General features: G+C 43.1%; 2 protein-coding genes across 4 annotated transcripts in view; one reads left to right on the top strand and one right to left on the bottom strand.

Annotated features, from left to right (window-relative positions):
- Nucleotides 1-39,142: 39,142 nt before the first annotated feature.
- Nucleotides 39,143-67,546, top strand: cracr2aa (calcium release activated channel regulator 2Aa). 2 transcript variants are annotated; one of them, XM_012833083.3, is made up of 19 exons: nucleotides 39,143-39,406; nucleotides 43,575-43,854; nucleotides 45,966-46,077; nucleotides 46,482-46,677; nucleotides 48,256-48,402; nucleotides 50,957-51,047; nucleotides 51,699-51,794; nucleotides 53,401-53,588; nucleotides 54,179-54,250; nucleotides 54,820-54,865; nucleotides 55,580-55,671; nucleotides 56,912-57,140; nucleotides 57,466-57,603; nucleotides 60,039-60,171; nucleotides 63,546-63,627; nucleotides 64,325-64,439; nucleotides 64,848-64,949; nucleotides 65,384-65,460; nucleotides 65,644-67,546. In XM_012833083.3, the coding sequence occupies exons 2-19, from the start codon at nucleotides 43,639-43,641 to the stop codon at nucleotides 65,726-65,728; spliced, it is 2,217 nt and encodes a 738-aa protein (XP_012688537.2). In that variant the 5' UTR covers nucleotides 39,143-39,406; nucleotides 43,575-43,638; the 3' UTR covers nucleotides 65,729-67,546. The 2 variants fall into 2 exon arrangements, with proteins under 2 accessions (XP_012688537.2, XP_031420397.1); XM_031564537.2 differs by lacking the exon at nucleotides 39,143-39,406 and adding an exon at nucleotides 39,538-39,763.
- Nucleotides 67,547-68,614: 1,068 nt separating this feature from the next.
- The window catches only part of LOC105905137 (protein arginine N-methyltransferase 8-B), a 30,099-nt gene continuing 26,624 nt past the window's right edge, over nucleotides 68,615-72,089 (bottom strand). For both annotated transcript variants that reach the window (XM_031564536.2, XM_031564535.2), the window contains exon 10: nucleotides 68,615-71,631. In XM_031564536.2, coding sequence (XP_031420396.1) covers nucleotides 71,548-71,631 — 84 coding nt within the window. In that variant the 3' untranslated portion in view covers nucleotides 68,615-71,547. The remainder of the gene's footprint in view (nucleotides 71,632-72,089) is intronic.

Raw genomic sequence — 72,089 nt, 5'->3', positions numbered from 1 at the left:
AAACCTGAGGAACATTATTTGTTAAATCATATTTATTCAGCTGCTTATTTTTTAACAGAGCCTTTAGAAGTGCAATGACACAATGGCTGACAGAGTTAATGTTCTGAACTTGAGTTTTGATTGATTTTCTCTTTAAAGGTATTTTTCACCTGCAGATGAAAAGTTCTCACGGGTTCTTTTTCTGTCCAGTACCAGCCAACATCCCCAACACCATCTCTACTCCAAAATGTGACTCTTTCATGGATACTTTGACACGAATACGCTAAAAGTAGGCCATGATATTTCTATCATGGCCAACAGTGAATCACTCTGAAAGTCACCACACAGTCATCCAACTGTATATTAAAAGATTTGAGCAATAGTTACAAATTAAGTTGATGAAAATAAACTTTAAGTACAATTACTGAACAACTGAAGAAAAATGGTTAGGGCAAGTTGTAGTTAACTTTTTAGTGCTGCATAAAGAATAATTTTACTGTTGGAAAGTAAACTTAAAGAGGGCATCCATGATTCTGCTGAGAGGTTGTTGATATTTGAGTTAAACAGCAAATCAAATTACACCCCTTCACTCAGTGCTCCTTAATCAACATGGCTGGAATAGTTTGTGCTTCAGTCGCTATGTTTGTTTCCCATCTCCCCAGCCTCGACTCTGCATGAACACCAGGGTTTTTGAGCGCACACACTGAACGGAGAGCTAGAGGACCATGAGGAGCAATTTGCTGAATTTGACAAAAAAGTGCATTGCATCAGAATCGAGGACTGAGCTGCACTAGGCACAGTGCATTGGTACCTAACTCATTTGTCTGAAGTAACACAAATGCTCACTCTTAGGGATTTGAACTGGAGGTGCACATAACAACCGGTGCCTCGGGTGAACTATTAAACCCACAAGGGAGCCTTGCAGTTTGCTGCTGCTGCATATCCAGTCACACATGAACTGGCCTGCCAGGTGGCAGCTGAGCTGACTAGAATGAGTCTGGTCCTGGGCCAAAACCGGCACAGGTCTGGGCCTCCGCCGGCTGCTATGGACTTCAGCGAGTTACACAGCAAATCTGTGTGTGTTTTTCCCCAGTCATTTAATAGGTCTGAAAGAATGAGATGGCTTGCAAAATAGCGTGTAAGAACGTTGTGGAAAAACACCCAGATACGTTTTACTGGTTACATTTATAAGGTTGGGTGTAGATGGTTATGAAGTAAGCTATTAAGAATAACGAAAACCTTCATTTCAACTGAAGTGTTGTTGTGTGTATTTAAATGATTAATGTAACACTTACATAGACTAAATGTCCTCATCCAAAGTGCATTTGCATCAACAAAAGCATGCAAATAATCACATTAAAAATATCCACGCTCTCGATCACACACACACACCACACACCACTGCCACCTATGATGCAGTCATCGTCTAAATACGGGGACTTTGGTGTCATTCGTGACAGTGGTCACTTGGACTGTTGTTGGCAATGCTAAATCAGTCAAGCTGCGCAGGCTTAACGACTAAAGCAGAAGGATCCAGATGGATGTGTGGAAAATGATCTAAACATCTCTTGATCTGCCCCCGATGATTATCCAGACCAAACAAAACCCACACGGATACACAAGGAGTCACGGAAATCCTTCGATGGGAAAAGGATTGCAACACTGGAGATGAGGAGGGTAGTGGTATGAGTTATTTGCCATAAAGTAGAGCGGCATATGCAGCTTTATTTAAATCTCTCTTTCTCCTCCTCCTCCTCCTCCGAGTTCTTTCTACATTACCCTTTTAATCAGCACTTCGTAACTCACAATGTTGTCTCCTCACTTTTTTCTCCTCTTCTTTTTCTCTTCTCCTTTCTTCTCTCTTTTTCTGTTGCATTGCTCTCCTCTCCTCTTGCCAACCAACCCTTTCTCTGATCTTCTCTTCTCATCTCCACTCCACCTTTATTCTCTACCTCCCTTCCCGCTCCCCTTATCTATTCTCCTCTCTCGACCTCCTCTACTCTCGCCTCCTCTCATCTCTTCTGTGCTCCTGTTCTCTCTTCTAGTCTGGTCTCATCTCCTCTGACCACCCCTGTCCCAAACTCCCATCTCCTCCTCTTCTCCTTTGCTCCTCTTTTCTTCTATTATCTCGTCTCCTCCTCATGATTCTCCTCTGGTCCCATCTCTCTCTCTCTCTGTCTCATGGTCATGCTCATCCCATTACTCCACTCTTTAGCTACCCAGTGCAAAGAGACTCTTTTTGTCCCTCCAGCATTTGTCATTCTGGTGGATGCTTACCGAATCCAAAACTGGACCTGTGTTAGTTCCTCTACAAAGTATCTTGTTGAAATATGCCCTCAGCTCCAGCTGACGTGAACATTTTTGGCACGTTTTCTTTGGAAAAAGCACAGTGAGATCCCACACATTCATTATTGATGATAAATTGCTCACCAAATACCAAGGAAACATTTTAACGCACTCTTGCTTACATGGCTCATTAGTAATGCTCTTGTGTGAGCACAAGTGTGTGTGTGTGTGTGTGTGTGTGTGTGTGTGTTTTGGGCACAGTGCATTCAACAGAAGTAAGACAATATCCCTCATAATATTTGGAGTGTGTTGAGTTTCCTTGCGTTTGAGCTCCTCGGGCAGGCCGGTAATGACCTAAATGAAAACTGGACCCTCCAGCACGAGAGATAAATCAGCTGTGTCAGGATATTTACAGTGGACCTGCACAACCAGCAATGACATAGGAGGTGACGGAGCCAGAGCAATTCAATGTTTAGTCATGTGTGTGTGTGTGTGTGTGTGTGTGTGTGTGTGTGTGTGTGTTTGTGTCCATTTTTATAGCTTCATCTATATCTTGTTGCATTTCGCATTTGTGTCCTTACAATCGTTTACGATCGTTTACAATCTGCATTTATGTTACTGTACATGTGTGTGCGTGTGTGTGTGTGTGTGTGTGTGTGTGTGTGTGTGTGTGTGACATGGACACAGACAGACAGGGCGTGGGGGGAGTGTGTGTGTTTGTGTGTCTGTGTGCGCATGTGTGGAGTGTGTGTGTGTGTAAGTGTGTGTAAACTGTGTCATACATACCCTCCACCCGGCTCCTTCGGCCTTGCTGGCCTGAGCTGGAGCTGGAGCTGGGCGGATCTCTCTTCAGTCCTAATCTCAGTGTTTAGACGACACGGCCATAACCACAAACACAGGCCAGGGCTCTCAGAGGCTGGACCACGGGTGATCGATCAGCTCCAACAGCTCTGGCTCCAACACTGCTGTGGTGGTGAGAGACGCAAAGCCAGGACCAGTGTTCATAGTTCCGTCTGTGTGTGTGTGTGTGTGTGTGTGCCTGTGTGTGTATGAGAGCACGGGTGGGTGCATGTGTATGTTCTGAAACAGTTCTCTCTGTGAACAGTGTGTTGGTGATATACAAAGTTCATATATACGTGCATTTAAAGTTGTGTGTGTGTGTGTATGTGTGTGTTTGTGTGTGTGTTTGTGTGTGTATGTTTGTTTGTGTGTGTGTGTGTGTGTGTGTGTGTGTGTGTGTGTGTGTGTGTGTGTGTGTGTGTGTGTGTGTGTGTGTGTGTGTGTGTGTGTGTGTGTGTTTACATTGTGTGTGTCTAGCTCTAAGACTGGTGACCTGGTGAAAGACACAAAGTCTCCTTTGGTTTCATTTGTGTGTGAGAGGACATGAGGACATCATGTACAATGATAACAGTCTCTTTCCAGAATGATTAGTATCCCCATAGAACAATCTGTCTGGCAGAGGCCCGTGGATCATGGCAGTAACTTGTGTGTTTTGACTGTTCAAATGGTGCTGTCTCTACTGTGCACTCTAATCCTTGCAGGTTACTGCTGAGAAATGGTTGCTCCTTTAGTTTCCCAGCATGTGGGAGATGGAAGTTCTCCCTGACTGCATGTAAAGGTATAGCTATTTCCTCTTCATCTTTGGCTCAAAGTGATAATAAACTTCAGAGTAATATTGATTTACATTGTTCTCCTACTATATCTACTTTCCATAGAATATTCTAGTTTTTTTCCCCCTTCAATTCATTCTGGGGGGAAAGGCCATGTTTTGCCGTGCCTACACACAAAATCGCAGTTTTGTTACAGAAATGAGAAGAAATACCATAAGAGTTTGATTAATAGCCTGGATATAAATTTGCTCCTTTTGTCTTTTTTTTCCACAGTTTTACCTGTCAGACGGTAAAATATTAGTTAAAATAAACTACCATACCTGCACTGGGGGCAAAACCTTGACACAAATAGTGGTGATGGATAATGGACCAAAATCACCTTACAGATACCTCCATATGGGACCAATCACAGTGGGTAGAAACAAACCGATTCCTCTCCAGTCGCTCACGGCCGTTTCGCACTGGGCAGGTCCCAGGACTCCTTGTGTGGAGCTGTCAGAGATTTGGTGGGGAGATGTAACACTCTCACCCTCCGGTCATCCTCGGCTGAAGCGAGAGAATAAATATATGTACATAGCGCCAGACAAGGATGGTTATCCATCACACCAGCGTGAGCGCAGGTAAGGAGAAGATCCTTGAGGCGACAAGCAGAGAAATTCAGAGGTACAGCTCTCTCTCTCTCTCTCTTTCTGCAGTGGAAAAAACACACTCTCCAGCAAGCGATCAATCGTTCCATACCGCTCTCTCCCAGACTCTCAACAGAGGAGATAATGGGGGAATTTAAACACTCTCAGAGGTTTGCAGCACATGCCTGTACTGTATGTTGAGTCAAAAAGCTTTATTTGATCATTAACTTAGCTGTGAAATCAAAAGGCAGATATAATGAGAGTCAACAATCACATAATTGGTGGGGCCAGTGGCAGCTTGTTGTATGTCTGCTGTTGGCCGAACGTGATTCCTCTTTAGATATTCAGATTCCCACTGAGACTATGCCCAAAAATATTTGCCTTGGACACCAGGTAAGCAGGGACTTCTACTGGGTAAATACATACATGGTGGAGGATATGTTGTGAATTTCAGGTGAAGATGTCTGCACTCCTCATTGACTTTTGCACATCAAGTATTTGAGACATCCTATGTCCATGAACATTTATTTTCTTGCTTTTCCAGCAATAGAACAGACATGGTGCTTACTGGTAATGGTGTTCAGTGACCAGTGGAGCTCCTGTTTCGATAAGATAGTTCAAGCAACTAATATTTCAGGCAAAATAATTCCACCTTTGTCATGACACTGTGAACATACAGCAATATATCCAATACAGCTAGAGCTTCTTCATCCAAACTTCCTGGGTAAACAATACGAAACCCTTTTTTTACAGAATCAGTTTGAATTGAAAATGTTCTAGGCATGGGGTGAGTGAGTTCAGTAGGGATCAATTAGGTGATTCATTTGGCCACATCAGTACCCATCCCACCAATCCAATCTGGTGGAAATTCCAGACATCAAAGGAACGGGGCTGGGTGCATTGATTTTGTCTGGGTGATGGTTGTTGCCTATCCCTCTAGTCATAAAACCTTTCAGACTTTAGCATCAAATAGCACCAGGAATGGATCTGGTGTCAGTCTGCCACCTTCATGCCAGATCAACACCAGATCATGTCCAGACTGGTTAAGTGTGGGTGTGAATCCATGTGAGGTCAGGTGCCTGTCCACACTATACCTCCCAGGAGAGGCAGGCCAGACCTTCGGATTTTCACCACTTAAACTAATGTCAACCACAGCTGAGCAGGTCGCAATACCTTCTGTTGCTATGCTGTTGCTATGCACAAGGCTTGTTTTCCGAGTATTCTGGAAATGCAAGGCCAAAGTATTCAGACACATTTCCTTTTTATGTTTCTCATTACACTTTACACAATATTACTATTATGACAAAACAGTACATTTTCCCCTATCATATTTGTAATGTGGTGAATAAACAAGTAAAATAGACTGTTCCATAGAAAAAAAAGATAATCTTGCATGTGCAGTCCATTGGATGCAGACAACCATGATATTTTCAAAGGGCAAGAGAACATGGTGGCTCGAATATTTTCAGACGATAATGACAGACCCAAGATGGTCGTCAACAACAACTGGTTACCATTGACATGAAATCCTTCATGCGCATCAACCTCAGGCTAAACACGCCTAAGCGCTGGAGACGACATGGATGGCCACGAGATTCACCACTTACTTCTCCACTTCACTTTTTTCTTCTCCTCTCTCATCCCCTCTTTTCCACATACCCCAACATACAACTTTCCATTCCTCTTCTGTTCTTTCCACTCCACTCTGCTTTTCTCCTCCCATCCTGCTCCTCGCCTCTCAGCCTCTCAGCATCTTTCCACTTCTCCTGTCTAGAAGGAATGTACCTGAATCCAAATATGTTATTCATATATGGTTATATATGTTTTATAAAGCGATGGAAACAGACATTCATTCTAGTTTAAAAAACAAAATCAGCTCCATGACTGACATCAGCCATTGTGTTTTGTCAAATTAATTCATATCTTCGTGGATGGCCAAAGCCAAAAAATGGTCATTCTGTTTGCAACATAGGGCTTTGATTTCACTTACTATTTCATTTCCTTATCATTTTATTTTCAACACATTACTTAAAAGTGTCAGCTGTATTCTACCCTCCCCCGAGTCAGTGCACAGAGGGCTGAGAGCTCAGGGAAAGCTAGCGAAACAAAATCCTGGGGAAGCAGCTGGATTTCTATAAATTCTACACACCTATACACCTATACATCATTTGTCATTTTTAGCTGCTCCATGTGCCTGCCCAGATTTTTCCAGGCCGACCAATCAGCCACTTTATGTATCCTCCACTGAGGCAATGACGAAATAATTAGACTTTTCAATGCCAAGCTTTGTCATCTCTGACTCTTCATGTAGCCTAGGCATATGCAGGTGATATTGCACTGCAGGTAGGTTAAAGTGTTTTTTCTCCCTGCCCGCCGTGGCAAATATGATATCGTTTCTGTTGTATGGGGAGTTTGGACACAGCAAATACATTATTACTGACTAGTCCAACAGAAAGATAACCAGCTTCTGACTCTTTTGGCTCTCACCCAGAGTAAAAGCCAGTTCGACACTGACTCTTTTTCAGTCTCTGTCTTGGTTACTCTCTTTTTCTCTTCCTCGCTTCCTCCGACAACGTCTTCCTTGGTGTCTTCGTCGCCTGCGCCATGATGTCCATACAGAGAGAGTCTGGATGGGTCTAGTTGTTGTTGAGTGAGATGGTGCCATAAAGCATTATGTAGTTCTTGCGATAGGTGTCGCACCCTGTCCACCAAAGTTAGATAGCAAGTCAGTGTACCGCCAAAATAATTTTGAAGCTGTTTTTTTTATGGTAAAATTGTTACATAATGTTGCTTTAAAACAAAAAATCCTTGTTGATGCGGCTAACCCTGTTTCCATCAGCCAGTATCATTTTACCCTAAATGGTATGTGATTCCACCGTTTGATTCTACCAAACTCATTTCACTGCTCGTCAAGGTACATGATGCTTATAAACTTTTTATAAACGTTAATCACCTCTTTTCAGAGGATAACCTTTGCATCCTAAATGATTTGATAGGAAGTTTAAGCGTTAATTTGCACAAGTTAAAGGCTTGGCCCGCTGGTGGGCCAAACAGGACCAAACAGACATCTACATCTATATCTGACACAGTAGCCAATTTAAGGTTATTGAATTCATATTCCAACTTAAATTAAACATGTGAAAGAAAATATTGCTCCAAAAATGTATTATGATTATGGGCCTTTCCAGTATATTTTTCATGTCTTTCAAAGTTCGATGATATAGACGAACTGTGCGACAAATGAATGGCAAGACCACTTGGTCTACAATCGTGCATGTCAAAACGCTATGAAACTAACTCAAAAGAACAGCCTAAGAAGTTGCAAACGTTTATAAAAAGTTTATAAGCATCATGTACCTTGACGAGCAGTGAAATGAGTTTGGTAGAATCAAACGGTGGAATCACATACCCTTAAGAGTCCACTGTAAAATAAGACCATAATCACCTTTTTATGATATTCCTCCGTCAAGTAATCCATGGGACGAAATTAAACGTAAATTACTTCTGACTCACTGGGACTCTTGCGACCCACATGGATCAGTATGTCATCATCTCTTTTTTGGAGCGATACCACAGTCATCACGATAAACCAATCAGACAGCAAGATATATCCCTGCGGAACTAAAGACTCCAATTGGATTGGAAAACTAGCCTGGCACAAAACGAATGCATGCACCCAGTTCTGTTGAGCAGTTGCCATGGCAGCTACACTTATTCCTCACATGGAAAACTTATACTACTTGTGTGGCCCCCTTCAAAATGACATCAGAATACAAGTCTGTGTCCCACTCCATTTATCAGCAATCCTCAATTTTGCACAATATGCACATGGAAAATAATAAAATAAATACAATCATAAATATAATAAAATAAATATAATACAAAATAATACAAACAATTACTCTATTCCTACTTGAATAACTTTGATTGGGATGAGATTTGAGTTCCAATTTTGTTGTTCTCTTGACGATAGCTAATCTTTGTCTTTTTAGCAAGATAACCATACATAGGGTACGCGCAGCTGACAACATGCTTCCTGACACAAGCGTTTTCTTAGCCACAATTTAGTAGACTACTTCAATAGAAAAAAGTCTGAATATCACTCAATACCCGACCATCAGGTGCAGTAAAGCTTCGATTTGCACTTCGACAATCAGCCAAACACAAGTAGCGCTTTCTACGTTACTCTGAAAAATGTGCTCTTCTTTTCGGTGGTCTACAGTCAAAGAGAACGTTCATACCCCATACCCAGCATCTTCCTCTTTTCATGACCCCTCACCCTGCTCAATGATTGGTCAATATTTTAACATATAAAAGAAATGTCACAGACCTTTGACATTTTTCCCACATTAAAACAGAACAGAATTAGTTTCTTCTTGTATATTAAAATGAACATAGAATTAATTCACAGAAAATGAACAATTCTAAAAATATGAGATGTATACAGATGTATACATACAAACACAAAAGGCAACCTAACCATTATATTTACTGGGCTATATACAGGGCTTCACAAAGTTCTATTTCGTTGCTAAATATACCAATTTCTGTACAAGGCACAGAAATATCCCTCCCGTCCCTTATAATAAATCTTACTGCTTTGATTGGTCAGAACACCTGAAATGTTCTTAGGATATATTAAACTGATATTGTTGAGCATCGTATTACACTCTGAAACACCACTGCTACCGGACCCTCTGAAACTTTTGCCACTGTTACCGCTGGTCAGTGTGACCCCCACATTAAGCCAAAAGCTTTAGCTTTAGCATTAAGCCAAATTTTTAGCTCCGAGTGTTAACAGTTTCAACATGCACTGGCGGCTACAGTCCCTCTAATGATAGGAGCAATAACAGTGCTGAAGCATATTGAACAACACACAGCAGGTTGTACTGGTGAGTAAGTGTTTTGAGAGTCTCCGCTCTCCCACGTAAGCATTCCTCATATCCAGCAGGACACTTGGCCTGTCGGCCGGGACAGAGCAAACACTCAGCCCGGCCCCCGCAATCTGGGCTCGTGGAGCGGCAAGCGTTTCTGCTGCAGGAGGCGAGCAGTGCATGTTGATTTACAGTTTCAGTGGTCATTCATCACACACACACACTCACACACACACACACACACACACACACACACACACACACACACACACACACACACTCATACACACACACACACCCAGCTGGAGCTGATTCAAAACCCGCTGTGGAATGAATGGGGTGGTGGTGCATGGAGTGAGGAGAGCGCGAGAGAGTGAAAGAGAGAGAGAGAGAGAGAGAGAGAGATATGGTCAAACAGATGGAGAGGGGGGGGGGCGGCATATATGAGTGCGAGGGAGAGACAAACAGAGAAAGAGACAGAATATATGGAGTGTGACAGAAAGAGAGAGAGAGACCCAGCATGCAAAAGTTCTTCCATGAGAAGTGTAAACGTAGACGTGAACACTTGTCCTCTGGCTCATGCCCTGCTCTCCTGTCCTGGCTGTAATATCAGTGCTGATGGACATCTCTAGCCTGGTCTGGTGTTACACTATGTATCTTCTTCACTCAAGTCAAATGATAGGAAACAGTCTGATCTCATAGGACACGAATGAATGAACAGTGATCCAGACTTCAAAGGCTCAAGAAACTTCGATACTATGAACGGAACTATAATTGAAGGGTTATTATTGAAGGCCACACTGTGGACAGCCTAAAAAAATCAAACCTGAAAGCCATTTGAGGGCATATTTAACTGTACCTCTTAACATTGCCTTTCACCCCCTACATCACCCATAGCCACTCAAGCTCATAAAGTAATTTACAATTATGTTATGCTTGTCTTTTTGAATGGCCACATCTCACTTACCGCTGTGTTGAAGGCCTACTTCCCAAAACTTTTTCAGCAGATCTCTGAACCAAAGGGTGAACAGTTCAAGCAGACTGCCAACACCCTGCCAGCACACTGAACAATCACAGGGCAGAAATACCACAGAAGCAAAAATGTACAGTGTCATTGAAGTCCTATTAACTTAACGTTATATGAAACGAGAGCAGAGAATGGATGCAATGGTGAACTCAAAGAGTGATTGGAAGTGGAGAAGAACATGGAGCAAACTGGTGTTTACGCTCCAGTACTTTATCCTCGGGTGTTTTTTAAAGATCCTGGCAATGTGCTACTGAAGGCTTAATAAGAGGCTTTAAGCCACATTTAAACATATTCCAAGAGTTCAGAGCCCAGTTTCCTGGTGTGCTTTACGCCTTTATGAGTTGCTGGAGACGGTTGTCATCACTCATCATGGATTATCTGCCAGACAAAAAAATGCTCTCATGATTTTGTAAAACAATAACCACAAAATGTACTGTAGTCTAATCCAACATTGAAACACATGTGATACGTGAGATTGTGTGTGACAGTGCTTCTCTGTGATGGCCTTTTCTCTCCTGACCTTCTATAGTGTGTTGCATGTATTACCCTGCGGTTTATCCTCATCCACAACATGGTCATGCTTCTTTTTTTTTTTTTTACACATACACAGTATGTAAAGTATAAAAACACATGTTTACAATGGGAGTCAAATTTGCATTTTTGCTTATTGGCGGTTCTTTGGAAATCTTGGATAGGACGTGATATGCATAATATCTATAGCCTGTTCCTTCACTCCAAAACCCATTCATGATTAATTGTGCACCAAGTTGGAACGCATGATGAATTATTCAAAACCACAGGGACTTTGGCCATAATGTTGTCACCACCAGGAACAAATCCAGACTTAAGTCTCTAATTATCCCATCCAAGTGGGATCCATGGAGAAAATGGGGAAAGCTGTGCACTTTTCTTTTTATGTGAAAGTCCCAAGAACACAGTTGAATTCTCTCTATGTACATACATACGTGTGTACGTATATATGTATGCAGGGGCGTAACTATGCGGCAGCACCTGGGCCCGTGGGGTTTCAGGGCCCGTCGCCGGGCCCAAAGAAATGCACAAGTCGCTCGACGGGCCCCCACTTCAAGTACGTCGAGCGACGGGCCCACCGTCAGTACAACGCCAATTTTACCAGATATGCTTCTGTTCAAATACACACTACTAATACATAAATAGTAGTGTCAACTGCTATATATACATTTGAAAAGACAAACTTATCTCAGTCATGGTTGTTATAATTTTTTGGGGAAAAGTAGCAATTTATAACAAAATCATATGCTTATCCTACATACACTATAGAAACTATCAAAAAACTATTCAATGAAATTAATACGTTCCTAATTTCTTTGGTATTTTTGTGATTAGCAATGATGATTGCTGGGTAATATGTATGTTGTTGTCCAATGTCAAGTCTCTATTTGATCATGTGACAATACAATACGCTATAGTTAAACCAATTCGAAGGTCTGATAACCTACTTCATTGAGCACAGCACAACTTTACTCGTAACAATGCCTTTTAAGCACAAGAGTGGAAGTAGAAAAGGGCCAGAGAAAAAAGAACAGGAGGAGAAGGCGGCAAAGCTAGTCAACTAGTCGCCAGCCCACGGAGTCAGCAGTGCAGCAGTTACTAGGCTACAAGTTGGGTAAATAGTGGTCGCTATTATTATTACTTTTTCTAACAATTTTTACGGTAAGAAATGTTCCTGCTGAGAGTCAAACAAGACTTAGTTCATTGTGTACACAGTAGCTTACACACCCATCGCTTCTGAAATATGTAAGGTTGATTAATTAAACACTATTTATATCGATAACAAACACCTTTGATTAGCGGGTTTTTTAGACGCGGTTGTGGAAGTAGGAAACGCGTTCACTAGCGTTCACTAGGGGGGCCCATAATAAAATCTTGCACCTGGGCCCGTCATTACTACGTTACGCCACTGTATGTATGTATGTATGTATGTATGTATGTATGTATCTATGTGTGTATGTATTTATTTATTTATTTATGCATATCATATGTATTGACTCATTTTAACTTGACTTCTCTGAGGGCAACAGAGACACAAACAGATAGAAAGGGGTTTATGAGGATAGAGAGGTCAAGTCAGTCCTCCAGCTCTCACTCTCTCTCGCTCCCTAACACACACACGCATGCATGCACACACACACACACACACAAACCCGCATGCACAGACACGCACGCACACACACACACACACACACACACACACACACACACACACACTCCCAGGTAGAGCTGAATTTATGGCCCATATGGTGTGCAGATTGTTTCCTTGAAGAGGAGGACACCTGACTCTCCATTGCTCAGTTTGATGGGCCCTGTCATCTTGGGCAGCAGTCCTCACTGAATTTAACACAGCGAAGAATGAGAGAATAAGTGAGTGGAAAGAATGAAGGAGAAGAGAATGACCATGATGCAATGAATGAGTGAATATGTCTGTATGAGACAGAAAGATGAATAGGAGGATGAGTGAGTGAGTAAGTGTGCGTGTGTGTGTGTGTGTGTGTGTGTGTGCGTGTGCGGGAGAGAGAAGGAAAAAAATGTGAACAATTGGAATATGCCCAAAATATCCTCTTTGCTCCAAGAACTTACATTTCTTTATGTGGCATAACAAAATGGAGTGGAGCAAGGACTAACAGAGCACGACTACGCCACCCTGGGAGTTGCGCCCAGGGAAATAGTTGAGTGGATGAAACTAGCCCACTAGGGGCACACAGGTTCGTGAAACTGAGGAAGCGTGAGACGTGTGTCCATAAATAATAAATATGTTTTATTTAATTGCAACCAGGTAAAATACAAAAACACACGAACAGGGAACAGTAGGACAGACAAGGGACAACACAACAACCAAATGAACAGAACACAAACAGGACTAAGGCTTACCAAGTCAGGCAGGTGTATTACGAGGGTAATGGGGTATTATCTCCAGGACACAGCAACCGTGCACTGCTCACACCAAATGCACACAAAAAGGTGAATCCACACACACACACACACACACACACCAAAAATGAGTTTGAAATCACACACGGGAGATGTTACCACCACTACGGTGGGGAATGATGGACTACCTAGCCCTGCGGCACCCAGTACAGACAACAACACATTGAATACAAAACAAACAGAACCAAACCAAAAGTAGCCACCTAAAGATGGCTACAAATAAACAGAAAAGAAATACGAAACAACCATTAACACACACACGCAAACACACACACGCAGGAGTGTCAGCCGTATGGCTGCCTCCTTAAATTTACGAATGCCCAGGACACAGAAGTACCAACAGTATTTAATTATAAAAATAGTTTTATTTGAATAAAAGTTTGAAGACAATTTATATCTTTAAAAGCAGTCTTCCAATAGTTTAAATGTCCACAAGGAAAATCCACTAGTGAGCTGACAGACAGCTGGGGTCCAATTGTAGTCAAATACAGGCTGGGATCTGTCCAGTGTGGATGGCTTGGTGTGTCGTCATGGGCGACGCCCCCCTCAAGACGATGGGCTTCTCCGGGGATTCCCAATGACGTCAGTCACGGCCTCTCGACGCAAGCAGTCCATGCACCACAGTAAAATAAATAGTTAAAACTCAGCCAATGCAATAAACAGCGAAATGGGGTTTAGATGGAACAAATACTTCCCTTCACGCTGGGTATCGTGAGCGTTGGAATATTCGCCACGTTGGCTCCTCTTGGTTCCGACTTCTGTTGTTGGAATCCTTTCGTCCCAACCCGGAAATGGCCACCAGCAGACCTCGGATAGTCAGGCAAAGGATCAACGTACCGCAGGCCACGTACACAGTAATAATGACATATAAAAGTAGGAGGCAAAGCTTACGTTCCTTTGCTCAGGAATTGTGAGCATTGATTATTCCAATACAGCTCTCCGTGATGATAGCGTGTTTTGGGCTGCTTCCATCCGTTGCTGCCCAATGCCTTCCTTCCGTCCGTCCGTCCGTTCGTTCGTTTGTTCGTTCGTCTCCGTGTCGCTGTCCCCGCCGGGTCTCCAGTAATCCAGCAGCTCCCTGTTTATATACCCCACCTCCTTGCCCTCGCTCCCGTCGATAGGTAGGTTACTAATGGTCCAGGTATGTGTCCAGGTTCAAGCAATGAAGCAATCAGTGAGCCCCAAGGGGAAGTCTGTGTGGTGAACAGTGTTCTATGCAATTTCACACGGTGCACATTAATGGAGGATCACAATACACACAGTGAATACAAAAAGGGTGATACATTTCATAAGCACTCAAAAAGGCACAGCACACAATAATCACAGCAAGCTAGATACACACTAAACCATTCACCTAGTCCCAATAGGCTGACAGGAGCAGCTCTTTCAGACAGCAGCTGCCTGGAAGGGGGTGAGATGTGAAGGAAGACGAACATCAAACGATACAATCACTAAAAGCAAAACAGCAGCGGCGTCAACCCACCCAGGCCAATTGCTACGGGAGAGATTGGAGAATGTTACCGGCACACAACGCTAGTATTACATTTAAAAACAGAGGCAGCAAGATAGCCTACCAGGCATCCAAGGGCATGAGACGCAGGATGAAACAGGCAGCAGCTACTCTGTGTCCGCTAGCTACATACAAAGTATAAAACGTATGGGTGAGTAGCTAGCTAAAACACAGCAACCATTCACGCAGAGCAAGGACCCAAACATACCTGTTGGTGGCACGCAACGAACGTATAATCCGTTTGAGTGAACAGGAGACGGAGTAATAGGTCCAAATGACAAACCAAACAGGCTTAAACACACGACGAACAGGTGGACTTGAGCTTAACGCACAGGTACCATGAATGACGCATGCCCAGATGGCATCTCGTGGTTCATTTATACGGGCTGGGCAGACTCGCAAAGTGTCACTTAATTACAGGTAGATTGAGAGGGACGGGGAGAAGTAAACAGATGGTAAAGTGACGTCAGATTTAACCCGTCATGCTACATTTAGTACAATCCACGGGCCCTTTGCTATGCAAAATATCATCAAGCCGAAATGAAAGAAAAAGAAAGACCTTTAATACAGTAATTATTATATCTTACTGTGGATCCATTGGGAATTTGAACAGTCAGTTGGATTTTCATTCGGTCAGAAAACTGGCCAAGGGACTTCCTGTGTCTTCACAGACTTACTGATGGTGAAACAACAGCTCAAACACTAAGGGACTTGGGGGATGTTGTCTGATGTGGGGACATTCTCCTGGGACCTCTTACAGTAATATGCTTGTGACTTGTGACACAAAGGACAAGAGGACACGTGTCTGAAGGATCACAGCTCTTTAATTTCCTTCCCTTTCCTGTTTTCTTTCTTTCTTTCTTCCTCTATTCCGACATGAAGAATCTGTCAGACAAAAGAAGAAGTCTCTTAGTGCTCTTGCAAGGACCAGGAAGAATGGCATTACAAAACCTACCAAGCAATAACAAAAAGACAAGCTGAGCCACATAGCAACCAATAAGTGGCTGGAGGAGCATTTGGCAGTAGCTAATCAGATAAATCACAAATTGTTTAGCCAGAAATGCTTACACTGATAAAGACAAGTTAGAGCAGTAAGACTCTGACTCATCACTGTTATGCTCTTGACAGTAAAGATAAGTGTGTACAGTGAGACTGCAGGTGTCTCTAAACAACAAGAGTGATCGGGGTTCCTTAAAATGATAGGCACTACAACAACACTTATCATATCAAGTATCTGCCCCACTCATGATGCAGTTGGAGACTTTTCAACTAATATTTGGCATCATAAACTAGCGACAATAAACACCCTATTTAAGCAGCAGGAGGCTAAGACAAGTATTTCGTTCTTGCCATTGACTACAACAAATTATCCTAACATGAAATGCAAGTTAAAAAAAAACATACACGTGTAAGGCCAAAGCAACTGTTATAGGGGAGAGGGAGGGTTATGTGCGCTATTGGAGCCAGGCTGCGTTGTCTTGGGGATTTTCATATTTTTAAGCAGAGAACCCTCCTGGTCCGCAGTTTAAACAACATAAACAGAACAGAAATAAACCTGGCAGCTATCGAACACACTGGCCCTACATGATGAAAGTCCTTGGAAGTGGGACCCACAGTGTGCGGATGAGTGTGTGTGTGTGTGCGTGTGTGTGTGCGTGTGTGCGTGTGTGTGTGTGTGTGTGTGTGTGTGTGTGTGTGTGTGTGTGTGCTTGGTGGGAGTGTCAGAGAGGGATCACTCACTTGGAGGCCTGGTCGTACACCTTGCCCGATGGCTCTGTACAACTGGTGCTCAGTTTTAGTTTAAGTTTTACTGTATTTGGCGGTGTAAAGCCAAAAGCAATGCAAATAGGGGTCCAAGTACCACTGGACACAGGCCACACATTTCCCCCAGGACACACATGTGGCCCCAATCCCAAAGGAGACAATAGGCCTCTGTTCTCACATAGGGCCTAAACTACATTGTGCACTGAAGGGACCGGCATAGGTCATAAGAATATGCCATAGTCAATAAGTCAATGATATTATACCTAGTTATAATTGTTACTTTTATTTGGATTTAACTAGCCATGAGTGGACTTTCCTTGGTGAATATACTTTGGGCTGACCTGGGTAGTGAGGTGTAATACTAGACTCTCACCTTCCCCCCCCAGGTCGAGACAAAGAACCCTGCATGCATGGCCCATTTGAATAGACGGTAACACCCCTTAGATATCAGTGTATTTAACAGACTGTTCCTCAAGGAACAAGTCAGATATACTGAGGTGAAGTTCTGTGAGGGAGGATGGATCCTCAGTCTCTGTCTCATAGTGGTCGGCCGCCATTCTTCAAGAATAAACCTGAATCCTGACTGATCAAACCTAAGACTGAATCTTCAATTATAGTATAAAACGAATTACCATCAGCACCATTATGCCAGGGCAGGTGTGCTTTTACCAATTAGCCACCAATTAGAAGTGACATTGCTGAAGCCCTGCCTATAAGTCAGTGCTTTCCCTTCCATGTGACCTAACCTCCTAAACCAGCTATGGCTAAAAACCATCTGAAGCATATCTTTAGCAGAGGAGTACACCAGATCCTCGCCGGTTTCAGTCTCATTTGCTACCTTCATGTTTGACCTGGGCATAACCACCGATAGCAAGATGAGTGTCACTCTCATGACTGCTGACCCCTGACCTTACAGGAAGAGGAAGTGTGGGCCAGCATGAGTCATTCATCACTGATTCAACTCCGCCCGCCCCCCCCCCACCCCCCCTCCCCCATGCAGAGAGAAACTCTTGGGTTGAGCGGTGTTGTGCATTGGTTCCTGGATGTGTTGTCATCAGCTATTCAAACAAACATCATCAGATGAGCCATTCACACAAAATCAAGAAACTGGAGAGTATTATATGCCTCACTGCACCCTGAATCGTTTCCATAAATTGCAAAAATGCCCTGCCAAATTTAAGGCCAAACACTCCAGATATAAGTATGGGCCAAACACTCCAGATATAAGTATGCTCAAGATTTAAACAAGCACATTTGGCTGCCAGTGCAGGAAGTGAATTTTACTTATAAACAAGATGTCTTCAAATAAGACAAGCTGCCCGACTGTCAAATTACTTAAAATAAGATTTATGAAATACAATTCTCTTAACAAGGAGCGAGGAAAGATACAGCAATTCGCATGGCCATGTCTTGATAACTAGCTTTTAACTGGTTTTTAACATGGACCTTAAAATGCTTCTGTGGTTAACAAAGTCGTCAACATTAATATACCAAAGAACTGAGAATTTGCTGTGTATGGTTGGAAAAAAGGACGCAAAAACAACATAAAAGCCAGTGGTAGTCAAGGTAAAAAATGAAAATGTAAGACCTATGGCAACATATCTTACCGATCAAACAAACCTAACAGTGCTTTAAACCTTAAAATAAATAACAAACGCCTTGCCTACATTCGGTTCTCAGATGGGCTGATAAACACAGTTATTTTATCAGGACCAGAAATGAAAAGAATTATATAGTGCAACCCTAGTCAGTTATGACCTTTTCCCACTTGACCGTGGCTTTTTATATGAAGAAATCATGTCCCAGTTATGGATGGCGTCCGAGAGGGCTCCTGTCTGCAGCACAGAGGGGAGTGTCGTAATGCGACAGATATTAAGATATGTGAGGTGAGAGGTGAAATACCACGCCATGAGATACATCACGCTTTCATAGATATCCTCTTTTGGTAAGATCACCACAGCTATGGTTAAAATGGCCAATATGCAGTTGGTTTCACAGACAATCACGACAGGGCTGAAGAGTTGTCTCTCGCCTGAATCACGACAGGACTGAAAAGTTGTCTCTCGCCTGAAGAAAGGTGTTGGGGTCTTCTGCAGACCAACAACCTAAAAAAGAAAAACATATAATGAAAAAAAAATTCACACCCTTTGTGTCTTATGGTCAAGTAATGAAAGGGAGATGGGACCATGGCATATTAGGCAAATGGCTTGTGATAAATGGTCTACATCTAAATATAAGATTATTACTTGGTACTTGGTTACATCTGCAGTTTTTGCAGTGTAGTTCCTCTTACACGTGCCAATCATGAGGGGAGCATAGAGGGAAATACATGTTTGTGTTTGAAAGTGGAAACATTATGGGGTCTTACAAAAGAATGACAAAGGCAGTAGGACAGCAATGCCTGAGCATTTGGATGCACAGCATGGGAGTCCAATATGAACAATCGATATGGAAGTACCACGTTGAAGTTTTTTCTGAACCTGGAGTCTGGACCTCTGATTAAACACTACATTTTTGGTTTACTGAAGACTCAGATTCTAATAATTTTAGCAGAGAGTTTGGGTAACTGAACAAACAGCACTTGTGGACTGCAAACAGCAGTGTGCAGAATCAGTAGCGACATATTTGTGTTGACCCCTTGCTTTTCAAAAACGACACACATAGTAGGCTTGTTTGGGTGTTTTTCTGAGGTATAGGTTTGTATTTCACCTCTTGTGCACCCAAACACTTGAGAGCAGACAGCTGAACGCGGGGAGGAGAGTCCAGTGGAGCATGAAGGCACTGGCCTCTGTTGCCAAGCACCACAGTGTTCTTTTTTTTTACTCTCTTGGCTGGGTGGCTTCCACGCATATGTTCCCTGAAAAAGCCCCTAGGCCACAGGGCGGGGTGGGGAGGGAACAAGCAGATGTGCTCGGGCAAGACCGAGCCAATCGTTGTGGTTCTATTAATTAGTGAGAAATATGTTCTAGGGCTGTTCTGAAACATCTCAGAATACTAAGATTCAGGATTAGATTTTTTTGTTTTAAAGTTAACTGTTGGAGTATGCAAGGAGTATGCATTTGCTTTGCTGTTACGGTTGTTTAACCCTCTCTGTGTTTGTATCTTTCAATATTATCTGATCAAATAGAAAAGCCCTGTGAAACCCTTGGCATGGCATGCTGATAAAATGCACTATTTATAAAGAATATGCAATGTACAAATATAATCAACTGTTTACTGGCAAGAAAAATATAACTACCAGTGTATTAAATGGTGCTGTCAAGTCAGCCAGACATGTTGGATTGATTTGGGTTCTGAAAAATCAGTTAACTGTAAAGCTACATATATGGTTGTGGTACCTATTTCACAGCTCTTCATGGGAACTACCACGGTTTCTAATATTACACTGATCCCGGGAACATTCACAGCAGTTCCAGAATTACACCAGAAAAGCGCTTTGGTGATCATAAGCTTAACAGAGGCATGCAACTATTACAGAAGTGGTTTGGTTCCGAAATTATAGATGTAGTACTGGGACGGCAAGCTGTGAATCCTCTCACACATGAATTACTTTTATGCTTTAAGAATATTTACCCATTTTTGGAGTGCGGAGAGACTGCAAGATCTCACATAATGATAGCAGGGCAAAGAGAAAACAGCTGAGGGAATCACAGCTGCAGGGAACCCAACAGACACACAGAGGTTTGGGTTGGAGAATGAAAGCATGGATCTCCGATCCTTAGTAACGTCAGTAATTGAGCCAACAATAATCAGCAGTTTATAGACACCCTTGTGGACACTCGGAATATCTTCTCTTTAAATGTATCTCTTTAAACGGTGTCATATTAGTATCAAGATGTCCAAGGCACGTCGCAGTTATTTATATAGCACATTTAAAAACAACAGAAGGTGTACCAAAGTGCTTCCCGGTCAAGAAAAATAGAATAAGAGATGAAAAGGGTTAAGGAGACTAAAAACATTTATATGAAACATATAAAATACATAGGACATATAAAAGGGATAAATGTGAAAGGGAAAAAGAGAGAGATACATGAGAAAACTTTCAATAACTTTCATTAACTTTCAATAAGGCAGAAACCAGATGGATACATATCAAGGATCCCATTCTCATTCAAATAACTTTCATTAACTTTCAATAGGGCAGAAACCAGATTGATACATATCAAGGATTCCATTCTCATTTAAATACATTTGTAATGGATTCAAAACTGACAATTTAGGAGCTTAAAAATAGGAATGGAAGTGGGAGCTTAAAGAAGGGTTAAGGTTAGGCTTCTTTAGCAAAGCATGTTTAAAAAATGAAGGCACAATTTCTGAGATCAAAGATGTAATAATGATGATGAGCACACTGCTACCCACAATAGGAAACACCTTCCATGAAAATCAAGATGGAGTAAAATCTGTAGGGCAGGTAGTGGGTTTCATATGAGACACTACGTCAGTGAGGCAGGTGAGTGACAGCTCATTAAAATGATCCAAAGTGGAGGTAACATTAAACATAGTATGACAGCCATTGGCTGCTGTTGTTATCCATGATCTGATTTTGTTCACTTTTTTAATAAAATTGTTTAAAAAGTCATCAGTCATGAGTGAAGAAGGAGTCGTAAAACTAGCAGGTGGGTTAAGAAAGTTATTAATGGTACTGAACAGGACCCTGGGCCTATGGTGGTCCTGTGACACAATTTCTGCTAAAAAGTCATTTTTAACAGCCTTCTGATAGTTCGTAGAGCAATTACGCATGATAGCTGCAGTCTGTACTTTTTCCATTTATGTTCAGCCCTTCTTCATATTTGTCTTGATGTACGTGTATGGTCATTAAACCAAGACTGGGAATGAGGTTTGGGTCTGCACTCTTTCAGTGGTGCAATAGTGTCAAGGACTGAGGTACACTAAGTATGAAAACAAGCAACCAGTTCATCCACGCCTGACTGAGAGTAAGACTGAGGAACAGGTATGTATGAAACACAAAGGAGGCTGGCCATAGAGTCGGTTATTTGTCACGTAACGCTGGAGGGCATGTGTCTAGTAGTTGGGTAAGATAGACTCACTTTAAAAACAGTGGGTAGGTGATCTGATATGTACAGGATGTATCAGATATTATAAGATCACACACAATAAAACCATGTGACAAAACTACGTATGCTCATTGTCATGCGCAGGTGCAGTGACAGACTGAACTAGATTGAAACATTCCACTACTTTTAGGAAATCTCTGGCAAGAGGTGCGCTAGGACAGCAAGTCACCAACAATAGAGATTTGTCCTCTATAAATGCTGGACTGACCTTTTAAGTTTCAGCATAGTGCTGTTTAACTGCACGTGTTATTTAGTTAGAATGGTTATCAATAAAGGTAAGGATTACATTCTACACACACAAATGATAATAGCCCTTGACCCTGACCCTTGACTTTGACTTAAAAGACTAAAACCTTGATTTTGCTATAAAATACAGCCACATTTCTTAGAATATGGCATATTCCTCATCTGATAAATCCACAGCTGCTTCTCAAAGAGTCTACACCCTTCACAATGCAGAACGCAAATGCAAGACAAATCCATTTGTAAGTATCCACAGTTTGTTTTCACTATTACTTTGAACACAACAGTTCACCACAATGCAAAGAAGCCGACGTGGGTAGATGCTGCCAAACTACCACTGAGACGAAGTGCTTCCAGGTGAAAGGGAGCGATGCCCAATGATCTCAAAGGATGAGGAGGAATGCAAAGCAGAAGGAGCAGCTGGAAGATGTGTAATTTATCTCCAATGAGAGTTGAGGGCCGTCTGCACTATATAAAGAGCTGCTCAGGCTCAGTGTTCCCACTGACATTGCCCAGAACAATATAAACTTCACTGCCAGCCTTTTTTACTCAACAGAATATGTAGAGAGCTTGTAGTGTGTGGCGCTGTGCGATAGCAAAGACTGCAACAGAGCTGGCCCTGATCTTGCCCAGATCTCCAATCTGACCTGCTGTTTGGGGCAGCTGCAGCAGGTGCTAGGCAGATGTGTCTGCAAATGTGGCCAGAGATCTATCAGACTATCTGTCATACCGAGACAGCAAACAGGTACCCACTCAGGCGCCATGGCGCTTCGTATTTATTAATTCATTCATGTGTCTGTAGATGATTGAGAGGTCAATGATTCCCCAGGTTGGTGCCATCCAAGGTTATTCAGGTGAATGTTGAGAATCAGTGAACATTCAAGTAAGCACACATGCACACAAAGGGAAAGCAGAATAATAATAAGAAGAAGAATAAGAAGAAGACTTAGGAAGAATAGACACAAAATAGTTTAAATAATTCCCAAAGCAATTTAGATACATTTTATACACAGAGGAAATAATCTTACAACAACTAATATGTAGCACCCATCTGGATGATATGACAGCAATATGCTCACCACACATTGGCTGTCTGTTTGGGAAGGTAAGCAGACTGGGACCTTGCAAACATGTTGGAAAAAACTTTGGCGTCCTTGACTGAGAAGTCAGCCTAATGTCTGCATACATCATTATAAATGTCACACTACAAAAGTAGATGTCAGCTCAAGAGCAAAAGAGCAGGCGGCAGGATGTTGTCAGAGTTACATATGTATGTACACGTCCCAGAATGCACTTCGCTCTGTAGCAGAACCAGCAGTGACCTGGCACTGTTCAGTTCAGGCCTGCCAGATTCACTTGCTATCCGTGATTGTAATCATTGTCGAGATCCAGGCAGATGGTAGAACAGCATAGGGCATGTAGGATGGCCTTAAGTCACCATATTCATCGACCTGAGACAGGCTCTGAAACTACAGTGCTATAACGTATTCATCTATGCATCGTGCACTTTACCTACCTCGGTGCAGTATGCATTTATATGATTCACCCTAATCTGTTGTTATCACACAGTGCAATGAATAACAGTAAGAAACTCAAACACCTCCACCTTAAAAAAAGTCCCTGCCTTCTTTTGGAAAGCCTGTCGAGTCTAGAGCCTTTGATTTATAGCTTGAGCATGGATAAGGCATTAAATCCAAAAGTTAATAGGTCCAATTGTTTTAAATTATCTTTAACGCATGTTTCGTTGGAGAGGTGTGCAGTAACTTAAATCAGGACTGGCATGGCGTGGATGACAGACAGCATCTGGAGAAAGGGAGACATATTCTGTAAGAACAGTCACACACTGTCCTGATGATGGCTATATGTATCTGCTGGGACCACGTTTGAAATCGTGCGTATTATTTAGTGACGAGCCAGTCATCAAAGCGGTGATAAAATACTTCACTGTTACATAAAGTTAAGTGCCAGTTCACTTGCGATTGACCTCCTTTGGAACCCTGCAGGTGTTTTTCACAGCAGTGTAACATGATGTAATGGCTTTCTGTACCTCAAGTGCTCCAGGACTTTGGCACATATCAGAATTTACAGAGGAACATTGGGAGAATACACATGCGGATATTCAGGGGAACCAAGGAACCAGGAAAGGGACCAGGGAATCCGAATCCCAGTTCTGGCCCCAACAAAAGAACCAGATGAGTTTCGGAAAATGTTCAGAAAAGTTTTAGGAGATGCTGATGGAACATCATGCAGACATTTATTGCTTTAATTCATTTATTCCAATATTTTCTTTTCACTAATTTATTGAATTTCTCCTATTTGGCCGTATTTTATTGTTTTACATGGTTTTGTCCCATGTGTCACTGTAAGTCCAATTAGAAGAAGAAGGGACTTTACATTTCACTTTGTTAGTGTATTTTATTTAGTATTTATTTACGTATTTTCATTTGTTCTCTTTCACAAGCACCACTTTTGTCCATTACTGTGTTTCAGTACCTTCTTTTCAAAACCTTCCTCTCAAACCTACCTCTTAAAAACTAACCCAGAAGACAAAATTGTAGCTTTGTACACAAATGAAATCAGCTTGAGCAGACCATATACATCCTACATTTCATAATGTAGCCTACACATTGACAGCAAAGCTTTCTCATCCCCATGGTCTGTTTAAAACAAGTTTTCCATGAGGTTGAATCAGTCCCAGCTCTCTGTCTCGCATTAATCCCAGCCTACCACAGTGCCACTTCACCCTGATGCCGTTTGCCCACTCTAATCCCCTGAGACCTTGAGCGAGCTCTCTTGCATGTGTGTGTGTTGATCCCCGCCACTCCCCGTTACCACATCGCTCTCCTCCTCCTCTCCTCTCCTCTGTCACGCGTCTGACTCTCAGACAGGCCGTGCTGTTCCGGGGCCTCCATCAGCTCTAACCATAAAACCCTGTTGGCCTGTGCCCACCGTCTGCCCGTCTGAGGTGGGCAGGGATCAGGGCAAACCAGGCGGGCAGGGTGGGGCGCTGCCATCCACCAAACCCCCGCCACAATGCCCACTCAGCACTAGTGCCCTGGGTGGTCTGACACATTGGGCAAGAGCTAGAGGTTTCTCAGGTGGCACCCATCAAGCAGCACTGCAAAGGGTTCACAATCAACCACAGACAGAGAGAGAGAGAGAGAGAGAGAGAGAGAGAGAGAGAGCGAGAGAGAGAGAGAGAGAGAGAGAGAGAGAGAGAGAGAGTGAGAGACCTACCAACAGATAGACAGATAGACAGAAATGAAGACAGATGGACAGACTGAGACATTGGCACCCAGAGAGACAGAATGAGGAAAAGACACAGATTGACAGAAGAGAGAGTGACAGACAGAAATAAAAACAGAGGGAGAGTGAGAGAGAGAAAGAGAGACAGAATATACAGAAAGGGTGAGGAAAGAAAAAGATTTAAGCATACTTAAATTGTTGGGTTGTCATTCCTCTATGATCTCGCTGAACAGACTTGAGCAGAAGACAAGCCATGAGCATGGCACAATGTCCTTGTGAGGGGGAGAGAGAGAGAGAGAGAGAGAGAGAGAGAGAGAGAGAGCGGGGACACTGAGATTTACAGAGCTTAGACTGCTGAAGGCTGCACAGAAACAGACCTCTTTCGTATTTCTGGCAGCCGCTTTACCAATGCCTGGAATGGAAAGAATCAGTCCGGCTCTGGCTTTGAAACAGAAAAAGAGTGCAAAAAAACTAAAAAGAAAATAAGACAGAAAAGAAGTCGTAGCTTAGAAAGCTCAGACCCCCCACTGCTCCCACGAGAGAGATATGGTTCTCACCACACTCTTACGCCGTTAAGTTCCAGGGAGATACTAAACCTTTTGTGACTGAGAGTAATCCAAACTGAATTTAATACCACCAGGAGGAAAACTCAGGCGGGATTTACCACTTTTGGCTGGCTGGACAGTAAGGGGTATAAGAGAGACAGAGACGGACTGCAAGGCTAAGACTGTCCAACAGGTACTGCCTCAAGCAAAAGAAGAGAGTTAAAAAATTCTCGAATCATGGGAACGTGAGAGAAATGCTAAAAGAAGCCAACATTCCAAGACTTATGCTGAGAGGCAAAAAAAAGAGCAAAACACAACTTGCAGGCCTATTTGCAACGGACACAAATCCTAAGATCTTTTACATGGAAACTTAATGTATATGTAAGGAGATTCAATTAGGCTGAAAATATCCATGTTTCGTTTCAGTCGTAACAACATTTAGAGGAGAAACAACCAATACATCCACAGCTTAACAGATGTTTATGAGCAGTACCATAAGCCATCTGTTTGTTCCCTTATGTTTTCCATAAAAATTGAATGTTTACGTGCATACCTTAGTTAGGTCACTCTGAATTTCACGGTTGTTTTACTACAGTTAAGTTCTTCCCATGGAAACCGTTGAATGGCTGAAAAAACAATGAACCAATAAAGCCTGTTCTTTGACATTGGCTAAAAGAGATGAGCAGAGAGATTTTTTTATTTTATTCTCATTTTGCGGATTTGAAGAGAAAGGGGGTGGCCAAGGTCATTTTCCTCCTTATCTCTTTCAAGGTCAGTATTTACAGTCTGCTAGCCTTCACCTGACAGGGGTTTGAAGCTGCCTAGTGCTGAATTTGTGATTTTCGAAATGGGCAATAGCGCTTCCTTCCACCTGGGCACGACCTCAGAGAGAAAGAGAGAGAGGGCCCGCCAGGCCTCACTGTTCTACTTGCACAGCTACAATGACCGGCTGGCGAGCGAATGTGCAGATATCTAAGCTACAACTGCAGCACACAACAACTCTCTCAGAGAGCGACGGCCGTTAGGTGCTCTTTCATCCCCGATCGAAAGTGATTTTCAAGAAACAAGAGGGTCTGCTGGGGAAGTAAGACAACTGTGAATGTGTAGGCTGAGAAGTGAAGGATATGACAGGGGGACTGACGGATGGCCTTGGCCTATTGGGTTGGAGTCTCCCCAGGAGACAGCGGACTCTCCAAACCGAATTGGCCATGTTGGGGCACGGGAGGATCGAGGAAGTATCTGTAGCAGATCAGTTCCACAGTGAGCTGCTTTTGAGGTTCCTCATTTTGTTTGGGGGATGGCGGGAGGGGCGGGGGGGACCCTGTGAGATGCTGAGATTACGCACTGGTTGCCAGATATGTCCAGAATCACTCAGGCAGAACTTGGCAGAGAGGATGATCGCAGGGTCATGGCCAGGACATTACACTTACAAAGCAAATTCAAACTTTAAGTCTAAACACACACACACACACATGAACAAATATAGTTAATTTAGTCTCACTTATCAGTTATCAAATCTGCATCTGATCACCATCACCGCAGTAGGACTTGGAAGTGCACATTAGGTACAATATGGGCAATAATACCTTATTGTATTTTATGACACTGTTGCTAACACCCCCTGAAGATGACTAGCCTGAGGCTGGGTAGGCCTTTACTTTAGCCTTTGCCTAATGTTCCATTCACCCATTGACAACTAAAGATAGCTACTGATTCTGAAACGAGACATTCCATACTGGCTGTTAACTGTTCGCCTGCTGTTTTGCTTGGTGATTTAAACAGAGCCTTGTCTGTTTTTGTGAGCACATAAAAATACCACCACATAGTGTAAGATGTTCCACTGGGTTCCTTGTACCACAGTACATGAGATAATAACACTATTTACCTCTAAATATCTAATGTAGTCTCACCACAGAGTTTCTTAGTAATTAGAATTTTGTTAATAAATAACAAAGACTGGTGTAAATATGCTTATCATTAAGTTTACTGAAGGACTTTTGGCACTGTTTAAGCAACACTGTGTTCCTGCTATCCCTGTAATTTTTATTTCCCTGTGCGGAGACATGGTGGTCCTTTATAAGGACGCTTTTACAGTGCCAATAACAATGTGATGTCTCCTAATTACACCTTCATCCACAGACCTTAACTTACCTATAAGAGATAATCGCTGCAGATTCGGCACCAGAGAAAGAGAGAACACAAGCTTGCAACCATGGTGCTCAGCTCTGGGTATTTTTCCACTGTTAATTGAATAGAGTGGCACTGAACAATAAGCTTTGAATCAGGCACAATTTAGATGACTTGAAATAAACAGTCGAGCTAGGTAGTGATTACAGTCACATGGCTGAACCATAAAAAGAGCACAGACCGCGAGCTGCCCTCACGATCCTCCTGCACTGTTTACAAACACAGACAACAGAGATGGGGTGCAGTAATTGCCCTGTTTGCTGGGAACATGAGATGCCGCTTTTTATAACATCCAGCTTCATCAGCTGTATTGTTTGAAATGTGTGATTGACGCTCCCCCAACTTGCACATCCTGGGAAAACTTCTAGTACACATCAAGGAGTCAGTGCTGTGGATATGCTCAGTATATCAATACACCTCATGACCATGGACCGTTTTTATCAGCATTTAGCCTGAAAAGTCACCTAACCTAGGTTCACTTGTGTGCTGAATTGCACTCTCACTTGTTTGGATAGCTTTCGAAATAATAGAAAATTCATGTGTTTCCATTCACATCTAGCATTTAATTATGTCTTTGGAGGCTTGAAATTCCCTGACAAAAACATGATTACACACACACACAAGAAAAATCCGGCGTTTCTGCTTACTCCATTCGCAAAGGCTATTTTCTCCCATATCCTGATGTGGAGGATCTAATAAACTATTTACTTTGGCCAACCCGTTCTGAATATTTCATCCCAAAAAAAACATGGACGCATGAGCTGCATTTCAGAGGAACTTGTCACTCCTTCTTTCAAGAGAGCAAAACTAAAAACATAAGGTTTATGCGAAAAGCCATATCATCCACACCTTATTAAAAACGCGCGGCTGTCAGAGCTCGGTTTGTTAAGCGAGCGAGTGGCCAGCACCGGGGCCGGGCTTGCTGCACCCAAACCCCTCCAGTCCTGCTGACTTAGACAAAAACATGCAATCATTTCAGCATGTGCTGTCTGAAACAATGGCCCTCGTTCCCCCTCCATCTTCATTTGGTGCTTTGATGTGCATTTGTTTGCTAGTTAGATTCCTCTTTGATGCCGTTCTTTCAGATGTAAGCGTGCCTGCTCGCTGCAAGCTTTCTGGAAACATCTGAACTCTGCACTTAGGCTGGGCATGGTAACTGGCCTGAGGTATTTGCCATTGAGTGGTTCTGAATCTGATATGGTGTGAAAGGGCACTGTTTCCCCACAGCCGATGACACATCAAACAAGGGACCCCCATAGTGTCTTAAGAAAGCTGCAATCCGAGGCTGCTGTCCAGTGCCTGGGACCATTATGGGTCTCAGAGTTCTCCCCGGCCATTTTGCAGGTCGTAATACTAACAATCCCCCCTGATACCGCCGTTATTGTAAAACACGCCAGGACGCCACTACGTGCGGGACTACGGAACTATTCCTACGTGGAATTTCCTTACATCAGCGGAAAGTGGCAGGAGTGGATGTTGAGCGTGGGGTAAAGGAGACGATGGAGAACCCCAGCTCACTGGTTGGGAAAATCTATCGCCTTGCGGCCCGGCAGCAGCGAGAGTGGCTGGGGAAATGCACAGCAACACGTCTGCGTAAAGCCTGACACGTTCCACTGTTGTTCCTTTACGGTGCTATAGCCCAGGGTCACACCGATGAGCATTAGTGCCACACGTATTTAGGAAAAGAAAGAAAGAAAGAGAAAAAGAAAGAAAGAAAGAAAGAAAGAAAAAAAAAAGAAAGGATGGGGTCAGCCTTTCCATCTCGGTGTGAGGAAACGAGTCGGGCCTGTGAGAGAATGATATATAAGCTCCAACACTTAGCAATAATAACAAAAGCAAAAGCATGGCAATGTCCATCAGCCAAGACAAACAGAAACACCCAGAGCCAAGTGGTACTGACAAGTGAGAATCAGCTGACAAACGTAAGACATGTTTTGAGAGGACACAAGAGAAGCCCCAAGAGGCCTGCTGGTATTTAGAAAGCTGACACTGTTGGCAGCCTTTACACAAAATTCAATTAAATCATTCTCGTATTAATCAAACGGAACATTTTAAATAATATCTCATATAGCATCAGACAGCAACAATGCTCTGTTGAAAATACAACCCAAATCATTTTCATCTCATGCTCAGTGCAGGAATCTGCGAAGGCTATTCACACTTTGTTAACCTTCAGTGAATTGGCAAGGCTTTCGGCAAGAAAATATAAGACAAGGAAAACAACATCATCTAAACGTCAAACAGTAAGAACGTTTTTTTCTTGGTTTTTGCCATGAACATGCTTCTCTATCTGATGTCTTTTCCTTATAGAAGGTACTTCTGTGTGAAAGTCTTGTGGAAAATCTCAAAGGTTTAATGCAGAGTTTCTACTTTTTCTCTAACAGGGACTCTTTTAGGAACAGCCCCCCCCCCCCCCCCCCCCACCTGTCACCATAAATGTTTATATAGAAAATCCACAGGTATTTTACCACACAATAAATCTCGTTGGTATTCTGAAGAACAAGAGACAGATGTGAGATTTTCATTGAACACTGAATTCCTCTCTGGGTCAGACACCTCTTGCCATGTTGTCTCTGCTTTGCTAACCCTAAATGGAAATTTGTAGACGGGAAGAGGTTTTGTTTGCTTCAGCTCAACAGGATTGACTGCGTCTTACTGATCTTACAGTGGACCCACCCAAGGCTCTCACCTATTTTATGAACCTTCAGACACCACGCTGCTCAAGAATATCAAAGAGCACAACTTATCTAGTCTGAATAGCTCATTTTCCATATTTTACAGACTATGACTTAAAAGGCACTTTTTTATTTGTTTTTGCCATGAAAACTATATCCTGTTGCTAAATGCATCATTCAGCACCATACTCTAATCATAGCTTAACAAATCAATTTCATTCCACATGACAAGAAATGATGGATCCTTCTCGTAACGATGTTGGAGTGGTACTACATTAAACAAGCTGAACCTACCAAATTCAGTGACCCTGGCACTACAGCCAAAGTCAAAGAGGAAATATTACCCGCTAGACCAAAGTAATGAGCAGCAGCTAAAAAAAATAATTTCTAAGAACATGGAGAACTAGAGCAACTTGTGAGACCAGAGCTACACTGTTTGAACTGGCTCGCCTTCAGGTTAATAAATCAATCACATATTTATTGCGAGGTCTGTAAAGAATATAGTGTGGCTGGAATTTCATTTTCACCTCGGACAGCATCTTGAAAAACGGCCATGGCTTGGAAGATTCAGGAAGAGCTACAGGAAACAATGGTGCAACGAATTGGCCACGACCTCAGCCCTACCTGGCCAGCAGGAAGAGATGTCATGGAACATTCTAGAACAAGCCAACAGATGATCCGACAGCAGGGAACATCGTATCACATCTACTATTTAAATGTCCTGAATACTGGACTAAAGCAAGAAATAAAACAAACAAAAAACGAATTTTTGACTTTTGTGTGCTTTCAGTGCATGGAACTATCTAGAAAGGTTACTTTGATACTCACTTGGCCCTGATCTGCTGCAAGTCTGCTTCAGGCTCAACCTCTCTCTGGGTAGTGGCCAGAGGAGATGAATCACCAGGTCACCTGCCCCCGTGATACGCGTGGAGCCGCTGGGACAGAGGAGCAGCAAGCCGGAAAGTCGTCATACGCTGTGCTGTTTTCTTTGAGTCACTTCACAGGATGGATAGAGCACTGGAGAAAAAAGAAGAAAAAAAAAACCTTCCCTCATCTGTCTCCCATTTTCCCACTGTGAGCACTGGTGCAGTCATTATGGCTCTTTTCCATCGTTCTCTCTGACATTTGACTGCCATGAACAGTTTTTCACTTCAGAGTTTTGCTATGTCTTTGCCCCTGTAGATATCCTGCAGTCCAAAAGTTGTTGTAAATGGGTCTTCATGCCACAGGTGTTCTCCAGTAATCCTGCTCAGGTTCTGAATGCTTATGCCATATCGAACCAAATCCACTGACATCAACTGGCAGCGTGACACTGCATCGCTTGTGTTGCGTACTTAAACCGTTTGGCTCACAGGGATAGAACAAGAGATATATCTCCTCAACGTACCAAAGAAATTATCTCAATTCCCCACAGCATTATCGCCGCTGGATGAAGCAGTGTGATGAAAAGCATGAAGTGATCCATGGGGTTACAGGCATGATCTAACTGCTGATGACTGATTTTGTCAGCAGCAGGAAATAATTGGCTGTACATCTACATGAGAGTATGAACTTATGGAGCAGTAGTGGCTCTTCAAAGTAGCATAAGACCAGCAGTCTAACAAGTGTGACAACCTGTCACAGTCATCCCTGTGTGACTGGGATAAGAAAGAGAGTTTCCATGCAATGTTGATATAAACATTTTGACAAATGAAGTGTTTATTGATGTAATCACTGCTCCAATATCCATCTGAAACTGATATTGTGATCACATTCCCATTTAATGAAATGAGGAATACAACATTGAAACAAACAGAAGTATCACCAATACATTTGACCAGCACGCACACCCAAATACGCTCACACTTTCCCAGGTTTTTTTTTATTTTTCTCCTATTGTATTGATTTATTTTTGGATGACAGCGGCCTGTGTATCTAACCACACCATTAAGCTATTGTGTGCCGTAGTGTAGCCAACAAATACTTGGCAAAAATAGTTGGATCTACGATTGCAAAAATCTGTAAAGATCCAGATGTAGCAGAAAAGTAGCATTATGGTCTAAGTGGTAGTGTTTGGGGATTTCCCATGACTCTTTAACGGCTCAACTGTACATATTTGTGGTAATGTACTTAATAGGAGATCTGGGCTGTTGGAGCTGGGAGTCGAAGTGTTAGCTATATCTACAAATACCTGTTTAAGAAAGTCAGATAGAGAGAGAAAGACCTACAAGGAGTAAAAAGAAGAGAGAGAGAAAGACCTACAGAGAGAGAGAGAAAGAGAGACAGGGGGGATATAGTTTCACCGCTGGTTCATTTAAGCTTGAAAGCCAAAAGTTTTGTTGAGTTTAACAAAAACCTTAAAATATTTTTTTCTTAAAACAGAGCCATGACATGATTGAAATAACACCTGCAATTCATTTCTACTTGCAACATTCATCTCGACTCCACAGCTCTGGCCTCTCCCCTCCTTGGAGGCTAGGATTTTGACTCCTGTGCACTCTTTAAAAGCCCTCATGAGAATGGGAAACAAAATAAGTAATAGAAAAATAATGTTTTTTCTGCCCTTGTTATGACTCTGACTTCAATTACTGTTAAACGGGATCACAGGGGCAAACTGAATCTCAAACTGCCAACTCTCACACATGTGTGCAGAAAGGGCCACGTGTTTTAATGCTCACCTATGACACAAATGATTGCTTTATTCATTTACTTGACAACTTATTTTGTTCTCTGGAGATCACTACCTGCCTTTTGAAACTTCTACAAAAAAAAAAAAGTGCCTGGAAGAGCATCGTCTTTCATCTACTTCCTCTAATGTAACTGGCAGAATCAAAGGCCTCGGAGCAAAGAGCAGTTGTTGAAAAGCAGACTGCAGTGGAGGCGTGTGTTCCGGTGCCTAAGCCCATGGATCCAGCTAAGGGCCTGTGGATCTCTGGAAACGCCTGCACGTCCTCCGCGGCTGTGGAGGTGGCCTGTGGCAACACTCTGCGCACAATGGAAACCACATGCACTCCCGGTGTTAGCACCAGTGCACCGTGCTGAGAGCCAATCACACCTAATGGCTCTCATCCCATTGGAAGAGGCCAGACGACAAATCTGCAACAGCCTTTCATGCCGGAGCAAAGCTAGGAGCTCGGGACGGTCTAACTACCACCACTTACACTCACCGGGCCTAATTAATTGCCTCTGATAGGACCCTGGGTAATCTTAATTGGTTCCAGGCGTGGAGGCAACGGGTCAGGATCACTGGCAGCCAGCGGTGGTGAACGTCACTTCTTTATCTCTGCCAGATCTGGCAACCCCTTGTTCCCCATGCTGCCATATCACAAGTCCAGCTGAAAATGGAGCGTGTAATTAGTTTGTCTTGCACAATCATGCTCTGCCGATAAGGGGCGATGAGTGGAGCCTGAACAGCCAGCCCACAGCTCATGGCTCTGGCAGTACCATATGCAGAGGGAGCATGCATGCTTTTAGACACAAGGTCGCTGCCAGTTCCTGATATAGACGCTGTCTTAACTGCTGTCCAGAATGAACACTATATATGTCTATATATTTTGTATATAAATAGCAATTGCGTCTTGCAAGGTCCACAATCTGATCAAACCTTTCCTGACATGGAGAACTCATAACTATCCTTTTATCTCTCAGCCTACTCTCTGCGGTACCTTTACCTCTGTAGGATGTCTGTGTGGAGTACTGCAGTACTACATCACACTATTTGCACTGAAATAGTAAGTGCTTTGTGCTTTTCCGGGTGAGTTAATCATGACGTAAACACGACTGTCATACACATTTTATAGGAAAGGGAAAAAGTAACAGGACACTGTTCTGAGATAAGACTCGCAGTAAGGGTAGGGAAGACTGTCAAAAGTGACCTTTTGGAGAGAGGCATTATTAAAACCTTATGTTCACAGGACAATATAGGTGTCTTAATATTTTGTATAGTCCACTTGTCCTAAGGGTCAAAAATGACTTGCCTCCACTTAACCCCTAAAATACATCAGCATAATTGAATTTTAAACCCCAAAACTATTTTGCATGAAGAAGGAACCTGTCATTCATCACTAGCTTTGTGAATATCTGGGGTCACTGAGAGTCATCAAAAGATCGACTTTTTTGAGAAAGTTGAACAAAGATCAGTGGCGGGTCATTTTTGACGCAAGGGTTAATTGGACATGAGATAAGAATGTATTTGGCGAAGTCACAAGAAGAGGTGAGAATACCTCAAGGACAGTGAATGCCATATTGCTATCTAACATCTCAAACTGTGGACATCTGAACAGACACTACTACCAGTACTGAAAATATTACCTTTTTGGTTTTCTTTATCTTCTTGGTCTTCTTGATTTTAACTGTTTGATACAAGTGCTTGGATTTTAGGGATTCATAACCAGGGACATCCATTTTACAGTTGTCATAACTGAAGGCTGACACAATGGTTCATCAAACCAACTTCAAGTCAGCAGATTTTTCTCACAGCTTTCAGGATGAGAGGTGTATTAGTGTTGCTTAAGACTGCCATCTTGTGGTTGATAGCGTGTTACTGCTACAATACCGATAAACCACATATTGTTTGATTTTTAAATGAAACCACATTTTGGGATGAATGAACCTCCACTTGTTAACATTTTGTTTTATTAGAGTATCCTGCTATTCATCCTTTCAAGTGCCTGGGGATCAACACTTCAAACCATCCTGTGGTATGGTCCCCGGAGAAGTGAGTGAGTGAAAATCTAAGACTCTTCCAGGCACAGAGGACTGCCATTGAATCATGGATGTCAGGCTGAACCTAAATCTTCCAAACTGCAGCTGCTCTGGCCCAGATCTGGCACAGATGTCTCAGGGTTTGAGCCGTTCAAGCCTCTGCTGCTTTCTGGGCCGAGGGCCACGTGACTGGAACGGGCCCATCCATCAGAAGTTGCCTGACCCAGTTCAGGTCAGCACTCACAGCGGAGACCTGGTGACAGGCCAGCCCGTTAATGAATCATTATGAGAGAGAGAGAGAGAGAGAGGGATGCATAAGTAATTAATTCTCTTTGGGAAGAGTTCATTTCTCATTTCTTCCTTATTCTAGTAAAACCACTAACCAAAGCTTGCATCAATCCCTGGTCCCCATCAGTCCTCATCCTTATTGTGACATGGCACCAACATTCAGATCAGAAGATGAAATAAAATTCTCAATACACGGCTCTTCAAACTCTGGACATGCACTGCTCGTGGATCTGTTTCGCTGCAAACACAGAGAGGTACGAGACATTCCCTCATGACTGTGGTTTTATCTGTGGTTTTCTTATAAGTTTAACAGTCTTCATTGACTGGTAAAGCTCTGCTGAGAAGCATTACGCCCTCCCCACACATGCACCAGGAGTGAGGCTGCCCAGCAGGATGTACTTTACAATTGGCTTTTAAAATATGGAATTCTTTTTCTGCTGACCCAAGGCTGCACCTGTATCTGTGTTCATGCAAAGCTGATGTTCGCGTGACTTGTGTGCCTGGATGGAAAGAACTTAATTAAATGCTTGTGGAGAAGTTCAGTCCTGTGTCTTTTGCTAAGGGCAACGCAGTGGCACGGTTCAGGCAGTGGAAAGCATTTGATAGGCCGTGTGAACATTGCGTAATATAGGCACTTGGTCCAGGAACGGCATATGAATGATGATGATAGGGATGATCCTTTGACTCCCCTCCACACAGCAAAAACTCACAGTTGGCCAGCAGAGAGGGGAGGGAAGAGAGCGAGTGAGTGAACAAGAGAAAAAGAGAGAGGGAGAGAGAGAAAGACTCAACCTCCTCCTGTCAGGTTCATGAAAAATGAGGAACCAAGATAAAGTAAGAGAAGCAGTAAAAGGTTTCGATGAGTGATGATTTAAGTGTGATGCTAATCTTCCTCTAGCAGACTGGCTGGGAGATACAGTAATATGGGCCTCTTCCGAATTGTAGCTAACAAGAATCAGGGCAGGTGGTTATGAAGCCTTTTTCCATACAGACCCTGCTCATCACACCCAGCAGCCAGAAAAGTCCAGCTGCCAATCAATTATCTCCACCAGGTATGTGTTTCTCTGCTGGGCTTCCTATACCAGTCTCTTATTGTTAGTGTCTTCACAGGTCCAAGAAGGGCTCACTATCTTCCATCTGATTTAGACCTCCATGAGGAGTCAGCTGATCCACATACTGAGTGCGGAATGCACTCCATCAAATACATAAACGATTGAACGGGAAGCAGTGTAATGTATGCTCGGGCTTTGGGGGTTGCCGCGGTTACAGTTCACATTGTTACTTTCCTACAGGGTTCTGAGAGTCTTTGCAAACAGCAGGTCACATTTGTACTGCAAGTCTGCATTCAGGAAAGCTCAGTTTTCTTCCAGTTCTGAAGTCAAACCGACAGCTCACCTGCGTACAGCAGAGGTGACAAGCTTTTAAAAGACGTTCAGGAGCGATGGCTTCCTACCGACACACAGTTTGGCTTTCGTACCTGCCAAGCAATGCTTTGTAGTGTGATCGAAGCTGCCATGCCAAACAACTGAAACTGTGACTGACTAGTTGACTGACTAATTCCATTCCATTACTTAGACGGAACCATTTTTTAGCAAAGCTTCCAGCAATGCGGCGGAATGAGGGACTGTGGGTGGCTCCCAGCATGCTGTGCGAGCGAAAGATTGATTATTCTGTTATTTGTAGTGTTCTGTTCTGGAATAATGGGGTTCATGCCTCCTTTTTATTGTGTTAGTGTGTATGACTGTTAAAGCCCTGCTTTATGTTAGCGTATTTGTTTGCTGTTAGTGTTATAACCATGTCAGAGTATAAGACCTGCCTGCTGTCTCCATGTTCTGTGTGTGTTCTTTGGCACTCCCGGGGTCATGCCGAGTATTGAGCAGGGGAGTTAAACTAATAAAGTAGCATTTCCCAGGGTCGTGCGTTGTATGGGGAATGGCACTCGCCTTTAAACCTGAGATTTATGTGTCCGCCTCCCTTCTTCTGGGCTAGCTCTCCACATTGGTGTAGGACAGGGGATGAGTGCCCCCTCGAAGACTGGAGGGAGAGATCCTTGACTTACGCCGAGCCATTGAGCACAGCTGCTGTTGCTTGGAGGGGCCTGGTCTGGCAGAAGATGGGGCCCCGGCCATGCCCTGATGGTTCCACCGCACAGTGTCCCTGTTGGACACCAGAGACCAGAGCGGTCCTGCGGCACCGCTGCCTACAGAAGGATCTGCCGCTTGGCTCATGCTGGCCAGAGGGTCACTGGCATTGCCATGACACTCAGAGGTCCTCTGCATCATGGCTGCCTGTCAGAGGGGGCTCTCTGCCACTGCCGCCAGCTCAGAGGCTCCACGCTGTTTCTACCCACCTGAGGCTCCCCCGTGCCGTTGAGGATGGCAGTAAGGGCCTCCACCCTGCCATTGCTTTCCCAACGAAGACAGTTGTTCCTGGCGGGACTGTGTCATCGTCTCTCCATCGTCCTGGGAGGCTTGGTAGCTGGGGACAGCACATGCTTACGTGTGCAATAAGACTGGGTTACTGGCATGCCTTGGGTGTGTGTTCTTGTTGTGTATACAGCATTCTTTCTGAGAGTATGCTTTCCCTTTTGTATCCAGTATTAGTGTGTGTATCTGTTATTATTTTGTCCCTGTGTGTAATGCTGTTAATGCCTTAACTTAGCTCTGTGTTATGTTAGCGTATCTATCGACCATCAGTGTTGTGACCATGTCAGAGTATAAGACCTTACTGCTGTTTCCATGGTCTGCGAGTGTTCTTTCGCCCTGCGAGCATGGGACTCGGGAGATGCACTAATAAGCTGGGATATTCATGGGACATTTTCGTTTTATATGGCTCATGGGCTTGCCTTTATTCCTGAGATTTCGGTTCCCCTTCATTCTTCTGGGCTAGCTCACCACAATCCTCATGACTGTTCCAGAATTTCTACTGCTCTCTTGTGTTCATTGTAGGGAACTTCATGTTCTAGGCACTGTTCTCTCTCTCTCTCTCTGCCAGAAAGTCGTACAACTATTTTAAAAGTAATATATATTATTAGCACGACCAGATAAAACATAGCAACGTGTGTGTGTGTGTGTGTGTGGGGGGGGGGGGGGTCATTAGGAACTGTTTTGAGTTATGGGTCGCTGTCCATTAGGTTGCTTATGAGGTTTTAAAATTGGCTCGTAGTTAAGTCACTGTACTACCTCCCATACCTTATTCTTCTCCTCTACTGCATTAGAATATAAAATGAAATTACATAACAAGATTTCAAGATTTCATAACACATTTCCTGCTTCAGGGCTGTAACAGATGTCCCTTGAACAACGATGCATAGGCTAAGTTGATGTATTTTTAAGTTGAGGCTCATACTTTTTCTCTTTTTCATAGGACTGGTTAGAAACAAATATAAGGCTTGAAAAGTGGTATATTTTGACAGGGTAAAATGCGCTCTCTTAAAACAAGCCTCCAGTTGTTCGCGGGGGGGAAATGTACAGGAACTTCCGCGCGGATGGGTTACTATAGTGACAGACGCTGCTCTTGTGAGAACGCCAAAGTCCCTCCCCTGGGTAGATTGAACTCAACACTTCATAGCATTGAAGTGTGTGTGTGTGTGTGTGTGGTGACCACAAGTACTTGGAACCAAGAGCTAATTCTTCATAACTACGCTGGTAGTCGAAGCTGGATTGTTTTCATCAGACAAACCTCTGCAGTCATCTACTGGTAGCTTACAGAACTTGTGAAGAGGCTATATCTTAGGTCCGGCTGGAACATTATCTATCGTTAGCTGTTGTTATTTTGCTGGTTGAGCAATGGTGAAGATACATGCTTCACTTTAAAATGAAGTAAGTTGGTAACAATGTTTTATTGAATGCTTTATTGATTTGTCGAATGCTCTTTATCGAATCATGTCAGAGTGGGTATCCACCTGTTGTTGCTGCTGCCTAGATCTACTAAAAGACACCTCGAACCAAAAGTCAACCGAATGCGATCCGTACGTCACGGTTTGAGGAAGTTTATTTCACACGTGTCATCATGCGAGGATGTGATGGTGTCACAAGATAATTGTGTAATTTAATTTGTATCATTGGAAGCTAGAATCTGTAGACGCCGCTGCTCTACAAAAGTCTCATAAAAGCATGTCGAACAGTTTAGCTATAGTTTGCAAGGGCTTTATGCCAAATGAACCACCCTAGCCCACGGTGAGTTTTTTATTTCAGTTTAAATCTCCATAAACACTGGTGTGAAATTCTAAGTTATTTCTCAGACATGTGTTGCAACATTAAAAGCAGAGGAGGAAGTAGCATACACTGAAGTTGGCAAGTGCTGAACTTGACGAACTGGAAATATCTTCAGGCTAGATACTTAGGAGGCAACAGGTTTTGAGTAGCTCTTGGCTGTTGGATTATGTTATTTACTTTTGGGTTATATTTACCCTCCTTCACTGGAGCAGGTCCGCCTATGTGATCATGTTAGATGTGACAAGAGATGTCTAACACGCACAGGATTACTTTCACTGGAAAATGCTTTTCAAGCATATGTGCTAAACACAAAAAAAATGATTTACTGATGCGGGCCGAGTTGATTCATTTTTGTGCTTTCTTACACTGCAGTGATCACGATGGCCTTTATGCAAAACAGATCTAGGGTTCTTAAGATGAATTAGACCATATATTTGTATGAAATAACATACAATATATGATGTGCGGTTCAGGTAGTATTGTGTTGCTTTCATAGTTGTTGTTGTTATGTTTGGGGGGGAAATATACCTATGTCTGGCTATTTTTAATTTATGTGCATTTATCTGGCATAGATGGTTAAAAGGCTTCCTCCTTTACTATCATGACTAGACTAGTAAACTGTTGTAGATTTTCAGTGGTTGCTGGGGCATCTTCAAATGGGATGAGACCTTTGCACCATCCTGCGAGTCAGTGCATCCGAATATGGTGTAACTGGTTACTGAGCAGGTGACTCTGGATAGGATTTTTACCATATCACTACCACATCAGCTCCAAAGATGGACAAAAAATAGCTCCTGTGGATATAGTTGAAACCTCATAGAATTTCCATGGTTTGGTAACAAAAGGAAGGGTGATGAGAAAAAATGTGGTTTGTATCTAAGGTACATAGGCCTACATCTTAACCCAAACATGGCTCCCTGTCCCCTTTCTATACATTGCAAGTTCTGTTTGGGAAACCAAATTTCTTGTTTCACAGTTTTCCAGTTAGGTAAGCTTTTCAAGATCCTCTATTGTGACATTCTTTAGCTGGTGTACGTATGTTTCCTTGTTCTGTTAAGCATGCTTTTACAGATTGAACACAGATAAGGTGGCCTCCATACGATTCATTCTTTGCATTCACTTGCATACCCTAATCCTCCAGATTTGTGTATTTATTTGATATGACTCCCTAAATAGCCAATTTAAATAGCCTTTGCTCCATTTGAAAAAAAATATCTAGACTGAGGCAGTTCTCTTCCCTTTGAACATACGCTAAGATAAAGCCAGAGCACATGCAAAGCAGCACAGCTCATGGAAATGCATGGCTACATTGAACATGCACTCACTTCAGGACAGCTTTATTAAGGCAAGTGTCATGGCTGTGCACCTCAATAGTCTGAAAACTGAATGACATCTGAGGAAGTGACATTAGTAAAGGTAGTGCTCACCCCATCAGGGCACTGACCATATAAATGTATGAAAAAGAGATGATCATAATGAAAACATGCTACATGCTGGTAATTGTGATTGGACGGGGGGAACCCTGAACAAATTAAGTAAAGCGGCAGCTAGTGCAGGTTCATACGGTCAAGGCTGTTTTGACAGAAGGAAGTGTGCTAACCGTTCAGGATGGAGGTATGTGATGACATGCTGTAGTGCCTCAGGCAGCGTGGGGGAGGAAGGGAGGGGTTGTGTGTGCTCACTTCGGTCTCCACGTTTACTCTCATTATCACTCAGCTTTATGGCAGAGCATGGGACGCTGCACAGCTGCTACTGCCACTCCATGGGACTTTACATTGCACAAATACTGTTATCAAGTCCTGTGCTAGTATGATCTCTCTCTGTATCTTTGAGAGGCTGTTTAATTGTGTCTGTCTGTCTGTCTGTCTGTCTGTCTGTCTGTCTGTCTGTCTGTGTCTCTCTGTCTCTCTGTCTGTGTCTCTCTGTCTCTCTGTCTGTGTATGTCAGTCAGTTTGTCTGTATGTGGGCGAGAGCACTCTCTGATGAGAAGGTAGGCTACTTGTTTTGTTTTTGGTCACAGTGCTGTGAGTGCTGCAGAAGTTTAAAATATATGCAGGTTTCCGGCGTGGTCTGTGACGGTGGGCTTTTAGCCGCATGGTTTCTGTGGTGGGAGAGCTATCAGAATAGAGTTTGGGTAGATGACTGTACACTTTTGTTTTGGTAGCTGACTGTACACTTTTGTTTTGGTTAGACTAGAGCACTGATCGTTAACTAAACCAGTGACAGAAACTGAGGCAGAAGAGGAGAAGAGAGGAGGACAAATGGAAGGAGAGAAGAGGAGAGGAGATAGGAGGAAGAGAGGAGAATGATAGGGTGAGGGGAGAGGAGAGGAGAGAAGGAGGAGAGAAGAGAGAAGGAAATGCAAGTAGAAAGGAGAAGAAATAATGGGTAGAGATGAAAAGAGGAGAGGACAGGAGAAATTTTAATTTGAGAGAAGAATAGGGTGACAGAAGGGAGGGAGAAAATTCATGCACTGAGCAACAAAACAATGCAGGGAAATTGTAGATGACAGAAACTTTGTTATTGATTGAATCATGAATGAGGTAATGATCAATCCATCCATCCATTCATTCTTTCATTCATTCATTCGTTCATTCATTCATTCATTCATTCATTCATTCATTCATTCATTCATTCATTCATTCATTCATCCATTTATGAAGCCTACAATGTATTAATATGCCCATGCAAAATGACATCCAGTAGCCAACATGAAAGCCAGGCTAGCCTACTACTAGTGTAGACTGGAGGGTGAATTGAAAGCAGGGAGCAGGCTACTCCTCTGAATCATCACTCTACTCCAGCCAGGCTGACAAGACTCATATGCTCTGTCAGTCACACTGTGGTCAAAGTTGCTAGTTTTTACTCATACCATCAACGGTTACTGACTCTATGTGCCTCATTATGAGGGGTGTGTTTGTAGTGCAGGGGAGGTGTGAACCACATTCGGGAAAGTGGTGGGCCTACATGTTACATCCCCTTCAGAGTCATTCAAATTAGACTGTTCGATGAATCATGTAGACATCTTATGCTGTTACCTTGAAAATATTGTTCTGTCTCTGTCAACGTACCACGGGGTCAACCCCTCAACAATATTCATTGGACAGAAGTGCCAGATACATGTGGGGAATCAAGGAAACTACAGTGCAGTTCATTGTTTTCATGTCTACAGTACGTGATCAAAAGCTACTTTTTATGCTTCCTCTCAAAACCGAGATATAGGCTAGTTAACTAGCTTAATCTACAGAGATACCCATATGCAAGAAGGAGGAATACTGGTGTACCCTTGGTGTGTGTTTCTGTTCTGTTTCTGTTGTTCTTTTCTTCACCTCAGCTGGATGGAGGGGGAGGTAGATAGCGTTTGCTCTCGGTCTCACAGTCCTTCTATTCTGTCTATCTGCGAGGCTTCATTGAGTAATTAAAGAATCGGTTGCTAAGAGATGACAAGTGGTGACATAGTGTCGAGGAGCCTTGGATGCAGCTTGGAGGATTAATGGTTCAATCTCTCATTTCCCCCCTCTCTTTCTCTTCAATCTCTATGTCTCTCTGTTTCTCTGTCTATCCTTCTCTCTGTATGACAAATCTGTCATTCTCACCTCTCTGTGTCCCTTACGCACGCTCTCTTTCTCTCTCTCTCTCTCTCTCTCTCTCTCTCTCTCTCTCTTTCTTTCTTTCTTTCTTTCTTTCTTTCTTTCTTTCCCTCTCTCTCTCTCTCTTTCTATCTCTCTCTCTCTCTCTCTCTCTCTCTCTCTCTCTCTCTCCTCTCCTATAGTGCTGCCCCATGTAGAGTGAGTGAGTGAAGTGTGGTACCCAGTGCCTCTGTGTGGTGGGGGGTGATGAGAGACATCATGGCTAACCTCAGCAGCATCTCAGCCTCTGCCGCTGCCCGAGTGTCGCGGCCCAGAGAGGGGCGCCCACTGAAGGAGAGCACGGCAACAGAGGGAGAGGTGGAGGAGGGGTACGAAGGGAGCACGCTGATGGAGAAGACGCAGGAGTTCTTTCAGCTCTGCGACATCCAGCAGAAGGGCTTCATCACACGACGGGACATGCAGGTGAGTTTGTGTGTGTGCGCGTGTGTGGTGTTTGTGAGGGTGTGTGTGTGTGAGCGAGAGAGTTCAAATTTGTTCCCTGTAATTCTTTTGACTTGTCAAAGATTACAAAACCAGTAATGCCTTAAAATGCAGGTTTACAATCATTGTATCATTTATATGCACAGTGTATCTGTCCCAGGCAGTGAAGCAGTGCAAATGTACTCTGTAGACTAACAGACAAGTCTCTTTGGTTTGGTCTTTGTTGGTATGGGTTAACACTAAACAAGACTACTATGGTTCCGCACTACTGCAGAATTTTTGTCTCTCTTGAACAAGTGTGGCGGAAAGTTTGCTCATGAAATTAGTCCATTACATCAGAGCTGGTGCATCACATCGATATGCAAATAGACAAAAAAAACACTGGGAGCACCTTTTTGGAAAGCAAAGAAAACAAAACAAATATTGTTTGTTTATTAAAGAAACCTCTTTGGGTAAGAAGTGTAAATTACACACGTGTGTATATGTCTGTGTGCGTCCATGAGTGTTCATAACTCGTGACTCGTGATGCATATGGGCATTCAGTCCAAGTGAGGGGATGTGTGGGCTTCTCCAGTGAATGTGAGCGATGCATTGAGACACTCGAGGAGCGTGTTCAGCACAAGAGCTGTCACAACTTCACCGGAGGCTTTTTGTTGTGCAGATTCACTCCCCTACTCCGACCATTACCACCCCCTCTTACACACACACACACACACTCCCATCCTCCCACGTTCACCCACCTTTGATGCTGCAGCTCTCAGGAGTCCTCTGTGAAGAGCGTAGCTCTCAAAGGCGCTCCACCTGTGATCCAGTGTTTATGGTGATGCATGGCCCATCGTCTGATCCTGAGCCCCTTTTGTCTCTGCATCCTGAGCCCATTGATGGCAGTCTGCTTCGCCATGGAGCATTTCCATATCCTTTTGATAAGCGGTCGTCGGGGAATACATACGTACGGCCGTGTGCGTGTCATGCTCTGCAGGAACTCATCAATGCATCTGTAGATATAGAAACAGACAAACGAAACAATAGCCCTGCAGTGTGGGATCCTTTGGACTGAAATGTGTGTGTGTATACGAAGGGTGGAAGGGTGGTTGCAAGAGTGAGAGTATATGTGTGATCTGCATGGGTAATTTGGACAAATGTTAATTGGTGGTAATTAATGAGTCTTTTCCTTGCTCAGCGAATGCCCACCCTAATTATGTATAGAAAATCCATTCTTGAAACAAACAAAAGGAGAGTGCCGGCCCAATTATGCGAAGGAAGTTTGTTGGAGAAACTCACATCAGGTTCAAACTGGACACAGCTGATTTCAAGTTGGAAACACTCTTTAATTCGCCTTCTGTAATTCTGTAATATCCAAGTCATAAAAGTCACACTTAAAAAGACATATACTGAATTAACAGTGGCAAGCATGGCCAGGTTAGGCCCAGATTAGGCCATGTTTGCCACGGCTCACACACACACAAACTTACAGGCACTCGGGGACTGTGCCAGGGACTGATAAGACCATGTGTGTATGTGTGTGTTTGTGGGTGGGGGCATCGGATTATATTTGATTCCAACACACAGCCGTCTAGCTTGGAGAGAGACAGGATCTTTGGTGTTTGCTCTTGGGTTTATGAGGGATGGGCTGTGTTGAGTTGTCTCGTCTGTGTCAACATTACTGCCGTGTGGCCCGTTTAACACTTTTTGGTGGCTGTTTGTAGCTGCTAATGAATTTCAGTAGGGTGAGGTTAAGGTGTCACTAAAGTTCTGTGCTCATATACCACATAGATGTTATCTGTTGTTTTTTTTTATTTTTTATTTATATGCAGATATCTGTTGACGAGAGGTGGCTGACTACCTGACATTAGCACATTGAGCTGGATATATTTGTGTTGTCTTGAAGATCACTGTGTTCTTACCTTATTTTGTTTTGTTAGCTGCTGTTTAATAACTGTGCTGAGGAGTTGTTTTTCACTGTGTGTTATGTTGAGTTGGTTACAGTTTGTGTTGTTTTTGCTGAGTGCTGTTTGCATGGTGTTGCTTGTGCTTAGTTAGGGTGTGTTCTGTGTTCTGGTGTATTGAGTTTGTTTTTCTCTTGTATTGAGCAGAGGCTGCATGGAGAACTTCCTCTTAGTGCGGACGAGCTAGAGAACGTTTTCGACACCCTAGACGCCGACGGCAACGGATACCTCACCCTGGACGAGTTCTCCTCTGGATTCAGTGGGTTCCAGAATAATCCCAGTCAAATTCCCACACCAGTCACGTATTGTGATACCACTCAACCACTCACTCAGCATAGTTTAAACACATTTCCAAACTCCTCCACTCGTATACCAATTCACACCTGCTACTGGTGTAAACTATACACTAGTCAAGAGGTGAAATAGATCCAATACTCTCCAAATACCCACATGCAATCTATCTATCTCAGATCTATTAAAAAGCACCCTGACTACACTAAAATCTCAGAACCTGCTTTATTTATTTATAAATGTTTATATACTTAAATTGACTTTCCCTGTTTATAAACAAGTTCCTGCTGTATACAATTCCCACTCCACCCCCTGCACCTTATCCTTAACTTCCTTGTTTTTAGAATTATGCATGCGTATCTCTTCCTCCAGGTGAGTTCATGTTCGGCCAGAGGGTGTCAGTCTCAGAGCTGGGGGAGGAGGGGGCTGTTGATGCCACCCCCCCTGAGGCGCTGTACCAGAGCCGCTGGGAGGAGAGTCTGACTGGGGGAGGAGGAGGAGAGGAGGAAGAGGAAAGGAACTTCTGCATGCTGATGGAGAGTCTGGGGGCCAGCAATGTGTTTGAGGAGTGAGTAAGACTGATGGCTGGTTAAGTAACCTGGGCTCCCCACAGAAAGGAGCTGTATGTAACACAAGAATGTTCTAATGGTGATATGCTTTATGCATCACAATAAGCTAGACACTTTCCTATAGTTGCTTTAAAGTGCAAACGTTGCAACGACTTCCTTTAAACTTCTACTGAATTGCGGTTCAAGTAGAAGGTTTAAATATTTCTCATTATTTATACATGGTACAGTGCATGGTACAGTGACCGCAAGGTAGGTTGTGTTGTAATTAGGAGACTTCTTAAAAGAAAGTCGTTCAACCTGGACGGGAAGAGTTCCATAGTTTGATGCTTAATCACCAGAATCACCATGATCGATCTGAGTAAAGGTTGTTCTGCCTTTGGTGGAAAGGAGTGTCCTGATTATAAACTAACGGTGAAACTTTTGGAGTGATCCATCTTGAAGACCTTGCAGTAGTCCCAGCGGAAAGGTCTCAGAAAGGACAGAACACATCCACGGTCCTGGCCGTATGCTTCTCTCTCTCAGTAGTGTACTGCAGAGACACACAGTCCGAATGGGGCTCGTCCAAACGCATGAGCAAGCTCACCTTTAGCAAGCAGCCTGCATTCAATTGGAGAGCAGTGATGGACCAAGAGGTGGATGAGACATTTTTTTTTTATTTTTTTTTTACATTTTCATATTGACAGGCTGAAAGACGGAGGACTTTGGGGTGGGGTGCGTAAGACTGGGACAGATGACAGGACGGATTACATGGCTGTGTGCATCGCAGAGTCAATAGGACCTCTGCTGTGATCGGATACCGGATGTAGGCTTGCAGATAGTTCTTAGTGCATTTCTATTCCCTTGACAGTGTTACCATTGTGATAGTTTCTTCTATTAAAGGTTTGTCTTTTTCAAATACAGGAGTGTTACAAGGCCTTTGGAAAATACTTTTTCCATTTTGTTCCAAATTTAATAGAAGTAAATCAAATAGAATGTTTTCTAAATTAAATATATGTTTTTTGGAGTACTGACTGAAAGACTTAAAAAAAAAAAAAGAAAGTCTCCATTAGATCTGTAACCAAGCTGTCCATCGCCATGTTGTACCGATTGGTAAAATAGCTCAAATCAGCCTCTCTGTGGCTTGGCTTAAGAATAGGGGTATATTTAGCCCTTTGTATGGGATGTGTTTCTCTCTGTGTGATTGTGGACACAGATTGAGTTTGCCCTCTTCTATTGCTTCCCTGATCCCGCTACTGCATTTTCCGAAGGTCGCTGTGTGTGTGTGTCCGCATTCAAGAGCTCTTCACTTTCACCACAACAAAATGAGCCATAGAATGGCTCCCAGAAAGGGGGAACGCAAACTGCTTCTCTCTCCCTCTTTCCCTCACATACAAATGAACTCTCTCTACCTCGGTCTCTCTCACACACAACACATGCACACAAACAAACGCTAACCTGTTTGTATGTATCTGCATGACTATAAGGATCGTACTAAAGCATAGATTAAACTGTGTGATTAAACTCTTTTTATTTCTCTCTCTCTCTCTCTCACTCTCTCTCTCTCTCTCAATCTTTCCCACTGACCCTCTCTCTCGCAGCCCAGTTGAGGTGCGTAGTCTGTGGGCGCAGCTGCGGCAGGACGAGCCTCACCTGCTGGCCAACTTTGAGGAGTTCCTGGCGCGGGTCACGTTTCAGATTAAAGAGGCCAATCAAGAGCGGCAGGAGATGGAGAGCGCACTTAAGAGGTCGGTCAGGTCAATGGCTTCATAGCCAGAGTTATTATATGCTTGTCTCTGTGTGTGTCCTTGGGTGTGTGTATGCCATTTTCATTGTTTCCCATTCTCTCTCTCTCTCTTTCTCTCTCTTTTTGTGTGCGCGTTTGTGTGTGTATGTGTGTGTGTGTGTGTGTGTGTGTGTGGTGGGCTGTGTTCTGTCACAGATTTCTCTCCTTTTGTCAGCACTCAAGTGTCAATGTGTTAGTATTTTGTTTGTGTGTTTGTGTATTTTCTTGCAGTTCTTTCTCTAAATGCATGAGGCCTGCTTTAGCCCTTCAGCAGGTTTTGCCCTTCAAAATCCCAGAATCCTGAATGAGAGAGAGAGACAGAGAAAGAGATTGGGACCATGGGAATTTTTGTGTTGGGCTGTTCGACACCGTAAGAGCAAATACTACCCCCTCTGTGTGCTTTAGAGAGCTGTAAACCTTTAAGTGACAAAGAGTTTCCTTGGATCTTTGACCCTCAGCTTCTGGGCACCTCTAACCACACACAGATACTTAAAGCAGCAGTAAGGAGTTTTTGGTCAAGAACTAGCACTTTTACTAGTGAAAAGGCATGCAGAAACCTTTGACACTAAGAAAGGACTTACTGGCACGCTAACTCATGTCTTGTGGCAACCTAGTTGGCGATGTTGTGCTGTGAAGGCTTTTTTAACATTTCCGCGGGGTGGTTTGTTTCGGACCACAGAACTGCGTAGTGCATAGCTTAGTTGGCTAGTTAGAATGACGAGTGTGTTCCTTCTGGAATGTTAGTTGCTAGTTGGATTTACACCAGTGCTAATTGGCTTTAAATTATGCAACATAAAAAAGTAGCAAATTGTTGCATACTGTCACTTTAAAATACCTGCAGAAAGGCAGTGTTTTTTTGTGAGTAAGTCCGCTGCATGAACATGCAGGCTATGGCACATGCTAGGTGAGGATTAAATACCCATGTTGAAACACTGTGGCGATTAAGCGTAACCTGTGAGATGTGTTGGGTTAAAGCTAGGGGTTCAAAGGGTTTCTCCGAGAACTTCCATCACCTGTACTTTGCCATGTTGCTCCAGGGAAGTGTGCCTCTGCACTACGTGATGAAAAGACCATTAGCAATTCATTCTGTTAATTGGCACGCCTCTTTTGTTGTCCTTTGATGAGTATAGTTGTGTGGGGATGGGCTTGGGGTATGTGTGAGAGTGGGTAAGTGCGTGTGTGTGTGTGTGTGTGCGTGTGTCTGTGTGTGTGTGTGTGGTTAGATCCAGTGTTCTTCTCCTGTAGAAACACCTGTTTCTCTCCTATTGTTTGTGTTTCTAACACTCATCATTAGCAGAATCAGACTCAACCCATAAGCATGGATGAGACTTACTGCGTATGGGTGTCACCAAACATGGGGGTGTGGAGAAACTTATTTGATCTATGGGTTTGAGCTAGTCTGACTGCGAAAAGTTTTTTATTTGTCATGGTGATGCAGAATACCTTTATATGATCCAGAGAATGCATAGGAAAGGGTTGAAACTGAGAGGTCATGTACACTGAATTTTTTCATTTGCTCAAAAATAGTGATATGTCAACAATTTGGAGCTCCAAATGTTGCATAGTACTGGCTTACTGTTCAGTGGTGTTTACAGCCTGGCAATTAATCCGATCGCAGTTCAGAACATGAAATTGCTATTTTCCATATCCGAACCCTTGGTCGTCTTAGCAATATTCTTTTAATTAAGACACAGCCGGATACATTTCCACTTGTGTGTTTGGATCAAATGAATAGAACATTAGTATGCTATATCCATGTGTAATTGTGTTGGCAGCTGTTCTTGTTGACTGTATTGAGGAACACAAATGGAGATGATATTGGAGTGGCCACTGAATAGGGGCACACTGAGTGGAGCCTCTCGAGATCCTGTCTCTGATCTCATTGCCCTGTCGGTTTAGCATACGCCTTTGAATTTGGAGTGGGGTTTTTGTTTGTGGGTTTCTGGAGTGTGTGTGTGTGTGTGTGTGTGTGTGTGTGTGTGTTTGTTTGTGTGTGGTCTGAAAACTAGCTCAGATCATTTCCAGGGTGGCCCAAACCGCTCATAAAGCTTTCTGTGTAACCTTGCAAGTCTAAACTATTTGATGAAAAAGCCTGCACATATATACGTTTCCAAAAATGTACCAAAGTTGAAACAGGTATTGCTGGTTCCATTTCAAACGCCTGCCCAAACAACTGGCTTCCACTATTGAGAAAAGTCAACATGTTTGGGTTGACTTTACTTTACTGGACACGAAAGGGCCTCCAAGCCAAAATAGTTGTTGTACTGAGTAGGTAGGGTTGTCTGTTGTGTACTAGTTAATCAACTTCCTCCTTTTTTTGAGCAAATGAAGACAACTCGATATCTGACAATATTGTTGATTGTTGCAGTGGCCTTATGTAAAAGTATGTGTTATATTTGTGGTGTTTGTGTATGTGTGTGTGTGTGTGTGTGTGTGTGTGCGTGTGCACATGCACATGCGTGTCCTTCTGTTAGCTAATCTTGACAGTGACACTCACTATAAGTGTCTCTCTGCAGGAAAGCAGTGACGCATGATGACGAGATTCAGCGTTTGTACGAGGAGATGGAGCAACAGATCAAAAATGAAAAGGAACGGATCCTTTTGCAGGTGTGTGTGTGTGTGTGTGTGTCTGTCTGTTTATGATGAAGAAGGAGCACGTCCTCATTTAGCATTTAATAGAGTGTGTATGAATGTGTTTGTGTGTGTGAAGAACCAGATCCTCATGCAGGTGTGTTCTTGTGTGTGTGAGGAGGGTCCTTTGTGACGAATATTTAATTTAATCTAGCTGAGATAAATGGAACAGAATTCAAATCAGGTGAATTGGAGAGCTCCCTTTGTTTCCTGGGACTGTTGTGTACCTGCTCCTGTAGTGTGTGTGTTTGTGTGTGATTAGTGTGTGTGTTTGTGTGTGATTAGTGTGTGTGTTTTGATATTTTGAGTGTGTGTGTGGTGATGTAATGTAATGCTTAGCATGTGTGTAATATTGCTTAGTGTGTGTGTGTTTTGATGTGTCTGATAATGCTTAATGTGTGTGTGTGTGTGTGGATATATAATGTAATGCTTAGATGTGTATGTGGCAGTGCTTAGTGTGTGTGTGGTTTGATATTTAGCGTGCGTGAGTGGAGATGGTTAGCATATGTGTGTGTGTGTGTGTGGTGATGCTCTACGTGTGTAGGTGTATGTGGTGATAAAATGTAATGTTTAGCATACGTGGTTAGTGTGTATGGGTGTGTACGTGATGCTCTGGATCTCTCTCAGGACTCGGAGCGGTTCCTCTCACGCAGCCAGGACATGGAGCACCAGCTGTCCAGTAAGGAGCGCGAGCTGGACCATCTCTTCCAGAAACAGAAGAGGGTAAGAGGGGTCCCACCATACACCATCACAGCCTGCCACCTCCACAGCCTCAATATGATGCATCATATGTGTTACATACCAAGTAAACAAGTAATAAAGGTCGTCATGACGATGGATCTCTCAGCTTCATGTTGGATTAGAGCCTCATCTTCTGTAAGTCCCACAGACCCTGTTACATGACCAGATACCTAGTTCAATCTTAGTACTTTCACTTCCTACTTGCTATCTAGGCCCTAGAGAAAGGATTTGTCTCTACATTGGTCTTCTCATATCTCTCTATATAGCGAGGGTTATAGTGTGTGTGTGCGGAGTCATGCATATGCGCAGTCATTATGAACAACCTAGGAGGGTTGCTGGGTGTGACCCAATTCACAGCTAAGCTTTGAGTAAACTGGGCCTTTCACAGTGCTGTGGTCGAGTCAGCTCTGACGCAAACTAAGGTCCACATTTAACGTGTTGGTGCCCTTTTCACTGTCAAACAGAAACGGACTAAACCGCTTCCAGGATGAAAAACCACTCATTGCAGCACAGTGACACAGTGACATCAAATCTTTCTTCCTGCCCTGATCATTAGCAGACTTTGTCATTAGCATCCTGATACTGACTCTGCCTATAGCTCTGTTGGACAGGCACTGTGCTGGTTTAAGTGGATCAGCAACGCTACTCTGTGTGTCTGTGTGTGCATGGATTTCTTTATTTTTGCCATGTGTGTGTATATGTATGTACAGTGAAGATTTGTGAAGTATGAAGTATAGTTTCTGTATGTTTTTGTAGTGTGTTTATAGTGTGTTTAGTGCAGTGTGTGTGTGTGTGTGTGTGTGTGTGTGTGTGTGTGTGTGTGTGTGTGTGTGTGTGTGTGTGTGTGTGTGTGTGTGTGTGTGTGTGTGTGTGTGTGTGTGTGTGTGTGTGTGTGTGTGTGTGTGTGTGTGTGTGCTTTTATGTACGGCATAATATTTTTGGCATTTGGTGGACATGAGCCCATTTTCTTGTGTATATTTTTATCCTGATGGCCTTGTGGAGCACTTTAGTGGCCACCTTATCTGCCTGCCCTCCTGCAACTTGTTCTCTAGCTGAATACTACACACCCACACACACACACACGCGCACACGCGCACACGCACACACGCACACACACACACACATACACACCACTCACCACTGAAACACTTCAGCTGCTCAGTACATTCACACTCTTTACAGAAGCTCAGCAGGAATATTTCAGCTAGCTGCTCCCTCATATTAATTCTCAGTACTGGCATGCCAGAAGCTTTCTGTCACAGTTCTTTGCTAAGGTTTGCAATGGCTTTTAACGGCCATGTATAGCCTTTTTATCCTTGTGGAATAGCACTTGTGTGCTGGTGTGCTTTTGTTTAAATGTGCAGTGAGAGAGAGAGAGAGAGTGTGTGTGTGTGTGTGTGTGTGTGTGTGTGTGTTTATGTATAAACAACCACAAGCAATATCACGCAAACAAAATTGGCTTGCAAATTTTTTTAATCTATTCTTGTTTCCTTCTCTCTTTCTCTATCCCCCTCTCTTTGTCTCACTTTGTATGTCTCTCTCTGTCTCTCTCTGTCTCTGTCTCTGTCACTCTCTCTCTTTGTCTCAGTTGGAGGGTCAGTGTCGGGACATGAGCAGTGAGCAGCAGGAGACGCGCGTTGAGAATGCCATGCTGCGCCAGACCAACGAGGAGCTGCAGAAGGAGCTGGAACACACCACCCAGGAGCTGGACTTGGCTCAGGACCACCTGGGCCTACTGCAGGAGCAGGCCTCACAACTGCACGAAGAGAAAGAGCTGTGAGTCCACACACACACACACTCTCACATACACACACACACACACACTCTCACATACACACACACACACACACACACACACACACTCACACACACACACACACACACACTCTCACACACACACACACACATGCACACCAATACCTGCAGATACACACACACACACTTGCACGCTCACACACACACACACACACACACATTCTGGGTCAGGAGCATATGGGCTCACTATAGGAACAGGCCTCATGCCAACCCAAGAAGAGAGACTCGAGAGTATACACACACAAACACACAGACACAGATACATACACATGCGCCCGCCTCAACATTTTGCAGTGACTTTAAGACTGAGCAGGGCATTGGAACATCAGTTGTGTTAATGTGCCTGCTGTAGGGGTCAGGTCCAAGCAACAGGTCAAATGATTATATTTGTCAGCGGTAGTTTAGTTGCTGTTGTGCTCTGGATTTGGTGAGATGCTTTGGTGTGTTAGCAGCAGGTCAGATGCTGTGGGTTTGCTGTAGGTGAGGTGGGCTTGCTATTTTCATTTTGTTTTGTATAATATTGTTGCGATTTTCTCTTTTTGTTCCCATAGTGAGATGTACCGTGTCACTGAAGGCCTACAGAGAGAGAGGGCCAGCCTGCTGAAACAGCTAGATCTACTGAGGTGAGAAGACCAGACACACCTATGCACACACTCTTATGCACAGACAGACACACACGGACATGAACAGAGAGACATTCACGTTAACGCACCCTTAAAAACACACACACAACATTTGCACAGTCAATAACCCAGGCAGACAAGTAGCTACTTTTCACCAGTTGCTCAGTGACTCAAACAGTCCTACAGCCTCTGTCCTGGGCCAAAACATGGCAGCAGTACGAGACCTACTTGAAAAGCTAACAGCTGGGTTAGTGTGTATGGGCTCTAAGGCTACTCGATAGAGCCCTCATGTCGTCTGTCCAACTTGAAGAGAAAAGGCTCAAAAAGTTTAAAAGAGTGCAGAGGGAGAGACAAGTCGCTCATGATGTCATATGTTCCACTGGGTGGGAACACTTATCTCTTATCACCTTTTCCTCGGGAGGAAATGGGCTTACACACACACACACACACACACACATATACACACTCACACTCACACACATACACACACACACACACACACACACACACACACACACACACTCACACAGATGTACACATAGACTTATCTTTCACTTTTTCTTTCTCAGGGAAATGAACAAACACCTTCGGGATGAGAAAGATATGTGCTATCAGGTGAGCATGCTGGAATCAACCTTAACAGATAGCCTACACACACACACACCTCAGAACTTGGCCAAGAGAGTACAACTCTCAGCTTTTTCCCATCATGAACAGAACTTAAGAAAAAAACGTATTAATTTGTTTTGTGTATTATGTTTTTTCCTAGAAAAAAATTTAACGTAATGCTGCTGTTGTAAATGTTTTCGAAACAAAGTATGGGAGGAGCCTATGAGGAGGACTGACAGCTGTCACTCACCCCACTTCCACGTTTTAAGAGATTTAAACCTGCCTTATCTGCTACGTCATGCGCTCTGGCATAGCTAAGCATCCTACCTCCTCTTCATCACTAGAAGTTCTAAGCTCAAATCCACAGGGGCTGTCACACGCACACGCAATCTCTGCAGTAGGAATCCCAAGACCACGGCCAATTACCAAGCCAAACATGCATATTACTAGCTTTCAAATCAAGTATCCCAATGGGTGAACTAGTGAAATAAATTTCTGTAATGTGTTGTTTCTTTGTACGTGAGCAGGAGCTTAAGACCTTTTTATAATAAGCAAACATAGCAACTGAGATTGTTATATCCCTCTGCAACAAGACCAAGAAGAATTATCCCTGATTCATCCAGACAGGCTGTGACTCAAACGTCCCATCTGTCTTGTGCACCAGTGCTGTCTATTGCACACTGTATTAATTAATGCAGAAATGCTTTTCCTGCTTCCCAGAAACCCATGGGTGTGTCTAAAATCCCGTCCTTGAGTCAGAGATCTGCATCCCTCGGCTCCAGATACACAGAGAGGAAGTCCTCCTTTAAGAGGTACACATCTATAGGAATATATAGCAGCTGACTATTGACAAAATATCCTTAATCTACTTCAAGGTAAAGTCTGTCTATTTTACACTTTTTGTCAATTTCTGCAAATTGCTCCTTACAGTCCTGTAGTTGTCCCTTCAGTGTGTGCGCTCAAAAAAGCACGGTGTTCGTACACAGTCCTGGCTCTGTAAATGGGAGAAAAAACACAGTGGCTCGTACCAAGCCATAAACAAATCCAGCAAATCATCACGTTGCTTGAGGAACATGGAAGGGAGGGGTGTACTTTGATTGGCTGTTGATCTAAAATATCAACAGCCTTTGGCCAGAATCACAGACTCTGCCTTTAAGGCTGCACTACACTGGGAACACTTGTCATCTTTGCTCTTTTAGTTAAACCAGGTTAAGGTCTCATATTAAACTGTATCACAGTTTTTAGTTTAATTATTATTGATGGCTGATGCTAATTATGTATTGGCCACTAGTTTGTATAACCTAGAAACCAGAAATGCCAGCATTGAAAATACACATAGTCAACTCTGACCTGTGTTCAGGTCACGCTCTGAATGCATTAGAGGCAGATAGCCCAGTAAAAAGTACACAGATATGAATGGAAGTCCCCATATTAATCATGATTCAAGAGGCACAGCCACGTATTAGTGATATTCCTAATATAGCCTGAAGAGTAATCATGCAAGGCTCAATCTTCACAGAGGTCATGTGTTCTTCATAACCAGGTTGATTTCCCTGGAAGAGCACAATTTAGAAAAGAGCCCTGCTTAAGAACAGACCAGGAAATTGGAAGAAATCAATCTATTGAGTTTAGTAAGATGGTCAAAAATGGAACATGCCATGTATAGCCTTTTTTCCCTTGTGGAATAGCACTTGTGTGTGCTGGTGTGCGTTTGTTTGTTTGTTTGTTTGTTTGTTTGTGTGAGTGAGTGAGTGAGTGAGTGAGTGAGTGAGTGAGTGAGTGAGTGAGTGAGTGAGTGAGTGAGTGAGTGAGTGAGTGAGTGAGTGAGTGAGTGAGTGAGTGAGTGAGTGAGTGAGTGAGTGAGTGAGTGAGTGAGTGAGTGAGTGAGTGAGTGAAGTGTTATGTACAATACATCACTCCATTTGAGTCATCTTTGGTACCACTCTATAGTCAAGGATGAAATGAGGCTCAATTTCTGCTTCTATGAAATTTGTAAAATACGTACGAACAAGCTGTTTGATGTCCAATGATCCTCTGTGCTCGGACCTGCAGTGACACTGATGAAGAGGAAGTCCCGTCCCACTCCAAGAGGAAGAGCATGATGGGACTGAATGGCCACAGCTTCCCCCAAGGGCAGGAGGAGCAGGGGGACGGGGCCCTGCCCATCACCACTCCACCCCGTAAACAGCTCCAGAGGATCATCTCCATAGAGGAGGACCACCTGCCTGATCTCCTACAGGAGGAGCGCAGGCCCCAGCTCCACCAGTGGAGCGAAGAGGAGGTGGGTAGGACTCACACACACACACACACACACAAATCTGCTGGAGGAGGACCACCTGCCTCACTAGTGGAAGGAGAAACTGAAGAGAAAGGAAGGACTTAAAGATGTATAGAGAATACGTTTCTCTCTGTCACACACACACACACACACAAACAAACACATACTCCTTCTCACACACAGAACTTAATTGTCATTCATATATGTGTGTTTTACTCATATTCTCATCCCCATATAACCAATATAACTAGCACAGGTGTGAGAAACACCTCATAGATGAGAGAGCACATGTATATGGATCATAACCACACCTTTGTTCTCTCTGCAGGATTTAGAGGAAGGCATTGACTTGCAGATGAGTAACATCTACCCGCCCCGGTCCAGCACCCCCAGCTCCGAGGGACGCCCCTCCGACGCCCCCACCTCCCCCCGCCACCAGCCCGTCGGCAAGGAAACCATATGCAGCGTAAGCGAACATCTTGGATTCTGGGATGGATTGGGTTTTTTTAACCTAAAAACCTGTATTCCTTATATTAACCATTATTTATCCATAATTTCTCCAGATACGTGCTCTGGGACAATAGCACATTGGCTTTCAGTTTGTCAAAACATTAGACAGTCAACCACAGTCTTGAAGGTCTCAGCTGTAGGGATGAGAATCGAGAATGATCCGATTGTTTGGAATCGTCAGCCAAATTCTTTAACGGTTCTGCTATCGGTCCTCTGTTGCGTTGCGCATGCGCGAACTTTTGCAAACATGGCAACTAGGCAGTAGCGTTCTAAAGTTTGGCTCTATTTCACACGACAAAAATGACACCTACGCCACTTGTAACCTGTGCAAAAAGTCTATTTCGTCGAAGGGAGGAAATACAACAAATGAATAAGCATTTGAACACGCAGCATGGAATTAAATTACAGGAATGTCATGTCTTCGATGCATGCAGCAGCTCAGCTAACGTCGGCGCTTCATCTCTTTCTGTCCAAGGTAAACTCCTCAAAAGTGATCACAACCACTCACTGTGTGAAGCAATTTGCCTTTATTGTGTGTAATCGATCAAGTTATCTTCTGTCCCTTCGTTTGAAGCATACATTTTAGCTCCGGCATTGGTCTCCCATTATTGATCACTTCACGTTTGGATTGAAAGTCCAGTTTTGAGAAATGTTTGATCGTAACGGTGTTAATTATCGGAGGGCGTGTGTTATCAGCAAACGTTCGCGTTATCGTGTTAACCCATTATTAAACTGAGCATATCGTCTTTTAATCCATTATTAAACTTAGCATATAGCTACGCTAACTTAGCTATAGAATCTTCCATTTTCAGCCCCCTACATTGAGGCAGAGGTAGTGTTTGCCTCCCCTCTTAATGTGGCTTTATGTCAGCTCAGCAAATTCAGCGATTTTGTTAGTGCCATTTGTTTCATTGTGTAAACCAGCTTTCACTATATAAATAATCTCCATTTCCATCCAATTTAGCTGCTGACGTTCAGAGTCAGACCGGTTCAGAGGCTGGTAGTCTGTCTGGGTCACAGGCTACAGCTAGCACGTCTTGTACACCTCTAGCCCATCCAGGGAAAAATAGCCCATCCAGGGAAAAATAAAATGACCGAGGAGATTTTGTGGTGAAAGGTTTGCACCCTTTTACTACGGTAGGTGCCCCAGATTTTCGGTAGGTTAATTTCTAGGAACATGTTTAAATTAAACAGAATACATTTTATTTAAGTTATGTAAGTTTTATTTTAAGTTCAAGAGGAATATGTATAAATGTTTTTGGTTATTTAATTCTTTTTTAAATGTGTATGTATACATACTGTATATGGTGTGTGCAGCATTATAGAAAATTATATAAAAGAAAATGAATGCAAATAAACCCGTTTGTGCTCTTTTTTTCACCCCTTGCCCAATAAGAATCGATAAGGAATCGAATTGATAAGCAGGAATCGATAAGGCATCGGAATCGTTAAAATCTTATCAATTCTCATCCCTACTCAGCTGTTGGTGCTGCTTCATCCTCTTAATGCACTTCCCTCAGAAGAATAGGCAGATTAGGCACTATGTGTATGAGAAATAATTCTCATTTTTGGTTTAAAACAGGCACTTAGTGGCCATCTCCATCAGGGAGGGCCTTTGAGAGGGATAGAGAGGTCACACGGATAGACCAGCTTTTGTGTTCATTATCAGTCCACAGACACACACACTGAACACTTACAGCTCTTTTCAGATGGGGTGAAATTATGGAGGTATTTTTTGCCTAGGTAACAATGGTCGACACAGATGTATTCATCTTATTTCTAGAACTCTCAACACACACTGATTGTGGTTTTTTTGCCTGGTATTTTTTTTGAGGTGGTTTGTCAAATTTCCCGAGATGGTATATTCTCACAAGACTCATATTCCAGAATGTCACCAATTACTACTGGCATCAGTAAACGATCCTGTGTGTGAGCAGAGCTTTTGTATTATTACTTGGACGTCTCCATCCTCGTCTGTCTGTTGTCTGGTATGGCACACTGGGGTCCATGTGTTTGGTGCCTACACACAGCCCCGTCTCCATTATCATTCATTATTGCTTCTCTGAGCCTCTCAAAGCCTCTCATGATTAGATACTTATCTTCTGTGAGTTTAGACGCTACTCTCTACCTGAGCCCTTGCTTGGAGCAGAAGAAAGAAGCGGTGTCCTGTTCCTCTGTGAACAGTGTGCTATTAGTCTATTCACTGGTTCAGTGTTGAGATTCATGATCATCTGCAGATGGAGTTTGATTTACATTCAAAAGAGCAGCACATTACTGTTTCAGTGAAGACCTCTTGCCTGCCTCTATATGCTCCTCTTCTCTCTCTCTCTCTCTCTCTCTCTCTCTCTCTGTCATTCACTTACTCTGTCTCCCCCTCTCTTGTTCTCTCAGGCTGAAGGGGCATCCTCTTCTCCAGACCGTCTCTTTAAGATTGTTCTGGTGGGAAACTCGAGCGTGGGGAAAACGTCCCTGCTGCGCCGTTTCTGCAATGACAGCTTTTACCCTGGCACTTCAGCCACAGTAGGTGTGTGATCATTCATACTCTGTCATTGGCTAACACAGGAGAGAATGTGTGTGTATACTGTGTGTGTGTGTGTGTGCACATGCGTGTCCTTCTGTTAGCTGATCTTGACAGTGACACTCCCTAGAAGTGTCTCTGCAGGAAAGCAGTGACGCGTGATGACGAGATTCAGCGTTCTGTGTGTGTGTGTGTGTGTGTGTGTGTGTGTGTGTGGTGGAGAGGGGATTGAGACAGGAAAAAACAGAACGTATAGAGTGCTGATGAGTGTTTTTGGTCTGTGTGTGTGTGTGAAAAACAGAACGTATAGAGTGCTGATGAGTGTTTTTGGTTTGTGTGTGTGTTTGTTTAAATGCTGATATATGTAAAACTGCGGAGAGCCGTTGGGGTTACTGGTTATCACATCTCTTTAGTAGTGCTGAGTTATTTACAGGATGACTTTAATGCTGACTTCACAGCCCTATTAGTTTTAAGCTAACTTCACAGCCCTATGAGTTGTACGCTAACTTCATAGCCCTATGAGTTGTACACTAACTTCACAGCCCTATGAGTTGTACACTAACTCCACAGCCCTATGAGTTGTACGCTAACTTCACAGCCCTATGAGTTTTACGCTAACTTCACAGCCCTATGAGTTGTACGCTAACTTCACAGCCCTATGAGTTGTACGCTAACTTCACAGCCCTATGAGTTGTACGCTAACTTCACAGCCCTATGAGTTGTACGCTAACTTCACAGCCCTATGAGTTGTATGCTAACTTCACAGCCCTATGAGTTTTACGCTAACTTCACAGCCCTTGCACTACCATCTCCACTCCATCTGAACTTCTATCCTGCCCAAAAGTGACCTTTTACTTGTATATAATACATTCATTTTCACTAAAGGCTACATGATGTGAGCTTTCTGGGCTGATCAAGCGTAAAGCCAATTAAGTACAGAACATTGTTTATAATAAAATACTATAATAAAAAAAATCTTTTTTTAATTATTTAAATTCTTAATTTGCGATCTTGTGACAGAAATGTATTTCAATTCAACAGTATTTATATAGCGCCAAAACAATAAAATTGTCTCTAGGTGCTTTACAGAGCCAAGGCCTGGACCTATTTTAACAATTGGTCTGTCTATACACATTTTGCAACACAATTCTACTCTACGAATGAAGGCCTTGTTGGAAAACACTTCAAGAGCGGTGAAAGAGGGTATGTGTGAAACGGTGGTGAAACAGTGGTGCTGCTTAGAAGAGTGAACTCTGCCAAACCACACAAAGCCATTCAAAAAAGAAAGTATATTCAGCCCGAAACCATGATGCACTCAAAGCCAAAAAGTACATTTAAGACCGGGGCCAGCCCCAGGCTTTTCCTCAGGCTTAAGCACTGGTCGACATATCGAGGACATTCACAAATAGAAAATAATCAACTCTAAACCTCTGAACAGTGCTTAGCAACAGTTGCACAACTAAACTAAACATTTAGACATCATGAAATTGTTGAAAACAGTATCCTTGATTGTTTCCTTTATTCTTGATTTGATTTATCTGTACATACTATTTCTTCACAGATACAAGCTGTCATTTCATTTCTGTCAAATAATTTCTGAGAAACCTAAACTAACACTATCTATCTGTTTTTTAAATTCCTCCGGTTTTATTGTTGCGTTGCTTTCCATTCCAGAAATCTCTAATTCAGCCCCTGATTCAGTCCTGCAGTCCCTCTAGTGACTAGAGTCTAGTCCCTCCAGGACTGAACTGAGAGAGATGCAAACTGACTTAGTTATTTTCATGTTATTTCTACATGCATTTAATATCAGCCATTTTGCAAGCTTGAGCATTAACCAGAAAACTGCGAAGAAGCATTACACAAAATGGTGGCCGTAACCTTTAAGCTGCGCCACCATTAACTCCGATAACATCACCTGTCAGAATTCACAGAAGTATGAAGAAATGGGAACCCAAAATAATGGTGGCAAGTTGCCAAGGGGACCCTGTGCCTTACTGATAGGCCATGCTCAATGTGACATAAGAAAATGGGAAGTAAACTATTGGGAGAGTTGAGACTATAATAACTCTGATACTTCCTTGTAACAGCAGACTCTCCATGGACAGCCTCCCTTTGTACATCTCAAATAAAGGCAATGAATCTCCGAACTGAGAATCTTCTTCAAGAGACTTTGTTTTACAATTAGAAAAAATCCACAACATATCAAAGAAAGTTTCAGGCTTTTCCAGAGACACCAGGGTTTTAGTGGAAATGTGTATACCTCACACAGACATAGACATTATTATAAGTTCCTGATGCAGTGTTTTGATGAAGGTTAAAGTAAAGAAAAGAAGCCCATACACAAATAAAATGTATGCAAAAACTAAAAAACAAATGAACGTCACCTTAAACGCAATGTAAACAAACCCACACAGACTAGACTTGTTTAAGTTTAGACTGTTCTCATTGAGGTTGGCCATACACTTAATATACCAGCTCACCAGCGATGCTCCACCGTCTCATTCTTCCTGTAGTGCATGATTCAACTATGGTCCCATCCACCAAATGCCAGCGGCCTCTCAGTCTCACTGACCCCACTAAAAATAGCCTGCTGGTGGCCAGTCACAACACATCCTTCAGCCATCCCTGCTAGCTTTTGAAGTCCCACTCCCTTTAAAGGTCCTGACAGTGCCTGCACTTCAGCATGTGGGCTCACTCGCTCAGCAATTCCCTGTCAATCAATGGTGCCCTGCTCTTTCATCTCTTCTCAGCCGAGCCCTTTCTGGATTGTTCTACGGAGATGCGAATGCCACATTGATTTTGTACTGACTGGGGGGAAATCAGCAGTGCGTGGCAGCGCCACATGAGTGCACGCTTACTGACCCTTCAGTCTGTTATTTTCTTTAGGCCTGGGTCGTTTGGATTAAAATTGGTCATTCACTCAAAAATGAAATTAAGCAAATGCCACCGATCAATACTGAGTCATTGCTACATGGTGTAGAACAACTTTTCTTTCCGTCCTTTTCTTTCCAGCGAGGCAGATATGGTTCAGATGGCTGATGTTTCAGTGGTCCAGAAAGTGGACGACTGTCTCATTATTAGACGGCCCCTTCCTAGCTTAATTTCAAAGTGGCCTTGAGCCTACACTTCTCAAACAACTTGCAGTGCATTAGTGAGGCCTTGCATGGCTACTTTCCCCGCGGTGCACGAGTCTCTGTGTGAATGGGTAAAGGCGTGGCCTTCATCACAGTTCTTCCAGTACCAAAGCAATTATATACAATGCAGTCCATTTAGCATTTGTGCCATTGCCTTTTATCGTGATATCAGTGGAAGCATGGAGAGAAGTCCAGGCCTTTGAATGTACCTAAAGTATTAATCATCACCTGTGACTTGTTGTGTAGGTATTGACTACAGTGTGAAGACAATTACTGTGGATGGCAGCCAGGTGGCCCTGCAGATGTGGGACACGGCAGGTCAGGAGAGGTGGGTTTGGAGTCTCTTATCTGATATCAACCTTGAGCCTCAGAACCTTGGGCTCTTTAGGCAGAGCAAGTTTATTTATATAACACATTTCATACACAGAGGCAATTCAATGTGCTTTACATGAATAAAAGTAGAAAAAAATAAACTACACAGTACTTAAAGTAGTAATTAAAAGAACAGATATATCAATAATTAAAAGAAAGCACAAAGTACATAATTAAAAGATAAGTAGAATAACTAAATTAAGAGTAAAGTGAAGTAAGAATAGAGTGCACGTTTTAGAGCTCAATTGCACATGAAAAGGTAAAAAAAAATTCTGGATTAAAAAAATGGCTACATTTGGGGCACATCTAAGATCTTCGCAGTTTGTTCCAGTTGCATGCAGCATAACAGCTACACCATGTTTGGTTTGGACTCTGGGTTCTACTACCTGCTCTGATTCCATGGATCTAAGAGCCCTGCTCTGTATATGTTCTTGAAACATACAAGTGATGTGTTCTAGGGCCAACCCCTGTCTTTCTTTATATATCTCCCCAGGGCTGCTAACATGTACAACTTGATAATGCATTTCATTCACAAAATTGTGTGCGTTTCAGAGGAATTATGAATGTATGTGAAATATCCTTTTTCGGTGAGCTGCATGTTTTCTGTCAGATAATTCTGCCTCTTCTTTGACATCTCTGCTGCCCTTCCTCAGGTATCGCAGCATCACCAAGCAGTTTTTCCGCAAGGCAGACGGAGTGGTGGTCATGTATGACATCACAGCCCAGCTGACGTTCACTTCAGTGCGACAGTGGCTGACCAGTGTGCAGGTATGGTACATCAACCAACCAATCAAGCAACCAGTTGATTACTTCATCATCTTTATTGGCCATCTAGTTGTAACCTTGCCATCCAACTGCAAGTGACGATTTTAAGAGATGTTATTCGGCCCGAACTGGAGGGCTACAGCTGTTTAAAATGGGCCTAAATCAGCAATATAGCCGGGGTTTTGGGAACGTATTGCTTTTATAGAATGGTTACCAGCATATGGAGATTCTTGAATTTGACCATAATGATTTTAGAAGTGGTGTTATTGTCCCCCTGCAAATGTAGTTTTTACTCGATTGCTAAAGTAATGGGTTGTTACTTCCTGCATTTTTAAGCCAGCCATGTAAAGGCACATATAGTTTTTTGTTCTCTTTCTGACTCTGTGGATATCTTCCTGTGTCCTCCTATAGGAGGGAGCAGGGGAGGACATACCCATCATGCTACTCGCCAATAAAACTGACCTGGAGGGGCAGCGGGAGGTACAGGGGCGCGTGGGCGAGTCCTTATCCAAGGTGGATAAACACTTATCTGGCAGGCTGTGTGTGTGTGTGTGTGTGTGTGTGTGTGTGTTTGCAAATGCGCGTTAGCAAAGGTTTGTTTAAATGAGTGCAATGAGCCACATAATAACTAAAATCTTATACATGATTTAGAGCATTTACAGGGCTGTGTGTGTCTACAGTGTGTGTGTGTCTTCAGTGTGTCTGTCTGTGTGTGTTTGTGGGTGTGTGTGTGTGTGTGTGTGTGTGTGTCTCTGTCTGTGGGTTTGCTTCATAGCCGTAGAGTCAGAAGTGGTCGCTTTCAAGTAATTTTTTTTCTCTCGCTTTTATTGAGTGGGCGAATGCATCAAGCAGTGTACAAATGAAACATAACAACGGGATCTTTTCATTTTCTTTTTTTAAATCTGAAGCCATCACTGATTCGTGACCTTGTTCTTCTCCTGTTCCAGGAGCTGCAGCTCATCTTCTATGAATGCAGCGCTTTCTCTGGTCACAACGTGACTGAGGCCATGGTCCACTTAGCACGGTACGATGACAGTCTGACATATTTATTAGCCCCGTAATTCATTTATATGACTACCACGGGCCTAGACTAAATGAAACACTGTGATAAAGTTCACTGTTGAATGCTGATTTGAATACTTCATTATGTGTATAGGTTTACTGATAAAAACATTTCGATTGGTTTGTACATGGTGCCCTCTGCTAGGCTTTTGAAGGAGCAGGAGGACTGGGAAAAGGAGAAGACGGTGACACTATTGGCCAGCTCTTCAAAGAAGAAGTCCTGTTGCTAGTGGTTGTCCGCTAACTACAGCCCTGCACCCCCAAAGCCACACACTCGCGCAACTACCACGTCCACCTGGCACTGTAAACTAAGGCGTCCTGACTGTATTCAGTGTTAGCTGTTATGCGTATGGAATACGGACCACGTGAACTAGGCCAGTCAGAGGCAGGCTTTGGAACAGAGCTGTCCCTGATCTGGTGAACTGACGTGATGACATCTGTTCAGGAATCAGTTTCTGTTTGGGCTTAAGTCCTGAGGGCACATGATGTGTTGATGACTGTGACACTGTTGACGTTTGAGTTAGAGAGACTCTGTCTCTCTCTGTGTTCACCTGTTGTCATGGACACCATATAAAAGATGTCTTCATAAACACCATAGACCTCTGTTTTTAAATTGGAAATGGGCAGTTGGTCTGCGCTGATAGTAGTAGTTGTGGTCTTGATGTAGTTCCAACATAACCAACCGGCAGGAGAAGATGGGAAAGGTACAGTTTGAAATGTACAGAGCAGCAACACACAGAGGTGAAGGTGCAGAACACACGATTATACACACAATCACAGCACATAATCCCGTTAACCTAAATTTTACGATAAAAGTTTCTTTCTTTCTTTGTCTTTTGTTTGTTTTTGTAAATGTAAAACATATTTTTAGTGATGTGTAAGGAACATTTGTAAGGAACAGAGTTTTCGCATAAGCAGACAACATTCCCATCAGTCCCCAGTCACACACACACACACACACACACACAGGCCTAATGGCCTATGTGTGGCATTCAACACTTCATCCCCCCAGCTGCAAATGATCCACTCTCTTTGACTGAGACGCTCCTCTAATTGTTTGAATTGTCTGTGTAATTGATGCATAATCTAAATTTGATGTTTTGCTGCAGCATATTGCACTAGGGATGGAATATGTGTTTGTCTAAGTATTTCCAGAACTCGTACTTCTGCTGTATTCATTTGAGAGCGTCTCTTGTTGTAGATTTTAAACACATGGTCTGGTTATGAAGTTGCTTTTGTCTGACTCACAAATGGCTTGGGTATTGTTGAATGCTTTCACAGTGAGTTGTAAACACTCAAGCACCAATGTGTGAAGTCGTTAATGTGCTCATCTGTGGGATTTTATTGAATAGACCAAAGTCTTATGATTGCCAATAAGCACAAGTTATTAAGATTAAAGCCAGCCCTGAGAGTTGGAGCCCTGCTCATATAGTCTTATACAGGGGGGTTAGAATGAAGTCACCCCCACTGTCTGGACTGGAGCCCATGAAGATCTGTATGGGGTTCATGAAACATCCAGGACCTTTTAAGATAGTTGCTTAATCTTCAAAAAGCCTATTTAGTCATAAGTAGTGACTAAATTACTTACAATTCTATTTGTCAGAACTTCACAGAAACAAATCTCTGAAGTATCAGGCCTGTTTATTTATTCTTTGCGATTGTTTGTTTGTTTTTGTAACTGTAACTAAGTGCCATTCCTCCATGGACTGTCACTGTCACGGAGAGGTGTCTTGTGATGTATTCAGAGGCACTTTTACTACCTTACCTTACCCAGAATGGAACTCATCTGGCCCAGGTCTGGCGCAGATCCGTTTGTGTTGGGAGCGGTCAGGGTGTACATTCGCATGTACTGAACACTGTGCGTTCGCACTTGGCCAAGTTAAACAAATTCATCCGTCTCACTTTATGTCAATGGATGAACACCACTTTGTGTAATATGTCTGTGCACATGAATGTAGCTGTGGGAAATGTAAATAAGTAATAATATATTGTATGGTTTTAATTAATGGGAAAAAAAGAAAGTGAAATAAAGATGATCTGTTACTGTATCTATTTGCCAATTCCTCTTTTAGCCCTGAAAGATACTGTTGAACTAGCTTACTATCCTAGAGAGCCAATGTATGCCCAATAGTGAATGTTGGGCATTCCTATCATATTTCACATAGAGATCATTGTGACACCAAAGGTCTAGACAGCCTAATGTGCATCTGGCAAGAGGCCACTCTTTGTGTTTATGGATGATCCAAGCTTCCTGTGTGATCTCCAGAGTAGGGACTTTTCTCCTTGACTAAACTTCCTGGAGTGTGATATTTCTAAATGTATTTCTAATTATTACTCAAACTCACTTGCTGAAGACAAAATCTCACCTCAGAATGCTGCATGTAGGATAATTATACAGCATAATTTAAACCCATATAACACTTTTCATGTTCAAGTCGTCATTGCAAATTCAGAAAAGATCGTAGAAAAGATTTTTGGCACAAGAAGCTTTCAGTCCATACTCTAATGAGATATAAAAAGTTATTTCAGGATGTATTGTGCAAAGTGGCCCACGTTATGTCAACATCATATTTGAGCCATTTTCAGAGCGGTGAAAAAATGCTTGAGACCGAGGTGAACTAGGAACACAGATCGAATGATATGCGGAACTCAAATCACAATGTGATGTAGTTCTATAAAAACACGAGTCCCATGGCTTACAGCATGACTTCACTTTCGTAATGATGAGCTGTGCTTAGCCAATAAGTCAATAATAGGATTACACCACAACACAGTTGACACATTTGTCTAACAAAATTGTGCTAAAGTTAAAGTGTTTCATCATTCTTTCTGTTCCTAGATAAAGATATTTTATTTTGTTAGTTTAATAATGCCAATGTGTATGTGGACAGTACTTTAAATTATGTTTTCCTCCATAAAGTTGCATTGTATGCGATGTAATTACTTGAGGACGTTTCCACACATGCTTTCCTCAGGTCTACATTTTTCATGGATTGAGTTTGGTGTCTAAATGGAGAAGCAGGCAGAGGCAGAAAAGTGGATTGAAACATGAGGATTGTCCTCATGCGCCCCCCAATGGACATGTATGGGAATTAAAACCAGACAATACAAAAAGGTAGCCAGTGCCTTCCAGAGTTTAATGCTTAATATTCATTTTGCCCACACATTTTCAATTCCTATTGATTTCAACAACCTTTAAAGCCCAAGCGCCCAAAACTAATAAAGAAAAAATGTGATTTACAATATTTTGAAACCCTAATGATTTCTAGCATTTTTCCAACAAAGTCTCCTAAAAGGGTTAGTCATACTTAATGATCGTTTGGCATGCTGTTCAAATAAATGTTATGTTTATAAATTCATATACTTTTTAATAGTAAAAGGCAAGATGTCAAAATATGACAAAGCAACCTGATAACAGCCAATAACCTCAACCATAAAATAGCAAATAAACCATATTCTTAATAACAAAAAAGTGTTTTACTAGTACAGCGGACACACTTCAGCACTAAAGAACGACCAGGACTGTCTACTGGAACAAAAAATTGGGTCAGTCTTGCCAGTGAATACAATGTTTTTTGGTAAAGAGTGTGTGTGTATGTTTACATACACAATGAGCGTGCGTCACTGTGTGTGTGTATGTGTGTTCAGAAGTGTGTGTGATACAGCATTCATTAAGCATGACATGTCATCCTGAGGCTGGAGCACACCTCTCCAGCCATCCCCTTGGCGATGACTGCATTAAGGACACAGGTGAGGACAGAAGAGGGATCAGACCACAGGTGAAGCACGCACTGACAGACAAGTAGAGTGTCACACTCGTATTGCTTTTCTGCCCCTGCACCTCCACAGCTGATCTCGGCTTTGCTGGCCTTACATCATAATGAGCAGGCTGCCCAAAACTGATCCCAGGTCAGAATGTCTGACAGCCTCAGACAGATCAGACAGCACGTGGCTTTCAGCAGTGTGGTCGCCATAGCGGCTTGGCTCGGGGGCTTTCCCTGGAGAGGATCTAGCTGTGCCATAGAGTCTTGGCTCAGGGGGCTTTCCCTGGAGAGGATCTAGCTGTGCCATAGCGGCTTGGCTTGGGCGGATCCGAGAGGATCTAGCTGTGGTCCGGTGCATGTCCCGAGGGTCCGTACCTCAGCAACACCAGATCCATTGCAGGGTCTACGGCAATCCGTGTATAGAACTCTACCGTCACCATACGTGAGGTCCAATTCACCTCAATCCTGAATATTCACTACAATTTTTGTTCCCATGTTCAAGAATGCATCCATGTTCGATGGGCCTTGGTTATCGTAATGATCTAATGATTTTGCAAAGCTGACTGGGGCTTGAGAAGGTAAAATTGTGAATCTAAGCGTCTGTCTTCGCGCCAGCTTCTATGGATAAGGTATTGACTAATACAATACAAGGCACAATCTGGAAGGTCTGAAGAAAACCCCATGTTAGAGAAGGGGGGTAAGAAGACGCCTTTCCGTAAAGTACCTACTATATTGCCACCCTTAACGCACAAACATGCACTCAGCACGACAGTAAATAACACAGAAGAAGTTACTGATATCTCTACACTACACCGTAGGCCAGCCCAGAGTCCAGTCCATAAACACAAACACGCTCTAAAGGTACCTCTGTTTGATCAGCTGAAGTCTGAGTCGGAGCTCAAGCAGACCTGCAGCCGCCCCAAAGACACACATCTCCCAAAGACGCATCTCCCACCGCCACTCCTCAGTGCGGGCAGAGAGTTGACATAAGCTCAGGATAGGAGTGTACCAGTAAGCACTAAGCATACAAGGAATGCACACACTCACTCACACACACACACACACACACACGCACACACACACACACACACACGCACACACACACACACACACACACACACCCTTCTCATATACCACTGACAGATGAACTCACTCAGACATTTCGTATTACGCTGTCCAATGCAAGCTGTCTCTCGGACACGCTGCAATACACTCTGAGCAATGCTGCGCTGAGCGCATGGGCACTATGGATGCGTCTACAGCAGCTTTCCCTTGGCAGTAAGAGATAACATGTTCACACATACACACACACACATACACACAAACACACACACACACATTCTTGAGGTCACATAGCTTTGACAATAACATAGAAACCATGCAAATATCCCCAAAACTATGACATCACAGGGAAGCATTAACGCCCTCAATCTGTCTTCATTCTTAACTGAGGTTCGCCACAGTCCATTGCTTATCCCAATGACAGTCCTTGTCCAATGTCCAATGCTTATCCCAATGTCGAATACTGAAATACAGGCTACTACATAATACTCTACCTATTACACTTGTGGGAACACAATAATTCTTGCTGTTTTTTTTATAATTTTTTAGTGGCCTGACAATGTTTTAGTTACTTACTACTAAATTAGTGATGGTGAATAATGACTAAGAAACTAACCTAATCGGAACACTGCACTTGAAAAAGCTTTCTGATGGAGTACAGAAATGTTGTGAGTAAGGCCTACTTAAATAACCCTGAAAGCTAATGTACCACAGATATGAACTTAACAATAAACAACTTGCCACCTGGGAGGGTGAAAATGGCTATTACCACACCTTGGTATTGGAGCAGGTTTTACAGTAGTCCTCTGTATGTAAGCCGATCTGTTCATTGGTGGCTGGTCTTTCTGGAAGAACTTTCCTGAGCTCGAAGCCCAGCACCTGCTGACTCTGAAACTCAAATTAAACTCAAAACATTCATAAAGACGGTGACATTCAGAAATAAGTGAAGCATTACATTCAAAGTGTCCAACAAGAAAAGAAGCTTTTTTTGTGTGTGTAGAGAGCAGGCTGAAGCAGTGGAGTTTTGGCTCTGTATATCCCAACCGGTCCTGTTCTGTTGTTGTTGTTGTTGTTGTTGTTGTTGTTCATTGACATCCACATTCGGCCTCATCTTCAGCCGCTCTTCTGTCTTCTTCTGGGGTGCCTGTGCCCAGGGCGGTGGCCTCTGGCCCTGGTAAGAGTGGCTGCACAGTGCTCTGTTGCCCCCTGCTGGACAGGCACGCTTAGCGCATCTTGTAGTCATGAGCGATAGCTGCCTCACTCAGCTGGCCCTTAAAATCCAGTTCAAAAGAAAAGTCCAGATCACGCTGCAGAGGAAGAGAGGGAGAGGAGAGGGAGGAGGAGGGGGAGCATTCATGTTCAATGAATGAGTATAATTATGGACTGAGTTCTTACAGCTGAGAGAGCAGGTAAGAAGAAGATGACAGATAGCATCCCTGGTACTGCATTAAGAGTCTGAGGCTGAAGAGATTCTGGTTGTGTGCTGAAGACGCAAGCACAAGTTCATCACTCAGTGGGTGTGCCTCTCTCTCTCTAAGGCAACAATCTCACTATAGAATTAAATGAACTGTGAGCACATCCCACCCAGATACCGGGGCAAGTCTAGGACACGAACACATAAGGAGTTATAAGGATAAAAGAGAATGTTTCTTAATTACAGTACTCCTTAGATTTTAGGTGCACTGTTTCAATCATCAAGACTTGCCTGGTAAAGTTGTAAGGCTTGAATCTTTTAATGAACTAACATGGGACTCAAGTAGGTCAA

This window comes from Clupea harengus, chromosome 3, assembly GCF_900700415.2.
Source record: "Clupea harengus chromosome 3, Ch_v2.0.2, whole genome shotgun sequence".
NCBI classification, from domain to species: domain Eukaryota; kingdom Metazoa; phylum Chordata; class Actinopteri; order Clupeiformes; family Clupeidae; genus Clupea; species Clupea harengus.
This window is presented reverse-complemented; position numbering and strand designations above follow the sequence as displayed.

Coding starts and splice junctions, on each gene's coding strand:
- cracr2aa (XM_012833083.3), top strand. CDS start 43,639: ATGAGAGACATCATGGCTAACCTCAGCAGCATCTCAGCCTCTGCCGCT. Junction 48,403..50,956: donor ATGGAGAGCGCACTTAAGAG/GTCGGTCAGGTC, acceptor GTCTCTCTGCAG/GAAAGCAGTGACGCATGATG. Junction 63,628..64,324: donor GACACGGCAGGTCAGGAGAG/GTGGGTTTGGAG, acceptor GCCCTTCCTCAG/GTATCGCAGCATCACCAAGC.